The sequence below is a fragment of the Cavia porcellus genome, unplaced genomic scaffold (genome assembly GCF_034190915.1).
Source record: "Cavia porcellus strain 051 isolate PalLab524CR breed Dunkin Hartley unplaced genomic scaffold, mCavPor4.1 scaffold_11, whole genome shotgun sequence".
In the NCBI taxonomy this organism is placed as follows: Eukaryota; Metazoa; Chordata; class Mammalia; order Rodentia; family Caviidae; genus Cavia; species Cavia porcellus.
This window is the reverse complement of record NW_026947494.1, coordinates 4,120,774-4,192,413: the sequence shown is the minus strand read 5'-3', so window position 1 is coordinate 4,192,413 and position 71,640 is coordinate 4,120,774. Positions and strand designations below refer to the sequence as shown.

The 71,640-nt window shown below is 48.0% G+C and overlaps 1 long non-coding RNA gene across 1 annotated transcript; it reads left to right on the top strand.

Annotated features, from left to right (window-relative positions):
* Positions 1–27,686: 27,686 nt before the first annotated feature.
* LOC111753962 (uncharacterized) lies at positions 27,687–48,294 on the top strand. Its single transcript, XR_002788728.2, has 2 exons — positions 27,687–27,897; positions 40,968–48,294. It is a non-coding gene; the product is annotated as an uncharacterized LOC111753962 (long non-coding RNA).
* Positions 48,295–71,640: the final 23,346 nt, after the last annotated feature.

The following is a 71,640-nucleotide window of genomic DNA, read 5'->3' as shown; positions in this document are numbered from 1 at the left end:
AGTAGCGGGTCAGAGGGAGTTCAACACACACACACGGTCCACTTGAGGAGCTACGCCTTGGGGGACAGTGAGGATTTTAGTGCAGTGACACTCAAATAGCTAAGAGAGCTAAAAGTAATGAGTTCTGGGTATTTTAGGAGGACAAAGTGCTAGACTCATAGATCTCAGCATGGTCTTGGCAGGCAGGAATGTAAATCCTTTTAAGTGTTTATGAATGTAAGAGTGGACTAGCTGCAGGTAACCCCAAAATAGCCCATTTCCAAGACTCAGGCACAAATGGGTGCAGGGGCACCTGATGCCTCTAAGAAGCAGAGGGTTTAGTGACTCAGCAGGGGAAGCAGGGCTCCTACTGCTGCTCCCTTGGGATGGCTGCAGGTGGGGAAGTGAAGATCCCTGGAACAGATCCCTTTGACGGTGACGTGACTGGAATCTTCTCAGAGTCTTGGCACCGATGGACATTGTGGGAGCCTGGGACATCCAGAAAAAGAAACCACCGTCATCACAGAGTAAATGGCAGCTCCGTTCTCCAGCATAAACTGGTGGCCCAGTGCACTGATGCCACCTTATGAAAGCTCTTCATGAGAAGTGAGAGAATTATGATTTTCAATGATCCTGTGACTGCATCTCCCCAATCGTCTGGCTTGGAGGTTGAAAGAGAGACCTTAGAAAGATGCTATTTTATTAAACTCCAACGAGTGGTGCTCAAGGTGGCATGTGCAGTTGGTGACCAACAGCCCTGTACAGGACAGCCTGGCATAGACATCTATGGCCATGGAGATGGCTGGAAGGCATTTTGTTATCTATGGAACTTTGCCAAACACAGCTACCGAAGTGCCCCATAGTGCTCCCACCTCTCAGTCACTGTGCGTCCGCCCTGTCAGTACCTCAGAATATTTGTTCTTCAACTTCTCCTCCTCTACTCTGACCTCCTGGCATCCAGAATGCTGGCCACTACCTAACTCCTGGCTTGTGGCAGTTTGACTTTAGAATGTTCCATGATGGGAGTGCTGGGGCAGGAGCAGGAGGAGTGTGGGCTCATTGCTGCCCCCTTCAGGCTGCGAGAAAGTTGCAGGACTTCTTCTGAGATGGGGGTTTCTTACCTGCGGCTGTGACTTGCACATGGTATGAGGGTGTTCCCCAAAGTTGTGTGTTCTGGAAGCTTATTCTGGTGAGGCAATGCCCAGTAGTGGTGAGACTCTGAAGAGCTGGGACCTACTTGGAGGTGATTAGGTCATGGAGAGCAATTGGTTCTTGCAAAAAAGAATTGCTATGAGAGCAAGCCTGACCCCTTGAGTTGCTCTCTGGCTTCTTGTCTTGCTCAGTGGGTGACCTCTCTCTCTTGCACACACTCCTGCCATGATGGCATCCACCATGATGTGACACAGTCAAGAGGACCCCCAGCAGAGCTAGCACTGTGCTTTCTGCACCTCCCAGCTATGAAACTGTGAGCTAATCCAAATTGTTTTCTTTATGAGTAGCCTGCCTGGGGTACTTCCTTATAGTAATGAAAAACGGACTAGCATATCTTCAAAGAGGAGGTACTGACAAGCAGACTTACATGAAAGGTTGTCAGTACAATCCTTTCGAAGATGCAAGGAACTCTTCAAAGTCCAGCAGATATTTTAGTTTGCTAATCCAGTCAAAGGTTGCTGGTTGAGCTCCCAGCAAGACTTCATTTCCCACCTTTCTGTGTTTCTCTGGGCTCCACTTGCTGGAGCGGGGAAATCCTTCCCTTTGCAGCGTGTGCTGCAGCCACTGAGGAGACCCAGCACAGTGAGTCACTGGCAAGGTAAGGAGTCCTGAAATGGAAACCCCAGGGGCCTCCGCCAGCCTATGAGGGAAACACCGAATCCCTGGAAAAGACAGGTCACTACTTCTCAGCATAGCACTTAGATTCTCAAAGAAATTCAGTGTAGCTCAGAGATGTGCTCAAAGAAATCCTCCCGTGGATATCCACAGGCCCCTTCTAGTCTTAGTGTTGCTGGGGTGGCGATTTGTTTCTTTTCTGAAATAATACTGAAGTCGTATTTTCAAAACATTAGAAGTCATCATTTTGGTTTTCCAGCAAAAAATACCATTGTTTCTCCATAATTCTGAAATTATTGTGGCAGTGTAAATATAAGGAAGGTGATTTCATCAGTGCTGAAATAATTTGCAGACTCAAACACCATCTACACATCCCAGAAGACGATCTGCAGAGGAATATTCAGCAAGCATGTCTGGCAGACACCTTTGTGTCATTTTCCAGACACTAAGATAGTTCACAGAAATGACTGTACTTGGGATTTAGTAGGAGCTGGTGATTACTAGCTTGTTGGTGGAATCAAGGTCCATATGCTTGAAATTTGGAAAGACCACAGCCATAGAATCAAAGCAACTTGAGTTTGCTTGCCTGCCCGTGTTGCTGTTGGGGTGATCTCAGGCCAACTGCATCATCTCTTCGGCTCTTTGGTCTGGGCAGCTTGGCTGATCATAACTCCTCTGGACTGGCTGCTACTGGCCAGTGTAGGGAGGCTCCATCTGATGCAATCATCTCCACAGACTCTCTCCTGCTGTGCCAGGGAAGGGAGGCTCATCACAGAGCATCCAGGCAGAGACCCACTGATACTGGCATCTCTTCACCTCTGCTCTGACCAAAGCAGGTCACAAGGACCGTCCAGACTCAAGGAGCAGGGAAATACATCTTACCGCTTCACGGAAAGTCTTATGGCAGAGGGAAATAATACAGACAAAGAACTAAGAGCAGGTGTTTGTGAAATCTAACACAAAAAGTTAAGAAGAAAAAGGCTAAACCCAAACCAGGCTAGAGCTACAGTTTAGATCATCCTTCAGACACTGGAGGGAGAAACAGGAATCCTGGTCCTCTGGTATCAGTCGCTGACTCCTGACATTCTTTGGCCTCGTGCTGACTTTATAAACTTCCAGAGTCAAGTCTTTAGGACAGCTCCCTTAGAAGATTTTGCTCTTTCTTATCTATTGAGACACAGCCTCTTAGCATGCACTGCAGAAAATGAGAAGAAATCCAGAAAATGGGGGAGAAGTGTAAATGAAATACAGCCAGTTTCACCTGCGTCCCCAGTTCCTCACTTGTTTTGCCCATGTGGAATCATTGTCACCAAATGTCCCTTACTTCTGGTTCTCCATGGGCTGCTTGACTAGGCTCATGCTTGCTCCCCCCAACTACCCTCCTACAATCTCAGCTTCGCCCAGATGTTGTGAGGACTCACAGCTCCCCCAGGGTCCCCGTTTAACTCTAGAGCACTGTGGAGCTCTCACATGAGGCCGTGGACCCTGGTAGGACCTTGCCAGTCCTGTGATGGAAGTCAGTGCAGGGCGAGCTGGGTACTTACTATCAGCACCTTGTCTACCTTGGCAGCAAAAACCACCCACAAAATAGAGGCCTTGGACAAAGAGACCCTTAGTGAGTCTCTGCTTGCCTGTCTCAGCCTCCTGGAATCCTGGGAAAAATAGACCCCAGGATTGTGCAAATCATCTGAGAACTCCCCCTATTCGAAGAGGTTCTGATCCAGGGTCCGGAACTTCAGTCAGGGTTCCCAGCTGCTTACATTTACCTAAAATGTTTTGATGCAAAGACGATGACATGAAAGAAGCCACCCTTTCTTTGTCCACATTAACACTGAGCAGCTCTGCGTTTGTGTAAGACAATGCTAGCATGATGAGTGTATTGATACAGCAGTCAGAAATGCACACTTGACTTTTGATGATTCAGTACAATCAGAGAGATGTGAGTGTGTAAGAAATGTAATTAACAGGCGGTGCCCTTTTAACTTTTGTCACAAAATTGCAATGGAAAGAATGCAAAGAAAAAAATCTCTTCTAAAGCAGAGATTTTTTTTAAGCCTGTGATTTTCAAGGCCATAGACACAAGTCCAGATAGTGTCCCCAGTGGAGACTCAGCAGCTCCTTCCAGCAGAAGAAAGCCTCGGCTGGGAGCCCGGGACAGTGGGTACTCGGGCTCTTCTGAAAGCCGAGCCAGGGGCTCATGAGCCCCCTGCCATGCCCAGCAGCAAGTGGGTGGGAGGTCTTGCTATCCGCTTTTTACATTGGACAAGGCAGATCCCATAGGTGACTCCTCATGTGGCCCAGTGTCCTGCTGTCCAAGACCAAAATGCTTCTAGCTTCTCAGGGGGCTGCTGAGGGGCAGCTTGAAGAGAGTAGATTGAGGCTAGGTCTTAGGGTGCCTGGGAGCTGGGTCCTCACAGATGGCCACTGCAGCCCCCAGCACACCATGTGAGCTGCCCTGTTGAAATGCGTACCTGCTACTCCTAGCTAAATTTCTCTCTTTAAAAATTTCTCCTTTATTAGTACAGCTTTGAAGTGGGTAACGATTACAGGGCGGGGTAGGGATAGGTGCCTGACACGTTCCAGTTCTTGTGATGACCTCTTCATCCCCTCCCCCATTTATTGGTCCTGTTATCTATTTTTTACTTCCTGTTTGGTTCACTTATGTGCTTGTTTCTCATAGGAGAAACCATGTGATGTTTAAGCTTGTGGTTTTGACTTAAGATTAGAGGAAATGTGGAGTATGAATGATTGCATTTTATCACTGAGATAAAAAGGCAGGACACGCCTGCTTGCAGTCTGCAGGAAGAGCGCGCAGATGTCCAGCCAGACATCCAGGCTGACCCAGGCCTACGCAGTCACCTTCTCCCTGCACCTGCGGCCGGGGTGTTGCTCGATTTCTGGCACATGTCCCAGTGGCCCCAGTACACCCGTAGCCCTGTGCTGATGGTGACCCCAAACTGGACCTAATGAGGCGATGGAAAGGGGGATGCAGCGTGCACAGCAAGGGGGGGTGTGTCTCGTCAATCATGCAGGCTGCCTTCTGGGGTCTGAATGGCTGATGAGGAGCGTTGTGAGGGCCCCTGCCTTTGATGGGCCCACCAGATGCCTGGTGCACCCTTGCTGCATGGAGAAAGCAATTCATCTCTGTCCATTATTTCCACGGTGGCTCAGCTCTTAATGAGGTGCCTGCAGCAGCTGATTGAGAAGGTAGGCGTTCCCGGGAGCACTGGGAGCTTCTCTGTTTCACACAAAGGGTACAATGTGGCCTCCAGGGATGAGGAAGAGAGGAGCAGCAGACAGGCTGGCTGGGACCAAGATCCTAGTGCCGGTGACATGGGGTTGCCATGAGCTGCATTTCTGGCTTTTGTCTCACTGGGTGTCTGTGTCTGAAAGGAAGCTGGGCCAGGTGGCCCCTGGACCCACAAGGGAGAGGACAGGAAGATTCCTGCCACACAGACAGGATCATTCTGTTACCTGGTGATGGGGTGACAGAGGCACACCCTGGTCCTTCATCCTCGTAGATGGAGGGGTGTCAGGTCAGCACCCTTCTGTGTTCCTCCCATCGCAGGCAGAGTTTCGACCTTCACCAGCAGGTCCTAGTAAGCTTTCTGTCTTGTAAAAATAAATGAATCAGTTTAAAGGAGGGAAGGTTTGCTTGGGCTCGTGGTTTAGGGGCTGCAGACCATGGTCCCTGGGTCCCGTTGCTTTGGGCCTGTAGCAAGACAGGGAAGGTGGAGAGGAAGAGGCCTGTTCACCTCATAGTAGCTGAGAAACAAAAGGAAAAAAAAAAAAAGAAAGGGGCTGGGGTCCTGATGGCCCTTTTTAGCTACTTCCTCCTGCCAGACCTCACCTACTAAAGGTTCCACCCCCACTGGCGCCATCTACTGGGCACTGATCGGTCAACACAGGAAGCTTTGGGGTGAAGCCCCAAGCCATGTGCCATCCCTGCTACAGGAATGTCCAAAGGTCAGGGACCCCTGCAGGGGTATTGCTGTATACCTGTGATAATCTCCTTCCGTTTCTGTTTTCCTCTGCCTGGGTCTACATAGCTTCACCTCCCAACAATCACTTACAAGGTGTGTGAAATGAAAGACTTGAGCGGCGGACTTACAGAGCATCAAACAGACAGCTGTCCCTATCGTTTACAGCCCTCTTCCGGGGTTTTTCTCTTCCTTTCCTGCACTGAGAACTCTACCTGCCGGAAACCAGCAGTAGCTGGTTTGTGGATGTTGCCTTCTCTCTTAGAACTGGGATACTCAAAGCCCTGGAGGTCTCTACCAACCCACGGGTGCCACTGAATAAGACAGGTCCTCTCAGGTGAGGGTGAGGAGGAGGTACCCCAGCATACAGATAGAAGCAGACACAAGAGGTTACTTGGAGGGGGGCTGGGGGTACTGGTCTACATGACCACCTTTGGGGCAGGATATAGAGAAATGAGCTTTGGCCTCTGAGTTGAGCAGACATCAAGCCCCATCCTGTGCAAGAAAGGTGGGCGGTGCCTCCTATCTTCTGTCTGTACCTCTCTGTGACTGTTGGCAGAGCTGCGATAAACCCCCTGGAAGGACGTCTGACACAGCAAAAGGCCCTGCCTTGGTCACTTTCCTCCTGGATGGGACGCAATGTGGAGCACCTGCAACCTAAAGGAGGAGAGTTCTATTTTAGCTCAAGTTTTCAGTCCACAGCGGGCCAGCTCCAGGGCAGGAAGCCATGGAGGAAGGGTCTGGCGGAAGACACTGCTCACCTCATGGTGGCCGGGAAGAAGACAGTCATCGGAGGAGTGGGAAGGGAGCTAGGTCCTTCCGGGTCCTCCCCCAGCGACCCTCTTCCTATGTACAGTCCCCACCTCCTTGTAGCAAATGGGTCTCAGCTGCCGCAATGTGATCACCTTCTGAGCATCTGAGGCTTTGGGTACCATTTTAGATCTAAACCCTTACAGGTTCCCAAGTGCTAAGCCTCAGACCTGTAATGGTCAGATGGGAGTGCTTGCGGCCTGTTTCATGTGGAGAAGTGGTTTTTCTCCTCTTGTCTATAAAATAGAACGATGATGTTCTCCACTCCCAAATAAGTGCTGTTTTTCTTTACTGGGAGAAAGAGGCCGCGCGAAGATAAGATCTGTTATTATTATTAAATTGTTGAGGGCTTATTAGCATATTCATGAGGCTATTCAAGCTAAAGTATATTTCATTTCCTCAGCACAGCAAATAATTCCCCTTCCTTATGATGGTTGCAAAATTTAATATCGAAGGGATTTCACTTGGCAGCTTGCATGTGTAAAAATTCAGCCCGGAGTTACAGTGCATGAGAGGGAGAGAGACAGCTCTTTGCACCAGCAAATGAAGAAAGAAATCTGGCCGAATCTCGAGAGTTTCTGCACAGGCAGGGTAGAGAGCAGGACCAGATGGGCCCCTCCGCCAGCGCCCACGGGGGCTTCTCATGCTGCAGCGCCCACAGGCGTGCACTGCTGCGGCTTTTGTGGCAGCGGGCGTTGAGCAAATGAATGGGTTGATTCCTTTGTGTTCAGGAGCAGCTGGTTATGTTCAGTGAGGCGGTGATCACTGCCTTTCAGAGCGAAACAGTGACACAGCAGTGCTGGACTGGGCTGGAGTTGTGGGGAGCTCCCTTTCTTCTCTGCTTCTCCCCTCCCCTCTCCTCTCCTCCCCTTTCTTTTCCTTTGGTACTGGGGACTGCACACAGGGTCTTTGCTCTGAGCTACACCCCAGCTTCCCTTCTCTTCCTTTGAGACAGGCAGGCGTTCACTAAGTCCCTAATCTGTTCAGGCTGGGTTTGAACGTGCAGCCTTCTGCTTCCTCACACTGTGCTGATACTATAGATGTGCACAGTGATCCCGCCAGGGCACTCTCTTTTCTCGGGCAAAGCCAAGGACTTGTCTCCTCTAGGGCTCCTTGGCTGCCGCAAACACTGTGCCCACAGTCATGCTGAAGATGAGCCAGACGCCTCTGAGAGCCAGAGAGCAGTGCCAGCTCCAGGCTGATCCGTGCTCACTGTGGCCGCCAGGGAAACAGCATCTGATGTACACAAAGGGGTTAATCACATCTCTGCAGAAGGAGAGGCTCACATAGAAGTTGCTTTTAAATACTTGCGTGTGTTGGGAGGTTTCAAGCGGGGTTTTAGAGGAAAAGAACAAAGGCCACACACACGTGTAGAATGGCTGGGCCCTGAGATGCACCCTGACTCCAGGAGGCTTTAAGAGGACAGCTGGGACCAGAACTTTGGAGGCCATTTGGTTCTCTGGACCCTTGTAACGCAGAGCAGGTAATTATCATTTACTCCAATCAACAAATTAGCATCTCTATCTTATTTCCATATTGAACAAAGGTTTTTTTGTCACTCAAAATATTTAACGCATCACATATGCTAATTTTTCTTACTTCAGATGACTATAAAAACAGAAATACATTCTGATAGATCCTTGCATTTTCAAAAACCACACGTATCATCAGTGAAGAGCATATTCCCAACTCCCACACTCTGATAAAGAAATCATCACTGATTCGTCCTTGAACTATTTCAGTTAATTAAAGAATGTGGAGGAAGCCTCTCTCCCCAGCTTGGTATTGTTAATTACAAAGATATTCAATATGCCTCGGCAAAAGGCATTCTGCTAGTGCTTAATTAAAATAAATACAAAAATTTAGAGGAATTAACAGATTTTGGCACCGGTCTGTGGTTGCAGGGCCAAACTGGATGTGTGGCTATAACACGGCATAGGAATCAATGACTCCCCTTTGCTCTTCGTGGGTTGGCATTGGGCCAGAAGCAGAGGACGCCACCCTAAAGGGCCCCCCACTCTCCAGCTCCCCACCTTACCTCATCTCCCTACCCAGGGGTGGCGGGAGGTAAAACCACCCCATCCCAGGGGAGGAGTGAGAGATCGTTCCCCAAGCCCATCCTTCTTCTAATAATTCACAATGTGCAGAGCAACATACGGTATTTACTCACCACATTTCATTGCAGGGCTCTGAGACAGTTTTGAGAAATGCGCACATTAATCTTGCCCACTCCTTGCAATGTCGGGTGTTGGATGCTCCAGACTGACTGCTTAGGAGGGGGAAGAAGGATGCTACAGAAGCTCCCAGGCTAGGGTAATGGGTACAGGTGGCTGAAGCCTGACCTCTGCACCCACGGCGACGGCCTTGCTGTTAAACAATCCAGGTGCAAAGCAAACGCAGTGTTTTCACAAAAGTCAAACAGAATACTTTTTTCTCCCTCCAGATAGCTCTCCAAGTGACTTAGGGCTGCTGTTTACCTGTGAATAATTCATGCCTCAAACTCTGTGACTACCCAAGTGGGACCTCCATGCTGGGACTCCGCTTAGCAGGAGAGTGCACATGAAGGGAACAGCTATGCCTTTCGTCGCTGTGAGGATCTCAAGTGTGTCTCTTCAAAAACAACTGTAATTAAATTTGATTTTAAAAATAAAGTATGTCCCTCCAAACAGGAAAGGACCTGTTTGGTTAACAGTTGTTGAAACCCAGCTCAACCAGCTCACAGGCAGAGGGGTTTTCTGGAACGTGGGGGCTCTGGTGTCACAGGGACATGGAGCAGTGAGAGGAGGAGGATGAGCCCAGCCACACTCAGGACCCCACCAGCCCCTCAGCCTGCCCTCTGCTCACTCTCCATGGCTTCTTTCTGTCTCCTCATTCCTGTCTTTCTTCTCCTTCTCCAGTCGGAGCAGACTGCTTTTCTGGGCTCCCATGTCTGGTAAGGAGTTTGCCCTCTAGCTCAGTAAGCAGTTGTATCAAACCGGGTCTCAAAGATCGTTGATCAGTAGGATCCTTCAGGGCTCCCATGGAAATGGAGGACACATTAGAAGATGCTTCCATCTCATCCCGCGTGCAGTGACACTGAACAGGAAATCACACAGCTTCCGAGGCAGGTTAACGGCTGGGTCTCCTTGGCCCCTTTGCTCCCGGGATGGCAGTAGAGCACGTGGCAGCATCTATTTCCCTGGGGCCTCTATGGTACCGAGGGTATCTGTGTGAGAAGAGTCAGGTACTGTCACTCACGGAGTGATGAGGCTACTGTGCAGCCGAGAGGGCAGGGGCCAAGGGACACTGGTGCAATTCCAAGGGTTAAGTCTCTGGGCGGGAAGCCACTGCCAGAAGAGGGCGAGGCCAGCAGAGCCCTCAGAGAGGCTGTAGGAGTGGGAGCCCAGGGAGACAGGCCACAGGCTGGCACCCGTGTAGGCTGGATTGTCTGGCTGGCTTGGGGCAGCCGGGCCCATTCTGAGGAGTAGCAGGGGCTGTGTGTGTGCAAGCAGTCGCCAGGCAGGCTGGGAGTTGGTCGTTGACTCTTTCTCCATGCGAGCTGGAGCCCTCCCTGTGAGACCGCTCTGTCCCTCCCTCCCTTCCTCTCCTCCTTTTCTCCTTCCTCCCTCTCCTGCCCTCTCCAGCTCCTGCGAGCTCCCACACCTTTTCCCACCATGATGAGAGGTGGCTTCTCTCTGAACGGATGGAAGCAACAGTTGTTTATGGCCTGGTCAGTGCAGAGCTGCAGTACACCAGATACCTGTTTCTGAGGGATGGGTAATTAGTGTCAGTTTCACAGGCAACTTCTTATTGCTGATTAAAAGCACCAGAGGCGAACTGCAGCCGATCAGGACTGCACTGCGTGCTCTCCCCGAGCTGCTCATTAGAGATCAGGGCAGACCCAACCGCTGCCAGCATCGTTGCTAGAGGAAGCATAAACAGGGCCCGCTGAGATTCCTGGCGGTACCCCTGCTGGTGGGGAAATGACGAGGCTGGCATTTGGCACCTCCAGATGGGCTCTGTGTCTTCCTGGCCCTGCACGCTGGGGCCTGGGTGGCCTGGCCCAGCCCGGCTTCTCCACTGAGCTGCTTGTGTTTTCCCTTCCATTTCTTCCCACTTAGGTACTGTGAATTTTCTGAGATTTTCTTCTAAAAATATTGAAATCAGTTGTGTCATTTTAGAGATTGAATTGCTTAGTGCTGCTGAAATAACATCAGTGCACAACTGTAAAAGATTACAGAAATGAGGGCTGAAACCTGCAGTTCAAGAGAAAGCGAACACTCCTCCCACAGTGACCCAACTAAACCTGAGTTCTGAAAGGTGCCCAGGACCCAGATAGACAAGGGAGGTTTGATCTTTGCCCACACCTTTGCTCAGCTGGCCTAGAAGCCCTAACTGTAGAGTCATTGTGCATACCCAGCTGGTGAGACCCCATCTTGGCAGGGTACCCAGGAAGACACTGGGGGACCCAAGACTGTCTCTGTCACAAAGTCCGGTGAGTAGCAACTGACTCAGTTCGGCACTGTGGCCACCCATGGGGTGGTCTGGCTTCAGGAACCTGGGCAGGGGAAGGAGAGAGGAGACTATGCAGCAAGTGACAGGCGATCCGTGACACTGGCCCATCTGGGGGCAGGGACCGTGTTGGGAGGTAGGGCTGGCCTGAGCAGGGAAGCAGAGGTTAGGCTCTGGGACCTCGGGCACCCCAGGGGATGGACGGTGGGCAGTAGAGGGCGTGACAAGAAAGAGGTTTGTGCACGAGCTCCAAGGGGGAGACCTTAGAGCACCCCTTGGGGTTGGGTTTGTGGCAGAAGCTCAAAGCTTCTGGAGCCACTCTGGTGCAAGTCACTCTGGGCCTCCTTGCCGCCACCTGTGAGTGGGCTGAGGCTTCATCTCTGAAGCTTTCTTTTCCACATCCACACGACTTCCTGCTTGTGCGGTTTCCCTTGGATTCCAGAGCACTGAGCGGTGAGTTCTATGTGTTGACGTGATTAGGCCAGACCATGGGTTGATGGCGCTTTCTGAGATGAGGGTTGGGTTCAGTGAGGAGGAATGATCAAAAAATATTAAATTAAAAATTGTTGCCCTAGGGACACCTTGTCCTGAACCCCCTTGCGTTGAGCACTCTTATCCCATCTTCTCGTCTCCCTCTGAGGCAGTTCTGGAGCCCTTTCATGAGCATCTGCAGCTGTACCGTGGCGCTGCCTGGACGTCCTGAATGCATTCAGAACATTTGCTTTCCACGGCCATTCTGACTTTGGAGAAGAGCCTGCAGCCGCACAGTGCCACCCAGAGAATTAGGTGGCTGAGGACACAGCGTTGTGTTTTTATGAGCCCAGCTTTCCATCGGATGGTGCTGGGCAGCAGCATTCACCATACTTGACTGCAATTCATAAAGACTCCGGAAAAGAGGCCTCCAGAAGAACTTCAGGAAGCAGCAAGAAACCTGAGCGTGTTGGAACCAAGGGAGGGTATTTTGAAGGGAGTTAAAGATAATGTGTTTTTTACTGAAATAATTTTTAAATTAAAATATCAATTTAAAAGATTTAATTACTTTTTAAAAAATTAAAATATTAGGTTTTTTTATTTAAAGAGAAAAAACCCAAAACAAAACAGTAAAAGGGTACAAGTACTACAGAATTTCAAGAAAAAAAATATACAGTAAGAAATCACTAGGTAATAGATTACATACTGTCATCTTAGAAGCAGTTGTCCAAATTACAAAATTAAAGCATACAAAGTGGACATTCACACAGTGAGATTGCAAATATTATGTTTAAAAGTTTAAAAAAATTAAAATTGGTTATACCTGTACTCCTTTTAACTCAGATCAGTTTTAAATTGCCGTGTTATTACTTTTGGTTCTCACCTGACTTTTACTTTAATTCAATAGACACTATTTTTAGAGCAGTTTTAGATACAGAAACAATGATCACAAAGCTCCAAGTTCCCAGATACCGTCTACCTCCTCCCAGGCTCTCCTGCTGATAGCATTTTGAACTGGTGTGTTGTGTTTGCTGTAATTGATGGATCCACAGTGACAGTCTGTAGTTTACAATAGGGTTTGCTGTGTGTTGTGCAGCTCTGAGTTTTTTTCAAATGCAAAGTATCATACAGGATCTTTTCACTACTCTAAGTTTTTTTTAAAAACAACAATCTAATTCTTCAGATTTTCAAAGTGTTCCTTAATGTCTGAGTTTTATGATACATACCTAATCTTCTTTCCCTCTCCTCCTAATTTTTATAAGTGTTTTATTTTCCTAATATCAAGGCTGAGAACATCTACAGTCTGTCCTGAACTTACCTATTATTTTTGTATGGTTTATTAATATAAAAATCTGCAAATCTTTTCAAGAGACTTGCATAATTATGATTCCATGAAAACTGGGTCCTGAAGAACCAGGTGTTATACTCATCCTATATTTACTTCTTAACAATATTTGGGTCATGACCATGACGTGACCCCATATACATCCTGTCACTCAGTGGAGAATGTTCTGCCATTAGTAATAAATGCTTCATATTTTCTCATATCTCATTTAATTTGCTGTTTCATTTGCTTCCTGTTTTGATCTTGGTTTTGTTCTTTACTTTTTATATATTTCCTGCTTGCTTTTCTTTTTTTTCACTATGTCTCTAATTTCATATATTCTATTTTCCTAAAAAATTTATTTTGTGCACAATATATCAATGTTAGTTTAGATGGATAGCTTCCTGCATCAGCTGTAATGTGTTCTGTGTTTTCCTCATGAAATTAGATTCTGTTTTTGAGCCATCTTTCTTTTTCCTTGTTTGATTGGAGTATATCCTCCAGTAACTTTCTAAAACAAGGAATGAAAGCTTTCTGAGTTTTGGCATTTCAGAATCTATGTTTTCCTTTGAACTCTAAGGGCAAGATGATTGTAATTAGAATTATGTGTTCAAAGGGAATTACCAAGAGTCAATACTGAGAATTCTGAGGTCAGTTTCATTCTATGCATGGTGGGGAAGTTTCTCTCTCTGTAGCAGGTGTTAAACTAGATTTTTGGTGTGGCAAATATCTGAAGACACCTTAACGAGACTGTCTTTATGCTTCTTAGTAGATTTCTTTAGTCTGATGGTTTAGGAGACATAGTCCCAGCATGGAACAGATGTCTACTCATCTTAGGATAAATTGAAAAAGATTTGCCCATCTACTATCTATGCATTTAAACATTCACATAACACAGCACTGCCTGCATTTTCATTGCAGTGCCCCTTAGATGAGCATTAGTCCAATATTGAGCTATGGTAAGAAATCCTTGATGATTATCTTTGGGTATTGGTTTTTTGACACTTATGCATATGTAACATTTCAAAAATAATTTTACAGTATGTGTTTAAAACATTTTTCAACACCTATGATGTATTTCATAGCATCATGTTGAAAAGACTGACAACACAAATCACTTCTGCTCACTGAAATGTGTGTGGGGTGTTCCCCAAACCAAGAAATTCTCCAGTGAACACTAATCTGATATCCCTCAAGTCTACTCAACTCAGATGCTAACGGATTTCCCGTGGACCCTACAAATAAAGGGTGTGGTCTCTGGAGATTTTCCCACTGCTGAGGTCACAGGCAAATCAGGGTTGTCATGTGTACTTGAGGCCCACCAGCTATACATGGGAGTTCCCATGATGCCGCTTAGGTTTGAAGATTTTCGTAGATTCCTCACAGAACTCCAGGAAACTCTAATTTTTACAGCTCTACAATATTAATAATGGAGATGGTGAAAGATGCAAATGGAAGGCCAGACAATCAATGGCAGGCAATGGGTGAGGGAGGAAAAGGCACACAGCGTCCTGCTTTCTCGGGGTACTCTCCCTTTAGGGACACTTCTCTGCACCCTCACCCTGGAAGATCTCTCAATCCTGCACCTCAGGAACTTTTATGGAGACCCCATCCTGCAGGCATGACTAAATATTAACTCCTCTCCAAGCTCTGTCTTCTGGACAGTGGGGTGCGGGTGGGTGTTCTGAGCCTCAAAGCGCGCCTTGATCTTTCTGGTGACCGGTGCCAACAGGAAGCCCTCTGTGGAGGCCTCCACGATTAACCTCATCCAAGAAATCACACAGGCCTGAGGAGCTGGGTTCAGAACCGAGAGATCCAAGACCCAACATTAGAACATAAGGCGACTGTGGCTTCCACATTAGGAAATGGCAGTATTGTAGGTGTTCTTGTCAGCAATTAGAAGCATGTGTGTGTGCATCTATCGCTTAGGGTGAGTATGGTCTTCTAGAGGAGTGCAAGTCTCAGGGAATAGTGACTACGGGGTGGTCAGCAGGTCCAGGAGCCTGGGTAGTGCAGTCCACTTGTTGAATACCCAGAGGCAGCTCCAGGTCCACAGGGCTCAGCACTTGGTCAGCTGGTAGGGCATGCAGGGTGGACTTCACACTCTGTCTCCCTCCACCAGCGAGTCCACACAGCCAGTGACCACCACTGTCCCTCAGTCTCAGATGCCAACCAGTGGCCTTCAGGCAGGAAGGCCAGGGGTTGCCTGCATGCACGGTGGGGTTCCTCAGGAGATGAGAACCTCCACTTCCCCCAGCCAGCTTCGGAGTCCAGCCCTGGCCCTAGTTGGGCCTCTCTTTGCAAGGCAATGTCCAGCCCCTTCACCTTGAGCTGGGTTTCGGCTCACTGACTCCTGAAGTCCTCACAGTATCTTGCCCCATGCACCTTGCTAAGGAGGGGCACGCGATGGCTCTGCAGTGACTGCTGGGACGGTAGCATCTGAAGTTTCAGCCTCAGACACACAGAGCTTGAATGTAAGCAGCTCTTGCAGACACCCTGGGACACTAAGCGTAAGCGCCAGATTTCAGTTTTCTGATGGGCTGCAAACTGGCATGATGCTGCCCTGAAGGTTAGTCAGACACAGAACCCGCCCATCCTCTGAGTACAAAAGACAGTCCCTGTGAGGGCAGGAGCCCTGACCCTAGGAGGAGAAAAGTCTGCCCTCTGCAGAGGACCTCTGGTGCCTGACCAGCTTCCTCTCGGGTCTGCCTTGGGATGCAGGGCTGGATTCAGCTCCTGCCCAGAGACCATGCTGCACTGGTTTGGGGAGAGCAGCTGCTCAGGCCCTGTTCTCCAGGAGGAGGGTTTAGAGACACCCGTATGGGAGGCGCTGGCCTGTGATCAGGAGCTGAGCCGGGGGCCTGAAAGCAGTGCCACTGCACTGCTTCAGCAGGGAGGAAGAAGGGCAGCCGAAGCCAGGAGGGGAACAGGGACATCTGACCCTCTGCAAGGGGAGGAGGGAGGCAGGGCTGGGGGTGGCTCGCCCTGGACAGGGAAGAGACCGCCAGAGATGGCCTGGAGCTGCCGCCTAGGTCAGCCAGGGGTTCACCTCCTATGTCCTGCTGGATGGGGCTGGGGTCCTTTGTCTCTGTAGGATTCAGAGCGGCCCCCTGCTTCTCCCCTCTCTGTGATCTTACACTGCAAATTGCAGATTGGGTGTTATTAATAGTACACCACTCAGGTGTGTTCCCGGGAGGGGTTAATGTCCAGGTCTGAGAATAACCTCGGGGGCCACACTGTGGCAGTCATTATGGCTGCTTCTGCAGGGCTCAGGGGACATCCTGTTGCCATACCCAACAGATCCTGAAGGAAAAGATTTGCTTTTAACAGTGGCTCCCCGCTGTCTCTGCAGTAGAATCTCCTGGGGGCTGCAGAGCCTGCTCTCCCTCTCCCAGTGAAACTGGGACTCCCACCCCAGTGCATTCTGAGGCCAGGGTGGGGATTGTGAGGTGCAGGCAGATTGGGGACACGATCTATCAGAGGGAGAAGACAGCCAGTGCCTGTGCCCTCTGGCATATTGATTAGGTCCACTTTCTGGGTAGCCTGGCACTGTTATCCATCCCTTTTACAGCACAGGAAACCCGAGACTGATGGCCAGACACCACTGTGCAACATGACAGGAAACCGGGTCCCGATTAAACCCAGGCGGGGTCCATGGCCATGCAATGCTGTCTTAGCTGTCAAGGAGCAGCTCTGCATCCCTCCTTCCAAGGTCTCCCTGGTCAGGTTTTCCTCAGGGGACCTCTGGCTGGCTGGATCTGAGGACCACATCATCCTCTCTGACCGTGACTTTCCTTCTCATGGCTCGAGCTCCCTTTGATAACAGGATTCAAAAGAGAACAAACGGCTTCAAATGGATTTACCCAGACCCTGTAAGGGGCCATTACTGTACATTAATTCTGAGCCCTTTCCCACCCACCTCGGGAGGAATCATCTTCTTTAGCAGCGGGCCTGGGCCTGGCTCTCCTGGGCTCCACTGCACTCCGGACCTTCGCAGGCTCCCCAGGGCACTCTTCCTCACATGGCAGCCCCTGTCACCATGAGGTCCATCTTCCCCTGGCTATGTCCCCACGAGTTTACCCGCACCAGGTCTTCTCTCCTGTGTTCCTGGCCCTTTCTGAAGTATAGATTTATCGATTGAATACTGAGAGATTGCCCTTGTCAAAGTTGGTGGGAATTGGGGTGGGGATTTTAGAAATGGGCAGCTGCTGCAGGGTCCTGTTGGCCTCAGAGGTGAGGCTGTGTATGTCCCAGAGAGGGTCCCCATGGCACTCGGTATGACAGCCCTTGGTGCAGAGGGGACATAGACTGGGTCTTAGGACCCAGCATTTCCATCTGTTCACAATTAAGGACCTGGTTTATTCTAACGATTTCTCCTCCTCACCCCCATTACCCACGTTTCTCTTTCTGTTTTATATTAAAATAACTGACATAGGGTCACGCTGCCCTGACCCAAGCCTTGGCAGCAAGGCATCCTGAGTGTCTCACACGCCCCCTCCCCCTCTCACACTGCAGTAAAGGAGGTGCTGAGTTAGCAAAGTGCCTGCTTTCAGGGCCTTTGCTTGTCACCCTCTTTATTAGCGTGTTTGCAGTACAGAATAGTGATATTCATGCCGGGCATGGGGCCTGCCTGTAACACCTCTGACCATTTTCAGTCTCTTTATATCCCTCCTCTCTGACCTCCACTTCCCTCCTGATCCCGTTCTCCACACCCATGAGTCTGCCTTCTGATTCCTACCATCTCTCTTTAATTAATTAGTATTTAGGTCTCTCGCACAAGAGAAACCCTGTGATATTTAACTTCCTATGTCTGATTCTGCTCTTGCAGCCTAATGATCTCAATTTGCATCCCTCTTCCTGAACAAGCTCTCCTCTTCCCTTACCTTGCAGGCCACCAAAGCTGTTGTGGTTTTGTCCACACTCCATTCTGGTAGCGTTCTGTGTCCCTGTAAGCAGCATCTGCAGAGGCTGCCATCCTGGGTCCCAAGGCTTCGATGCCCTGAGACGCCACCACTTCCCTGGGCACACCAATGCCTAGGACTTACCTCTTTGTACTGACATATGTAACTTCATCATAGTTTTATTACAATGTAGACTCATTATTATAAAATAGAAAAAAACATCCCAGAAAGAAATGGACTCTTCAAGGTGGAGGAGGTAGAAAGGGGTGAACAGGAGGGACAGGGGTGCTGATGCGTAGTGTGGCCTAAAGGAGCACTGGGAAGGGAACCCCAAGTGTAACTGGCCCTCTAGGCAGAGGATGCTGAGCACAGGCTGGGCACCACGAAGACAGTTATGGTGATGCAGTCTCTCTTTTTTTTTTTCTTGTCTTTTTCGTTTTTATCGGTACCAGGGATCGAACTCACGGCTGCCTGCTTGCAAGGCAGGCGCTTATGCCGCTGAGCTAAATCCCCAGCCCCCAGTGCTGCAGTCTCTTCTGTGCCTCTGCACCTTAGACAGACTCTGAGTGGTTCTCTGCTGCTCTCCAAGCCGTGGTCGCAACCCAGAGATCTCAGCCCTGGTGCTCGGCATGACCTCCTGCAGGATCTCATCAGGAAGGGATCTGTTGGGTGAGATCAGATACAACACTGCCCAGCCCTGGCTCTTTGAGCTCCAGGACCTCTCCGAGGTCCCAAGAGCAGACCCTCCTCAAGTAGTGAAGGCACCTGTGTGAGCCATTAGCCTCTTTGCATGCTGACAGCTCCCTAGCTGTGCCCCTGGGTGAGAACGTAATCTTGACTCTGCCCGGCTCTGTGTCAGGAGACGCTGCTCCCTTTCTCCGCCTGACTCTCCTAATGGCACCGGCCGATGCTGTCGGATGTTGCAGTCTCAGGACGCTGTGACACTGCTGCCTTGGCTCTGCCTCTAAGCTAGCTCAGTTATATTTTATCCTCTTTGATTGACCGAGTATGCCCCAAGCATTTCTGCCATGTGTGTACACCTCCTCATTGAAATGGTCATAAACACAATAATGCTAATATATCCACACACATATCCTTGCTTGCTATGGACCTAGTGATTCTCTACCGTATATTTATTTTATCTCTACCATGGACACGCTGGATTTCCCAAAACAGGTTGACTTTGATACTGAAAGAACGAAGCTACGTATGATCCCCTTACTATGTGTTAGTTCAGATCAGGCAGGGTGACCACAGCCAAAGTGTTTTTCTGAAAAAATAGCCTCAAACACAGTGGAGAGATAATCCCAAACTAGAACTCATGTTGACTGATCGTTAATCGAAGGAATCAGAATAATCTGGATAATCCAAAGCAGTAAATAATACAAAGATTTTATGCTTTGGACTGAAATATTTATTTTGCATTTTGCAAGCAAAGTGTACCTCCCCCGCCTTTTATGTTATGCTGGAAGACGCTGTGACCACAGAGTGATCTGCATTGCTGGGCAGGGTGGCTCAGTGGAGGGCTGTCTGTGAGTAATCTGGGAAGTGGACAAGGTAGCACCTTCTAGACAATGTGGTCATCTCATGTTAGACCAGGGAATGGGTGAGAACCTTGTAGTCTGGCTCACCCCACTTTCTATGCCCCTCGAATTTTCTTTGATTAGAGAAACGAGAGGCTACAATGCGGTCAGCGGTTTGAGATGTGTGGCTTGCTCCTGGTATCTCTGTTGTCACCAAGAGGACACTCCAGATTGGCCTTTATCCTGCACAGATGCTAAGGCATGCTGCCAAGCCCACCTTTGGATGAGGTGACTGTTATCATGCTCTAATGCAGGGTGGGCTCTGGGGACACAGGACTGGCCACAGCAAGCAAGCACTCAGGTATCAAACAGGCACTGGTCCCGTTCCACCTATTGGCTTGAGGACTTGACTCAATTACCTGATATTGCGAGCCCCAATTTTCTCATCTGTAAAACAGCTATAATTATACTAATCTTCCAGGGCTTTTGTGAGAATTAAGTGAGCCAAAGTATATGTGTGCAAAACCCACCAGGGTTCCTGGTCCTTGGAATATGCTCAACTCGGCAGCTGGTCAGAAGTAACAGCAGGACAAATTGAGTGCTGCTGGAGCGAGATGGACAGGTGGAGTGTGACCGCCTGCACATTGTGGGAGAAAGAGAGGGCCATGGCATCTGCAGGGGCAAAGCCTCAGGAAGTGGAGCCATTTTTGTTCAAACAGTTCTGCCTCTTCTGCGCATCATGAGTCTTCCAGGGTTTCACTGTGTGGTACCAGAACCCACAGGGAGATGTCTGTGTAGATGAATTCTATGGTTACCTTTGGCTCTGACAAATATAATATTTTGTAACAAGCTTCCACCCTCAGCCAGCATTTTCTAGCACTGTGACATAGGTCATGGTCCTCTGGATAAGACCATAATCCAGTCGAACTCCGGAAGAAACATAAACGAACTCCTGTAGTATATCTACTGCTTGTCAGACATAAACCTGGAAAAGGAGATGAATGTTCCATGGCCCTTCTCTGGCTTGTTTCTTCCTGAGGGTATTTCTCCAGCCTGGAGAAGGTATTCAGTCTGCAGTTGCTCTGTAGAGAGTTCATCTTGGTCTGTTGCACATGGAGTCTGTAAAATCTTCTAGGTTTGAACGCAGAAGCTGGCTCTGTAGATGAGAAATTGGCCATGAGAGTCATCCTGTGGCCTTGAGGAGTTGCCCAGAGGGTTCTGGGTGCTGGGTGTCCTCAGAACCCATCCACAGCCAACAGCCAGGTGGGCAACTTTTTTACAAGTGCTTCCAGGCCCCCACCTGCAGGGAAGTAAAAGAGGCAGCATTTGGCAATTGAGTATTGTGCATTTCTGAGGGAGGCCTGGGCCTGTCCTGGGTCCTGGCAGGAGCTCTGGGGCTGAGGACAGGTCTTCTTCAGCTGCCGTCTGTTGAGCAGAAGGAACTTGGTCTTCATCTTGCTGCACTGACCCGTTATGATGCAGGGACACCCTTGTGAACGAGGTCTGACTGTGGGTGAGGGGTCTCTCCCCAGCCAAAACCTGGTCCCAGGGCTGGATCCAGCTTCATGCTGCCAGCTCCCTGTATTCCTGAGCTGAGGTCTGTACAACACCCAGGCCGTGAAGGTGCACAAGTGATGCAGAGGCTGCTGAATATGTTCCAACAGACACCAGAAGGGACCCCCAGGAGAGGGGAGGGAGGAGCAGCTCCAGGGGGCTGCGGGACATGGGAGACAGTTTGCAGGTCACTTCCCCTGTGCTGCGGAGTCTATCTGAGGAGAGATGTCTGTGAAAGTCCACAGTACCAATCATGGAGCTATTCTGTCTGGTCAAGAGGTTGAGACCCGGCGGTGGAGGGAATAAAAAAGAATCATGACCAGGCCACTGAGGCCAGAGTAAGGAGAGATGGGGAGGCGGGCTCCATGGGTGGGCTTTCCCTGCAAAACTGCCAGTCCACCTCTTGATAAGGGACACGGAGGCATCTTTGAGTGGTGGCATCATGGAGACTGCAGTGGTGAGAGGTAGACAGGCTGGTGGCCTGATGGTTCTGGAAGCCCAGCTGAGAATGCACCTAGAAAACCTGAGTTGAACCCAAGTGGAAAGAGGGTAGAGCATGAAGAAGTGGACGGTCTGCAGGGCCAGAGCTTGGGCTGTGCAGAGCTTTTATCCCTGCAGGAGAGCTGGGAAGCTTCCGGAGCTGGAGGATGCAGGGTGGCCCGGCCCCAAATGGCACCCTGGGGTCAATGCTTGTCAGCACAATGGTTAGAAAGCTCCAGCCACAAGCAGTGTAGAAGGGACCAACATGCCTTCAGCCTCCATGGAGCATCACAAGGGTACAAAGAATGATCTCAGACTCTGCCCTTGACAGCAAAGGCCACTTTATAAAGTGTTTTTACTCTGTCTTCTTTAGCCATGAAGAATTATGCACAAAATAGGTGTAGAATGCAGATGGGTTTTTCTGGTCTAACCCAAATTGGCTGTGCAGACAGTCTGGTGAATGATCAGCTGTGTCTGTGTTGGAGACGGTGTTGTCACCTTTTCTCTTCCCTCTTCGAATCTGGAAGAAAATATTCCAATACCCGGCAAAATGGAAAGGTGAGTTTCCCATTTAGCTGTAGACCGGTGTAGCCAATATCAGTTAGGGCCTCTAACTGGAATTAATCAAATAACCATTAATTTAATTTCTCGATTCATTGGCAATAAAAAGCATAACAATGTATATTTGTCAAAATGATTTTCAATCTCCAGTTAAAACAGTAATTCAGCAATTAAACCCCAAGGAGTTCCCTGAACTTGTATTGCTTTTATGTAGCAAAGCAGTTAATTACAAAGTAGAATCATTAGTCAGAAATTGATACTAATCGAAATATGAGCAGTAGGGAGACAATGCTTAGAACGAGATGCCAAAGTCATTGCCAAGGGGCAAATAGTTAATATTCATATTTAATATTTAAGTCACCTGTCTCTCAGCAAAACAACTTACCTCATGCAAAAGCTAGAAAGAATAACTAAAAGTAATCATTGGAAAAGCATTGTACAATTGCAATTTTCTGTTGAAATGTTTGAAAAAATAGCAATAACTATGTATTGCATTTCAAATCAATGCATCAAGCCAAAGAAGATCAAGGCCAACTGACCCGGCAATGTGGAGACAGCTTGGGAGAGGGGGTGGGTGTGTGTGTAACGTGTTGCTTCCCTGGACCACAGCAGTCACAGCTGGGGATACCTGTGCATGTCACCCCACCACTCTCCCACTGAGGAACTCACTTTCCAGACAAGAACTTTGGTGGGGCCTTGCAGGTGCAGATGGAAGAGGCTATCACAGCGATGTGGCCAAAACCAAGGATCATTCGACCGCCCATCAGGAAGGGACTTGCTGGGCTACAGAGCTGAGTAACGGCAGCCGCCTCCACCACAAGATCGAAAGCAGTGAGCACAGGGAATGCACCCCGGGTGTCTGGTGGAGCAGGAAGATCTCTGGGAAGGGATGCTGTGGCACAAAAGGAAGCTCAGAGAAGAGGGCATCTATCTTTTATTTCTTTGCAGCCAGGCATGTGTGATTCTTCTGTGTGTGCATGCATGTGTGTGTGTGTAAGAATGCACAGAACATGGCAATATAGTTGTCTTAGATGCAGCATGGGGTGAAGCGTCCATGAGGAGGGGGTGTAGGGTAGAGAAGAAATGAGAAAAGGCAAACAAAAATAAAAAGACTTCACTTCGAGGTAGCGCCGTAGTCTGTTCAAGTCTGTGAGGCCATAAAGAAATTTATAAAAAACAGAGACAGTGCTATGTGCAGACCTGTGCCTGTGCCTGCTCTTCCCATGATGGACAGGGATGTCCCTAGGCGTGAAGCAAAGCAACACACAGACTAGCACACACTGAGCACACTAGGTGTGTGTGCCCACCTGCAGGGAAGTCAGGTGCCCAGCTACTGGGTTGGTGGGCCCAGGTGGGGCTGGGCAGGTGTGGGAGGGGGCCGATTTTCCTTCATACACAGTGGCTTTGCTGCATTTGGCTATCCAGAAAATATCCTATATGTGACCCCAAAAATAATACAGGCATGGTTCACACGTCTTCCAATCAGACCATCGTGAACCTCATGAATGAGCTAAGCTCTTCCCCTTGATGAAATGTCTCTTGTTGGTTTTGGATAACTCTCTCCCAGTGATATGCCATTGTCACGCATCATTGTCTTTTCAATGTTTTTTTTCTTTTCCATAATTCAGATAGCAGATCCCTCCTGTTCTCAGAGGAACAGCTCTGCCTGCTCCACGGGGAAAATGGAAGTGTTCTTGCCTCATACATGGAGACTCCTGGGTAAGAAACTCCGAGGGAGAAAGACCCCATGGTCCCGCAGCTCCTGGCAGCTCCTGGCTGCTCAGAACCAGCACCCACCTCTCTGCTGTGCCGGGCAGGATGGAGTGGCAGGTCCCTCCTTCCTTGGCGTGTACACCCCTTTGGATTTCCAAGGATATGTGGGGTCAGCTGTGTCTTCTCACTTGCCGGTTTACAGTGCCTCGGCCTTTAAAAACAAACCCGTGAGGAAACTTCCAATCAGGCATTGATTTTCAGTCTGAATATTAAATCGGTGTCCAAGAAGGAATTGTGCCTAATTAACAAGATGTCTCCTCTTCCCGTCCCAGCTGACTGGGGTAATGAGGCCGCCTGGCCTTCCAGGGGCTTCAGCTTCCTGTGCTGCCCAGCAGGCTTGGCCGAGTTCTCTGGTAATCAATTCCCTCATCTTCACGGGTGGAGGCTCAGGAAGGACAATGTGGTGGCAGGCACTGTACCCAGACACCTGCTCGTATTTGCCTTAGTGACAAAAACCTCAGCTTTTTATAACTAGATTTTCTTTTCCCTTGCCATGAATATTTCAGCAGAGTACTTAATATACAGAACACTGATGGCAATTGCACACACATACACACACACACACACACACACCCCTCACACACATACCTCGCACATGCTTCTAGTTCTGATGGCAGTTCTGATTCTGGACACTATAATCTGTTCTGAGCTTCCCATGCGGACACTGAGCTAATGGGACCTAATAGACCTAGACCACTCTTTGCAAGAAGTGACTGGAGCCGACCCAGTTTCCTCTGAAGAGGCAGCAGCCCCTGCGAGCCTTGCCCTGTGCCCTGCGTGGACAGTCAGCTGGACCTGGAGCTGGAGCCTTGTACATCAGTGCGGGAAGAGAAGGCAGGGGTTCAGATCTCAACTGCCCAGGACCAAGGAGCCTAGGAAGACATCAGCAGATCCTGCATGTGTTGTACACGGGTGACCTGTGGACGCATCACAGAGGTTTCGTTCCATTCTACAGGACAGTGGGACCTCTGCTTTTGAAAGAGAGGGATGTTGCAGTCATCTTCCCTTTTGCTCCTCACTGGGGAGCTCTGATTTGCATTTCAGATGCAAATTCATGTAAATCAGCCTGCTTTTCATCCGGAATCCCACCATTGAGAGCAATCTGGAGTCATGGCCTGATGTGGGTGTGCATTTGATCCCCATATAATTTCCCAGCATATGGATTGAGCCTGCAGGGAAGGTGCTGCCATCGGATTGGGCATGCCACACAATTGACCCCTGTTTTTTTCAGGAGGATGAGAAAATCTAATTACAGGCTTTTTCTGGCATGGGAGACAAAGCTGGGCTGCTTGCCAGCCCAGCCAACTGGCTGCAGCTTGGATCATCCAGGGCTGGTCAGTTACATCCTGCCGGCTATTAATCCAGAGAAAACAGCCACCTCTGGCCACTGTCTCAAGAGCAAGGCCCTGGGTCTTGGTAAGCAAGAGAATGCTTGAGAATCCACCCACGGGGCCACTCCTCACAGTCAGCCCTCCTCGCCTAGCTAGGCTCCTGTGAATGAGTAGTGGACATACCATTCTGATGGCCACGTCCGGGGTATTAAGAAGACCCCAGCAGCGGACAGCTGGGAGGCGGGAACTGCACGGCTGGTCACTGATAAACCGGGTGCCACGACACTGTGCAGGTTGACAGGTGTACTGTGCCTTAAAACGAGCAAGGAGAGGGAAGAGAGGGCAGCTCTGAAGGCTGCCGGGCTGTTCCGGGACATGACAACATCTAATCCTGCTTGGGTTTGGATTAACTTCAGGGCCAAGTCGCCGAGTCAGAAATAAAACAGGGGTCACTGGGAAAACTGAGTCCCAGAGGGAGATATCACTGTAGCCTGGTCCAGGTGCCCCCTCCAGGATCCACGCTGAGTTTAAGTGCCCTTGGATGGCACTGGCGGATTGGGTTTGAGGGGTGACAGGGCTATGGACACGGTGGGTGGAGCGGGGGCGTTACTGCAAGAGTGCATTGGTTGTAAGTTGCAGAAAGGGAAAGCCTCTCTCCTTCCCCTCCCCTGCCCTTCCCTCTCCTCCTCCCCTTCCCTTTCTCTCATTTCTCTCACAAGGGCTCCCTTCTGTCATGCTGTGCGCTAGCCAGGTCGGGCAGCTATGGCCAGCCCCGCGACCTTAGGTTTCCAGTCCCCACAGCCAGGAGCCCAGTGACTGTTTCTGATTATCGTCCATCCTCTCTGGTGTTCAGTCACACAGCAAAAAGAGAGTAAAGATGGTCAGACAGAGGATGTGGGAGCCCTGGGGGAACTGCGGAATGGATGAAATGCGGCAGGAGACACCCTGCAGGGTTCCTTGGGGATCAGAGGCTTTAGAGGAGGTGGCACACTATCCCCAAAGTGCCCTGAGAAATAATCCAGTCGGCAGTGTGGAGAACTTCGTTTTTTGTCTGCTGCAACTCTTAAGACTTATTTAAAACAAAACTATTTTAAAAACATAAATGGCTGTTCTTACTGGTGTTTATATTTTTTTCAGTTTGGACATAAAGGAGACGTGAAATGGACTTTGCCATCTTGCTCTGTCTGGGGTCTTGGCTGACTGTCCTGTCCTGATGGCGCCCTCCGGCCTGAGCTGGTCGTGGAGAAGGCAGGTGGGCCATCAGTGGGAGGAGGCGCCCCTCAGGAGTGGCCTGGGGAGGGGCTGCTGAGGAGGCAGCAGCACCCCAGAGAGAGACGGGAATTAGTGAGGCTTGGCATTAAAATGAGGACTGAATGGCTTTAGCTAAATCTTCACGCTCATTCTCATAATGAGGGACCGATAAACAGAAGCGTCCCCTGGAGGGGCGGCCATGCCCAGCGGCCAGAACAGTATGGGCCAGGCAGTGTCTGCAGAGAGCTGTGGCTCTGCCTCAGTGGCTTGGAAACCTGTGACTGTGAGAGAGGGGACCTGGGAGGGTGATGTGTTCTTGTGATGCAGAGGCAGCTGATCTGCCCAGGAGGGAGGGCAGCAGCTGCCCTCTTCCCAGAGACACCAGAACAAAGGAAGAGGCCTGTCAGGGCACAGGGGCTGAGGGTGCAGGGTGAGAGGAGAGGGCTGGGCTGAGTATCTGGTGCTGAATTTTGAGGCTCGAGAGGCCAGGACCTGTGGTGGACCTCGTCTGTTCCCAAGGAGCAGGGCGGCGTGCGCAGCAGGGCAGGAGCTTCCTGGGGGCTGAGGCTGCCAGACTCCGAGCCTGCTTGGGCTGAGATGGTGCTGTCAGCACACACTGCAGGCAGGGCCGGCCTGGGGGTGCGTCATCTGTGCTGGGGCCACGGGACCTCTCAGGTCCCACCTCACAGGAGCCCCCCAGCAGCTCTGAGACATCAGCTGTGTTTCTACCTGCTCCTGCCCCATGTTGGGGACGAACCCAGCTCAGTCCTCGTCCCAGGATTCCAGGTGACACGGGGGAACGAAACTCTGTACCTACTAAATGTCCAGAACGAGTTCGTGTGCTCTAAAATCCAAGAATGAATTGTAGGAACAACACAGGTTAAGAGCCGAATGCATTTTTTGAGAGAAAGAAAGCTTCTGTCTGAGAAAGACAGAAGAGGTCTCTAGTAGGATGCCAAAGCCTTATCTTTTTTTTTTTTTTGTCTTTTTCCTTTTTATCGGTACCAGGGATCGAACTCACGACTGCCTGCTTGCAAGGCAGGCCCTTATGCCGCTGAGCTAAATCCCCAGCCCCCAAAGCCTTGTCTTTTATTGAACAAAACCACAAAGTGCGATGGGTCCACAGTGGGGAGAAATGGGAAATCGCAGAGTGAGCATGAGGCAGGACAGAACTGTGGTCAACCAGTAAGATTAATGGCTTAGGGAAAATTGACCAAATTGGAGACAAACGGGGAATCCAGTCATGCAGCAAGCGGGCGTGCTTAACAGCAGTGACTCTTCCTGTAGGGGGCTGGGCGGGTGACTCCTGGCTTCCTCAAGGTGACTGACAGCTATTTCGAGTATCCATCCCTGATGCCTATCAGTAGGAAGTACGTGGGCGCATCTGTTTGCTTTTGTTCTGAGATCTGGCTCTCAGAATCCCTCTGAAGTAAAAGCTACAGCATCTCAGACTGCTGGAGCCTTGTGATGAGTTTCGCTGGGACAGTCTGTCTCATGTTTGGAAATGGGACTGGAAATTTAGTTCATGCAGCGATACACAACTGTCTGCCAAAGGTTGCAGTCAGCAGACGGTTGGACCTGGGAGCACGGTCTGTCACTTTCCGATGACATTTTCCCTGTTTTAGCGCCATAGTGTGAGAGGTGAGTCTTCGCTTGCTGAGGTTTTGCTGAGGACGGGCAGGGTAAATCCTGCCCGGATTATCTCTCTCATCGCCTCTTCCTGTGAATCTGAGTCATCTCCCCTCTAATTGCGTCTGCGCTCCTCCCCGATCTCGCTGGGCTCACTCTGTGATTAATTTTCTCGGCAGCTATCAGGCATGGTCACGCTTGCTTAACAGGGGAGCCGGGAGTGATCAATAGATTAATCACGGAGGCTGTGCAATTAGAGGACAGGAGCAGCTTCGCAGCTGCCCAGACGCTTCTTTTGCTTGGGGTTTTCCTGCTTGTTTATTTCGGTGGGAAGATTGAGAGCCTAGGGTGACTCAGGACAGGAGAGGCGGCTTGGATGCCGTGACCCGACTTGTGTTCCCCAATAGTCCGTGGCCACCCTGCGTCTCACACTGTCAGTGGTACAAACTGCTCAGGAAAAACGATTTGGTCACTTATCTTCGTTAAGATTTAATTCACATATGATAAAATCCACACGTTTTAGTGGTTTTTAGTATATTCAGAAGATTGCACAAACACACTATCCTTTTAAGCACCCACATTTTCTTCATCTCGAAAGAAACACTCTGCCTTTACCAGCTCCTCTCCACTCCCTGGTGGTGACTAATTTATTTCCTTTCTTGAGGATACACTTGTTCTGGACACTTTGTGTAAATGTTTGTGAATGGCTTCTCTGACTAAGCATAGTGTTATCTGAGTTCATCTATGTTGTGACACGTCTGTGCTTCATTTCTTTTGATGGCTGAATAATATTCCAAGGCCCAGGTACCCTACGTTCCATTTGTCCATTCATTAGTTCATTGATGGGCATTTGCATTATTTCTGTGGTCTGGCTACTGTAACTCATATTGAATAATACTGCTTTGAATACTAGTGTAAGAGTTGTTGCATTTTGATATTCTTAGGTATATCCTGAGAAATCTAACTTGTTGGAGGGGGTTACTGGTAATTCTATGTCCAGTTTTAGAGGAGCTTCCAAGTGCCTCCCCCAGGGGTGCAGTGTTTACATTCCTGAGCAGTGGTTGCTGGGGTTCCGTGCCCCCCACCTTGCCCATGCGCGGTGCTTTCTGCTTCTCAGCTCAGAGTCGCCAATGCATGTGTGTGACTTGGTTTTGGTTTCCATTTCTTTAACCACTTCAGACGTCGTGCCCTTTTTGTGTATCTTGTAGCCACGGAAAGTCTTCTCCAAAGAAATGTCTGATCAGCTCCTTTGCTCATATTTCCATTGAGTGCTTGTCTTTTTGTTTTTGAATTGTAAATGTTCTTTTCATACAGTGTGCATTGCATTCATGATCTGTATTAAGTATATGGTTTGCAAATTTTTTTGTTATCTAGATGTCTTCCCTTCCTTAATAGCATCAGTCGAGGCATGAAAGTTTTTAATTTTGATGAAAGCTTTGGCCAACTTTTTCTAATTGGCTATGTCAGCATTTCTCCACTTGCTTTCATGATCACTCCCCGAAGGAGAAAATTTTAATTTAATTTAATGAGTTAAATTAAATATTAAGGAATAGATTTTGTTGGTTAGCGCTGTGCTTTGAGGAGCCGTATACCATTCATTGCAATACCCAGGGTTTCTTTCCCTCCGAGTACCAGCCTTACCTCCTGGGGATGATGATGCGCTCTCTTTCCTTGAGAATCTGTGAGTCTGTCAAAGTTTTGGTCCTTACCTACAGAGGGCGGAAGTGTGGACACTGATCTGTCCCTGTGCCCAAGGCCACTGTCCCAGCCCTGAGCCTCAGTGTCTTCTGTTTATTAACCCTGTATAGGTAGGCAGGAAGCCGGCGAATGGCTTTGCTCTTCCCCAACAGAGTCTAAGTGTCCCCACACATTGCTCATGGCAGCAGTTTGCTGTGTTGTTAGATAATATGGTGTCATGGTTTATGTTTGTGTCCCCCAGGCCACATGAGTTTGCATTGTTCATTTGTGATGGTTCATTATCTAGTGCTTGGATTGATGGTGTCAGGGCTCCACCCACATAGGGGTGGAGCTAGGATGTGACGTAATGGCAGGAAGAAGGTGTGTCTTTCTCTTTGCTGGTTTGAGCTTGCTGTTTGCAGCTGCTATGAACGGAGGTCCAGCCACGCCCGCCTGTCTTGGAGCCAACTGAGTGTGGACTGAAACCTCCAAAAACTAAGAAATAAACCTTTCCTTTCCCAACTTGGGCATCAGGTATTTTGTCTCAGCAACGAGCATAAAGTAACTAAGACATATGGGCTCCACTGTGCTGGCGCCTGCCCCTCCCTGTCTTTCTGCAGTTATATTTTCATGAGATGCACATGACCAACCCTGGACACCTTCTTAGAATGCCAGTGCAAATTCTACCCCTTACAACTTGGTTTTCAAATTCCTTGCCTCACAACATCTTGAAGATCTTTCCTATTTCTCTGCAAATTCTAAGCTTGATGTTTGCACACCCAGGTTGGTTTAATGCTTACTACCTATGCAAAATGTGTGCTTGTTTGTCAACAAGAAATGATGCAAGTACCTTGTTGGAGTAGCTATCTGGTAGCTCTTTTGTGCTGGGGTCACTAATCCTGTAGGGCTGACATGCACAGGGCTGGGGTGCCTGTCTGTTGTGTAGTGAGCTGGTCAGTGGGAGCAACTCGATACAATAGTGACACGAGTTTCACACGCTGGAAAAGGGCTCTAGGCACCTAGGCTAGGGTCAGAGTAGAGTGCTTCTTCCCAAAGCTGTTGGAAATCACATTAGTGTAGAGCACAGTTAGCTCAGGGAGGGGAAACTGAGGTAAGGCCAATTAGCTGTTCTCATTATCAAGCCTATGGTTCTTCAGGAGGCTGAGGACAGGAAGCCAGGGGAGGGATGAGTCCCACGGGCCGGTGGTGTGGAAGCAGTAATAAGTTAAGGAGCAGGGGACAGCTCAGCCTGGTGACTGTCCTTAATGGGCAGTGGCCAGAGGCATTTGAAGGCTTAGCCTGCTCCAAGTGACTTCCTAGAGTGGCATGATGAGAGCCCGGGGCACAGTGCAACACCTTGGGAGTGTGCTCAACCCCGGTCCTGGAGACCCAGAAGCCAAAGCGGCAGGGAGTCCTGGAGCAGAGAGCTCTGCTACAACTCTTTGACAGTCTCACTTGGGAAGCTTCAAGAGCGAAGGCCATAGGCACCCAGGACCTCTAGCCTGAGGGCTGTTGAGTTACACGGGTCTTGGTAGGATCCAGTTTCTATGATAACACGACTTCATTTTTCCTCTGAACTCTCCCCAGATACCCGTGCACAACTCTACAGCCTGTGCCCTGTGAGATCCATCCTTGTGGAACCTGAGCCAAGGGTGGTGAGCCTGGGGTTTCCCAAGGGCAGGGCTTTGGGGACATGGAGCATGAGCTGGCTCCTTTTATCTTCCTCGGAGGTGGAATACTTTCTTTCTCTCTCTCCCTGTCTCTCTGTCTGTCTGTCTCTGGGTATCTCTCCTCCCTTTTGCTCCTCCTTCTTTGGTAATTTCCATGGTCTCTAGGTTTGGAGTCAGCCTTGCTTCTTTGTGTCTTTTTTCATGTAAGTAGAGGGTGGTGGATGGTCCTCGTACTTTGTAATCAGCAGCCTGCAGAGGCGTCTGATTCTTCTTATTGCTCTGCATAGCCCTACTTAGTGGCCCTGGTTATAGAATGAGGCTGGGGTAAGAAAAATCCCCATGGCTCCATGAGGCGTCCTCTCAGGCCAGGACTCGACAACTGCGTTTGCTGGCACCAGGTGTGCGCTGTCCTTTCTGCTCAGCCAGGACCAGCTGGCCATGGTCCCCAGAGTCATACTCCATGACCATGCTGGCCTGGGACAGTTCTGACAAACCCAGAATGCCAAGGAGAGCACCTGGCAGGGTATGCTGGGCGCTGGTTACCGGGAAAGGGGTGGACTTGTACAGCCTACAGTGACCTCGTGAGGGAGGTCAGGAGGACCCTTCCCCATCAAGAGCTCCAGGGTGTCTGGACCTTTCAGTCACTGAAGCACTTTTCTTCACATTCAAAACAATGTAGAGTATGGCTTAGCAAGTACAAGGGGTTTCCTTGTAAAGATTAAGGAACCTCTAGGGTGCGAGAACCTTGTGTTCTACACCCGGTTTCTCTATCTGGGCTGACACACGTGAAGGTGAAGCAGTGTTAGTCTGCCATGGTGTGGAAGTGGGAGCTGGCTGAGTGTCGCTACACAAGAAGCTGAGATGCTGCCCGGTCATCGGAAATAGGTGTTCTGGAGACTCCATGGCTTTCTCGTCAGTTTATGGCTCGCTGCCTGATCCCCAGAAAACTAGCCACGTCCCTCAGTAGTCACTGTAATCCTGCCATGCAGGAAGCATTTTGTTTCCAAAGAAGAGACAGGCTGAAGTAGATATAGGGTATGCTGATAACTTGCGTCCCATTAATTTTGCCTTTGCTTCTCTTTGTTGGCTGCTATAAATGATGTCCTTCCTTATCTCAAAAGCATGCATTTTGTCCCAGAAAGTTGAGTAACAATTGATTAACAGTCATTGTAGTTTATAATTTCTTGGACCTCTTAGCAATTTCTTTGACAGCCATTATCTCAAGTCTGGTATTGTCTGTCAATATTGGGAAGAGGTTGAATTCTCTTGGATATTTTCTTAAAAACTTGAATTCTCTTGGGGTAGATGTGTGCCCCCCAGTGAGATGCATCTATACAAGATATGAGATCTGGAATGGTTGTACATTTACTCCATTTTAATCAAGAATGTTCTAGAGCTGGGTGTGGTGGCACATGCCTATAATCCCAGATCTTGGGAGACTGACACCAGAGGATCACTGTGAGTTTGAGGCCAGCCTGGTGAGTTCAGGACCAGCTTGGACTACATAATGAGACTCTGTCTCAGAAAACAATTTTTTTTTAAAACAAAGAAGAATTTTCTGGTACAATGAGTTTCTAATTTACAATTACTTTATCTATATTGTGAATTTTATTCTTTATAACAATTGAAATCCAACAGGGTTTTTTGTACAAATTCCCCTTTATTTTATTTCAATCCCTTTGGTTAATTACATTTAAAATTTTTTGAATGAAGTAAGTCTTTAATGAAGATCAATGTAGTGAACTGAAAAAATATAGATTACTTGCAACACATTAAAAAAAGTGAGATGCTCTTAATCATCTCTGAGTCAACTGTGATTTTTAGAAGAATTAATAACATATCTGCACTTCATTAAATAACTAGTTATCATGCATTATGTGGAGAATCTCTTGTTAATTGTCACAAGGACTGTACAGTAACATGACCTGGAATCTCTGACCATGGACCGCTCATTATCCAGTGAGGCGGGGTTAAAACACACACACACACACACACACACACACACACACACACACACGCAGAGCGAGCAGATCATTCAGCAGGTGAATGATTTATGTGCATTTTAGTTGGAGGTGGTTTGAGCTGCTGCTATTCTAGTGCAAACATTTCATTAAGAGGATGGATAATAAGTGGAGTTTTAAGAAAGCAGAAACAAGGGAGAACATTTCAGGGTAAATGTTGTACCTTAAGGGTGCAGAGACAAGGAAAGGAAGAAAGAGAATGGAGTTATTTCTGATGGTGACAGATAGACACAGGCTTTAGGTTCATGTCAGGGTGTAGGCAAACTCCTTTAAATGATCCTGTGTTTGCTCTGGGCAGTGGCTGCCATTTTTAAGCACTAAAGTGGATGATACCGGAGAACTGGTGTAGCGGTGGATGGGCTGGAGCAGAAAGACGGTGGAACCACCCACTGTGGTTCAGAAAGGAGGGGCTGAGGCACAGCTGTGCAGAGACTGGGCCCTTGGAATGGAAGGAGAAGGCGGAAAATGCAGACTGAGCCGTGGGCGGGGGAGTGTCCCTACAAGGCCTGGTATCAGAGTGACCACGGGTGGGGGTGGGAAAGCAGAGGAGAGGATCCAAGGTGAATCAGTGTGTTCTGTTGGCGTGATTAGAAAAATGGTTACAGGTGGGAGGGGGAGGACGGTGGGCTAGGGAGGAAGAATAACCATGTTTACAAAGGAAGCGTTCCAGGGACTGAAGGTCTAAGGAGCAGAGGCAGGGCACCTGTGCTGAGACATGGTGGATTCTTGACAGGACAAGGACAGGGCCACGTTATGCAGACGAAAAGGGAAAGAGAGGATCAGGTCACAGAGGGGAGGATGGCAAAGAATTGCGCCGGGGCAACTTTGTTCTCCAAGGTCCTGAACCGTCCGGCATGAGCTCTTCTCCTTGGGCATCTCTGACTTTCTCAGCGTGTTTCATTGAAGTTCATCTGTCTCACTTGTGCTCTTCTTCCTCACCATCTCTGCTCCCTCTCCCCTTCTGTGGGAGGGACAAAGAGCCAGTCTAGCACAAAAGTGGAAACCATCTTGACACGCCCAGCACTCTTTTCCGAGCTTTCTAGTGAGCAGTGCATGAGTTTAATTTAGTAAGCCTGATAATCAATGTGCTTTTAATCTAGCTAAAGAAAGCTTACTTTATGTGAGCGTCACAGAGGCGTTTGTGGGTTGCCCATGTAGTCCATGTGCTACATGACTTTCCATTTGTGGTATTGATTTACCTGAAGGCAAAGTTTTACTGTGTGATATTAGGCAGAGCTATGATTTTCTGTTTATCTAAGGAGATCATGTCCTTGATGGTCTTGAATGTCACATTGGACTTGCGTCAAAAGCATATGTATGCATTGTGAACGTGTTTATAGTTCTAATTCCCTCCCACCTACTCCTTTAGTCTCCCCATGAATCACAGTACCATACTGTCCTGGTCATCATTTGTAATAATGCTTTAGACAGAGTAAGCAGCATTTCCATTTCTTAATTCTTCTTCAAAAGTACCTTGAATATTCACACTTCTCCAAATCTCTGTGTCAGTCAGTTTTCATTCCTATAAGTAAAGCACCTGAGATGTGATCCACTTATAAAGACAGAAGATCTATTTTGCTCACCGCTGGGAGGTTCTAGCTCATGGTGAGGGCTCCCTGTGGTTGGGGTCTCAGACAAGGCTGAATATCACGGAGGACGCACTTAAACCAAGGAAACGGCTCAGTTTGCAGCCAGACAGGCAGACAAGGAAGGAGAGGCCCGAGTTCCACAGCCGCTTGCAGTGCTGACCTTAAGACCTAAAACTGGCCTCCTTGTAATAGCGCCCTCTGAAGGAGACTGTAGCACCAGGACGCTGGGGAACGCTGGGGTCCAAACCACGGAATTGCCGTGTAACTTTACAACCATCCTCGCAGTGCTTCCACACCTTACTGCAGTGTTAGGGTTTCCCTGACTGCAGATAAATTTAAAAAGAGCTGGGATCCTTACAAAGCGGATTCTGTCAACTTAAGCCTTCTACACAGTTAAGTCTTGGATATCTTAATGACGTTTCATCATTTTTTCCTACCAAAGTCTTGTGCAGTTTTTTGTTGGGCTTTTATTCTAGACATTTGTGTTTTTGCTATTGTAATTGATTCTTTGATTTTTTTGTAGTTTTTCTGTTGGCATGTGGAAATACAACTGACGTTTGTATGTTGGGTTTTAGTGAATTTCCATCTGGCTCATTTTTTCTGCAATCTCTAAGAAGTTATTGACGGACACCTTTCCATGTGAAGCTTGCTCCCACCTCCGAAAGCACGTCCCCCTGCCCGTTGCATCTCTGCCGCTTTTTCCCGCCGGTCCTGCCTCCGTGGGGCCGGGTACCTGGTGCACACGGGAAGGAGTCTGTGTGAAATCCATCCTGGTTTTGTTCTTCACCTCAAAAATAAAATGTTTCAACTTTTCATCTCTTTCACATAATGATTGGTATTTATTTTTTGTAAATGTTCTTTATTAGACTGAGAATAAATATCTCCTATGCCTAGTTTATTAAACCATTTATCATTTTTGCATGAAAATTTTTATCAAATGCCATTGTGCCGCTGTGACTTCCCTTCTTTCTCTTGTAATATTTGGGCTGTTTTTCCATTCTCAGCCCTGCACCGTGAAACTAAACTTAATTTATTCCTAGTGAGCGCATTGGTTTACATGTGCTTTGCTGATCTTTTAGTGTTTCCCCCTGGACAGTTGTTTGTATTTAATGCAATTATCGGTGAACACGAGTCGAAGGTGTCATTTTACTTAATGACTTGAATTTCTTCATACCTTTCTCTGTTCTGTGACTTTTCCTTTTCTGACTTACATTGGCAGTATTTTGAAGCAATGGATATGAAAGTTTTACATGTCTTTTTTCTTTTAGTATTTATCTTACAAATTATAACGTAACTTACTTGTATGCAAATTTAATATTTTATCCTCTTTTCAAATAATGAAAGAAACTTGTAACACTTGAATTCAATTTGCCCTCTCCTACCTTTTTTCCATTGTTTTAATTTTTTGTTATGTTCTAATCCTCAAAATATATTTTATATTGGAAATTTTATTTAGATTTCTACATTATCTGCGTTATTTTCTTCTTGCTTGTGAAATCTATATAAGATAATATTTTTCTGTTTGACTTACATTCTTAGAGTTTCTGTTAATCTTCTGTTGCATGCATCACAGTTTTTATTATTGTACAAGATTTTTTCAATGCATATAGAATTTTATTTCCCAACCTGTGCCCCAGCCCCCAAACATTGAATTATTGAAGATGTCAGTCATGTGTCTTCTGGTTTACAAGACGTTGTGAAAAAGTCAGCTGTTATTCTCTTTCTTCAGGACTCTGTATTTATATAAAGATAACTGTGTTTGTACGCATGTGCATCTGTATTTTTCCCCGGCCGCTTTTAGGATTTTTATATTCACTCCTTTGAACGTTGAAGTTTCATAATATTATGTGTTATAGTGAGATTACCTGTTTCCTGCTTACAATGGCTTGGACTCTGTAACATGAATAGTTAGATAAATTATGACAAAGCAGTGTATGAGGCCAGAAAGAGATGAGGGAGACGTAGATTGAGAAGCTATGGATCAGAGGTAGAAGAGGGAATTTCACCATCAGGGCCAGATGTTTAAGAAAGGAGCAGTGAAGTGGGTGCAAAAGACACAATTGCTAGTGGTCACATCTGCACAGAGCCCTTGGAGGTCACACGTGCATGGGACTCAGAGGCAAGGATATAAATAAATTACCTTCTTTTATCATCTCATTAAACTCTTAGCACAAAAGTCTGTAAGGGAGAACCTACTAGCATGAGAGTTCCAATATTAATTCTTGCAGTTTATAAGGATGATGGGAACTCAAAAATAAGTCTGAACCATGAGATCACAATTACAGTTTGAGCTCTTTATGAATTAAAAAGAATGTTGACTTTTCATTTTATCACCGAATTTCAGTACACATTTTGAAAATTAGTTTAAAAAATGAGAACATCAAGCAAATGAAGTTTATTTTCTTCGCCAAGTAGAACATATTATATGAAATAGTTACTTTTAAAACCTTCCAACAGTTAAATCTTCCTGAATCGCTTTCTGTAAGAACATAAGTAATGAAAAGTGAATTTCATTCCAGCAGCTCAATACCCTGATTAATTAATTATGTTCAAAGATATCCTGGCAGTGAAGTATAGTGACCATCGATCGCCAGGATGTATGTAAGGCAGTGAAAGTGTGTCCAGGGGGAGTAATTTTAATCCATCAGTGCCTCCAGCTTTCGTAGTTGAAGCCGATCTGCATCTGGCTGTCCACTGTGCTGGCGTCCGGCCTGGCTTCTGTTAGTCTGCCCTCTGGCCGTGGTCTCTTGTTATGGTGTCTTTTCCAAAGATTGATGTCTTTTCCAAAATTTAGGTATTGCCAATGTAATAGTATTCAGGTGTTCCTATGTCTGTGTCTTCTGAACTTGTTCTGTGTGCGCTGAGGTCTGAGATTGTACTTTGCTCCTTTGTCTAGACATCTTCCTCTGCTCCTCAGAATCAGCCCATTGCTGGATCCGGGTGCTTCCTGCATTGGCTGCCAGTCCCTCATGCGGTAGACTGGACTAGGCAACTGGGTTCGTCTGATTCGAGGTTCCTGGAGTGGTAGAGCTACACTGGGCGGTGGTTCACTGATGCTGTCCTGATGGCAGTGGGTCCTCAGAGCAAGGCTTCTTCTCCAGGCCCACAATGGGATCTCTCTGGGCCACTGGGGTGGGGCCTTGGGCATGGCTTCTTCCTATTAAGTCCATTCAGTTCAGTCCATTTGGTCCTATTAAGTGTAGATTTGGGGGGCTGAGGATTTAGCTCAGTGGCATAAGCACCTGCCTTGCAAGCAGGCAGTCGTGAGTTCGATCCCTGGTACTGATAAAAACGAAAAAGACAAAAAAAAAAAAAAAAAAGGTGTAGATTTGGTCCGGCCCTGATATTTCTTTGCTGATTTTCTGTCTAGTTGATCTCTCAGTGACAACGGGGTATTGAGGTCTCCCATGACAGTTGTGCTATTGTTTATTTGATTTTCCATGTCTAACAATAACTGTGCTATATAGTTGGCTGCTCCTGTACTAAGCCCATATATATTTATTATTTTAATGGCATTTGTGCTGTCTCCAGCTGTCTTATTGCTTACTGACACAGTCAATCTTGTGTTATTTATCTTTGCTTCATTTTGTAGCTGTTGGATTGATTTCCACGGTCTTTTGCTATTTTTAGGATATCTTTCTTTTCATCATCATTAGTCACAATTCTGTCTTCAAGATCTGAAATTTTATCCTTTCCTTGCTTCAATCTGTTGCATATACTTTCAATAGAGGTTTTAATCTCCTGCATCTCCTTTTGTGTTTGTTTTGTGGGTTCTATTTCTCTCTTATGTCGTGCATTTCTTGTTTCCATCTTTTCCTAAGCTCATCTGTCCTTTTATTTGTGTCTTCTCTAGCATCTTTGATTTTAAGCATCATTTCTTTTTGTACTGAGAGATCATTTTCTCTGTACCATTTTCCACTCATTTTTTCACTGTGTTGTTATCATTTCAGAAGCTTCCAGTGTTTGGCTTCCACCTCCATCTATCTTGTTGAGTTCCAAGCCTCTCCTGGGTGGGCTGGGGGTCTGGGACTGTTCCCACCTATGCGTCTTGCCATACTCCACATTCTCTTTTTTCTTTACTTTTGTCTTTTATGTTGATACTCACCAACATCCGGTGATATACAGCTCTACCACTAGCATTGAAGCTTCTCTCAAGGAGGAAAGATGTCCATTCTCCAGGAATGTCCTCCAGATGTAGTTGGTTCTTTATAGCTGTCCCAAGAATCTACCTTCTCCTGGTGTTTGCAGTTCTGTGATAATGTTCATGTTACATCTGAGAGATGCTGGGTGTGGAGCTAGTCTTGGTCTCTAGATGTGGGGGCTAGGACTACTCTTCTGTCAATGGAGTTCTCTAGAGTCTAACTGCTGTCTCATTATGCTTCAGATGATTCCACATTACTGGCCTTGCTGATGGCTTCACCCTCCAGAGGTGTATGTGTGCATCTGTGTGCTGAGCTGTTGTTCTGAGTCTTGGGGTTCTCATCAGCCCCCCAGGACACAATGGAGGAGGCCCAGATCGCAAGCTCACTGTCTTCTAGACAGCCCCAGTGTCCAGAATGTAATGGTGGGGCGCAGAATGTAGACTCACTGACTTTCAGCTGGCTGGCCCTCTGGGATGTTTGCCGATGGAATAGTTTTAAGAGCTGAGTCTCTAAGAGGTGATTATATCACAGGAGCTCCTCCCTCGCACATAGAACTAGGTTTCCCTTCCTAAGGGGCTTGATGGAAGAATCTTCTCCCTCCTGATCTTACTCCTTCCGTCTTGTGAGGACACAGTACCTCTTCCCTCTGGAGGCCCTGGAGGAAGCCCTCAGCAGCACCCAGGTGCTGGTATCTTGGTCTTGGTCTTCCCACACTCCAGAACAAGCCGAAATAAATGTCTGCTCTTTGTAAGTTACCCGGTCTCAGTTTGTTTTAGGGAAACAAATGGACAATGACACTTTGCTTGTTTATGGCAGAAGAAATGAGAGATCCATTGGGCTCTTCTAGTCCATCAAGCTTCTTTCTGTCAAATATCCTTGTCTTTTCATTGTCCTGCTCTCCTAGGACACTAAGACAAACACACACTGAAGCTGTTCACTCTCGGTAGACCAGTGTTCTCAAGCTTCATTGCCTGGCCCTAAACAGCTGCTGAGTGGTGCTTTCAGCCAGGGAGCCCAGCCACTTTGGCCAGCCAGCCCCACATGTCCATTCTCCCTTCCCCCTCACTCTTTCTGGGCTGACATTTTTCCCCAGGCTGCACCTGCTGTCAGAGACAGTCCCTGACATCAGCTAAGAAAGGAATTCTTTGTAGATCCGAAGCTACCAGAAGTGACATGGTAAAGTTTTCTCACCAAATGTGCCCACCGTATCACACACCTGCCCAGCTCAGGTCTATTTGTCCCTTGGATGCCTTTGCGATCAAACAGGTGATCTGTGAGGGGGTCACTTTCCTTTCTCACTTGCTCCTCCTTTAGTCTGGACTTAGATATCAGGGTCCCACCACCAGAATTGATGAGTAATAAGTCAGCTGTCTGAAACTCATACGTGGCTCAAAAGAGTTAGCAATAGACGGAGTCTATTTACTGAGTCTGGACCACCTTAGTCCTGGCCTTGCTATTGCACGGTTGGATAACCCTGGCCACGCTTGTTTTACCACAAGAAAATTGAGATCATTCTCACCTTTCAGGGTCACCATGGGAACGAAATGAGATCTCACATGCTCAGATCCTGCTGAGCTCACGCCAGCCTGTCCATCTAAAGGAGCGGTTCTCACTGATTAGGAAAAGATGATGATTTTCCTAGATGGTCTATAAATTCCTGATTAGTGTTTAGTATCTGTGTTTTAACCCCATTGAGGCAGGGTTTAGGTGTGCATAGTCATCAACAAACACACCCAGATTTCCAAATCAAAGTTTTGCCTTTGGGAATGCCCACAGAAATAGTGGCTGTGCCATTCAAAGGCCTCTGTCTCTGTCTCTGTCTCTCTCTTTCTCTCTGCTCATCCAGGAATCCAAGTAACTCCATTGCTGAGCTGAGAAAGCTGTTAAACACCCACTGTGTGCAAGGTAGCTGAGTACAGTCTAACATAATTGTATTAAAATGTCTCCAAGGTTGTCATCATCAATTTATCTTTTGTTTTGCAGAGGAAAGAGGTCTCACAGGTAGAACACGTTAAAGCAAAGACTGCACCCTGTGTTGCCCGCCAGCCGAAAGAGGCCGCAGTGGAAGCCCTGTCGCTGGGGACCTGAGACGGCCCTATGGGAGCACGTGAGCCAGTGATGATCAGAGTTTACCATGTGGATTGAAGCTGTCTGGCATGGAGCAGTTGCAGAAAGTCACGTGGAGTGGTCACTGTGCTCAGAAAGTGGGCATCAAACAAAGGCTGCCATCCTGCGTCTCCTGGAGGCTGCACCTCTGCATCTCTCAGAGTTAGCACGTGAAACCCTGTGTCCTGATGTTAGTGTGGCAGCACCAGAAGTTGGGGTTTCTGGGGATAATCAGGAGACACACCCTTGGAGCCTGCTGTGGCTTGAATAGGGTTTGCCCTTCCTGAAACTCAGGCTGAGGTTTGAGTCCTCAGGGCGTCTGTGTCAGGAGCTGGGGCTTAGGGAGGTGTTTGGGTCACAGGAGCAAAGCCTCACAAGTGGATGCATGTCACGCTTCTCCTGTGCGAGTGAGTACTGCTCTTGTGGGGCTGGGCTGGCAGCTGCCGGGCAGCTGGGTGTGCAGCGAGCCCAGCCCTCTTGTTCACACTGTTCTTCACAGCTCCCACTTTCTGTCTTTCCACTTTCTGTAGTGAGCTGACCCCGCAAAGAGACTCTCACCACATGTGGTCACCTGAGCTTGAATGTCACAGCTACCAGAACCATGAGCTGAATTAACCTCTTTGCTTTGTATAATACACATTCTCACGTATCCTGTAATAGTAACAGAAAACAGATGAAGACAGTTCTCATATAAAAGGAGCCCCTGAAAGCTGCCTTGGCCCTTCTACAAGGCAGGAACACAGCACAGATTCACTGTCTATGATCCAGAGAGAGTGCTCTCACCAGGGCGCGGAACTGCCCTACGGTAGAATGTCTACCTTCCAGCACAGTGGGATATCAACTTCTGTTGTCTATAAGCCATCCTTTTAAGGGCATTGGGTCACAGTAGCCTCAATGAATAAGGACATCTTTTCCCCTCTTCTCATTTGCAAAAGTTGTAGTAATTTTTAGTTTGTGAATTTCCAACAAATGAATGAATGATAGCTGATCTACGATCCTGCCATATTAGCACAGAAAGTTTAAATATCTCTAAGGATTATAAGATATAGAAAACAAAACAACACACAAAAGAACTGGGCCAGTTATAGGAAGATCATGCTTTAAGACTGTCTGGTAAATATAGAGCAAACTGTTCCGTTTTTTTCCTAAAGTTCATACTTACACAGGGCATTAACAATGGTGTAACTACTGGACTGTCATTACTAAGTGGGGACACCTTCAGACAGAGGGAGGTGTTGGCAAAACGTGATTGATTTACAAACATTCAGCTAAAATATTTCAAGGTAATTTCTGTGAACAGAGCAAAGGCACGACAGTCCAAGAACGATGCCTGTGTTGCTGGCGGTAAGGAACTACTGGTGCTTAGGAATGCTGGCGTTCCCTTGTTTCTTACCAAAGCGCTTTTATTGTTGGCTTCAGATCACAGGAAATTTCCCTCAGGTTCTAGATTAGCAACTCCCTTTCACACATTGCAATTCAATTGTTTCTGACCTGCAATTGATCGAAAAACCCAATTGCATTCACTAAGATTCTGTACGACAGCTCTTTGCCATGTAGTTCCCATTTCTCAGTACGTTTCCATAGGAATCCCCGACACGGAATATAATCTGCACAAATGGACAAAGTTGAGTCCCATCTAAGGTCCAAAATCGTTTCATTAGACATCCTGAGGAAGATGACTTTGCCTTGGTTGGTTTTAATGGCCTGTCAACTTGGTTCTTGAATTAGCGTGATTTTAAGAATGAAAGCAATACACCCTCATCTATCTCAGTATCTGTCTTAACTTACTATAAATCAAATGGCCAGTCGCTGAATTTAGAGCCCAGCAGCTGACCTGGGTGAAGTCCCAGCCTTGCCCCTGCAGGCTGTTTTCTGGCTCTTAGTGAATGCCTTACCAAGCTGCCATCCTGCAGCTTTAAACTCACCCTTCTCCACTGCACCCGTCAGGCTGAGACCTTTGCAGGTGGAGCTTTGCAGGTGGCTCATGTGCTTTGCTTGTCGCGCCAGCCAGGCCGCTCTGCCAACGGGGATGGACAGCAGGAGACCAGACAGTGGGCCAGCGGGAAGACACACTCCACTTTACTCATCCAACCACATTCTAGTCCAAGCTTCCTCCACCTTTTACCCACATGCCTGTGCAGGCCCCAAACCAGCTCCAGTACCCTCAAAGATGCCAGCACCTCCTTTTCTGAGATTCAGGGTCCCACCTTCATGGCTGCAAAGGCAGCCACAAAGTGGGTCTGACGCCTGCACCTCCTCATCTACTTTTCTAAATCCTAATCATCTCGAGCTCTTCACTTGGCATCTCTAATTCTAGAGATGTAGAGGATTTCAGCATGTTCTCTCTCTAGGCTATGAGCCTCTTCACCTGTTTCTATTTCATGTTTAACTGATTCCTAATATTACATTTTCTCTGCTATCTGACTGTGTGATTTCTGTTTTCCTAAGTGGACCAGGGCCCATGCTTTTACTTGAGTAAAACAGAGGCGAGAGACCTGCTATGGGTCGAAATGCTTTGCTTCCTCCCTAATCCCTAGCACCTGAGAATGTGAGCGTCTTTGGAAATAGCATCACTGTAGGGGTAATGGGATGAGATGCATCGTACCGGAGTAGAGGAGGCTCTGAATCTAGTGACCACTGTTTGCATAAGCGTAGGAGAAAAGGCATTCTAATGACAGAAACAGACTCCAGCAGCCAAGCAGTGTTGAGAGCAGCCAGCGGTCACCAGAAGCTAGAACATGGCACGGGACTGATGCTGCCTCTGAGTTCTCAGAAGGACTTAGCCCTGCACAGACCTTGATTTTGGGAACTGTTAGAGAATAAACACCTGTGGCTTCAAGTCACACAGTGGTTACAGGTACCTTAGGCAATCCCTGATGAGTTGCTTGTGTGATGAATGACTGCAAAGTTGCAATGGGAAGCAGAAATACCAAAACAACATCCAGGATTGGGAGGCAGGTTTATTTATGTTGATGGGCATTGATTGGGGTCACTCCCAGAATATCAGGTTCTGATTTCTGGTGGTCCAGGGTTTATATGAGATAAGCAAGCAGGAAGTACAGAGACAGAGTGGCTTGTCAGTGGGGGACTGGTTTACACAGTGTGCATCACAGTGGCCAGCTGTTGCTAAGAGACAAGAGCAACTGGACTGGGACAGGAACTATTACCTGCGCAGCTAAGAAGCTGAAGCATGCTGCTGTGAGACGGATGCTAGAAATAGATGAGGGTGTACTGCTTTCATTCTTAAAATCACCCTAGTTCAAGAACCAACCCTGGAAGAAGTATTCTGCTCCACAGTGACCTGCTTGGGACCTGATGCCTATAAGTTATCAGTAAGAGGAACTGTTCTCATAGCCTTACCTGACCTCCAACAAAGCCTGTGACAGAGTCACATGCCAAGGCTGACCGGGTCGCCTCCTTAATGGCTCATAAGCAGAGGACCTGACTCAAGGACTCCCAGCTCCTGAGTTGCTATAGGATTGGCGCAAGTTCTTGTGACCCTGAGGGACCCCACTTCTCCTTTATCCTCTATGTGTCCACTTCCCCTTCCTCTGAGGCTGTCCCCAACTACCTGGGCATGCACAGCTCTGAGTCTGGTCCCTATGAGCCTGCTCTGTGCTACTCTGAGGTAAATAGAAGCCTTGTGTTGGAGTTTTACAAAGCACAATTTGCATACATATGGAACTGATGGGGAAATAATGGAGTCCATAAAAATTCGTGAGATTTAAAATAATTGTTCTGTAGCCTGCTGGCTTAACCTTATCAGGTATTCATGGGAACAAGATGATGACCTCTTTTGTCTAGGTGGCCCCTATGTCAGAAGCAATAAAAATGCTATTTAAGAAACACAGCAGGTCCCAGGTTATGGTCTCTGGCTGGCTTAAATGTCACCTTCCCAATCCTAGATCTCTCTGGCAGCGGTCTCAGGTCAAATATAATATTTACCAGTCTGAGAACTTGTAACACAAGGATTTTTGATGCAATGAAATAAATGTGGCTTGATGCAAAAAAGATGCTATTCTATCTGGACACCCAGAATTCTCTGTCAATAGTGCAAGACAGTCAATTCTAAGACACAAATAATTAAAACATCTGTGAGTTTATTGCTTTATAGGTTCCATTTGTATGTTCCATTTTAAAGCTGCATTTAAAGTTGTTTGTGATAAGAACAAAGATTTGAATGCTCAGGGTTCCAGATTTCCTCTTTAATGAAATAATCGCATTCTGCTGCATATCCTGGGCTCATTTACATGGTAATCACAGGTACAATGCCGGCACTCCCATCACAAGTCAGTACAGCAATCTCTGCCTCTCAGGAGGAAGCGTAGGTGTTCACTGCTTACCATACAGATGGGCTCTGGAGGGAGGCGCCCACGGGTGTTGTAATTATCATAGACGGGAGCAGGGGACCGGCAAATGTTCTTGCCTTTCATCGTCTTCGAGAAGGGCAAGTTAGAAACGAGTGTTAGGGGTAGAGTACAGGCTACAGGCTTCTGTAACATCAACCTGAATTCCTATGTGATGGTTGTACTTACTAGCAAAGGTACGAATACACTGTGATAAAGGCATGAACTCACTAATGTTCTGAAATGCTTCTGCGTGATGCAGTGTCTATGCATTTTGCAAACATGGACCCTGGCTCTGCCCCGCATTCTGAGGCCTGCAGTTGGCAAACAGGGAGGAAGAGGACCTGGTCTCCTATCCTGGCTGTCGTGCTGATTGGCTGTGTGACCTTGGAGGACTCGGCCTTCTGGTGTTTCTGCTTTTCTTCTGTAAAGCAGTGTGAATTCAGGAGATCTGTTTGTGTCAGCGTGCCCTCTCACGCATCTCCTCCAAAAGGTGCCCGATCTTTTGCACACAGTGATTCTGCAGCTCTGAAGCACAGTTTCTACCTGCCTTGTGTGTTGAGTCCTGGCTCTACCATCTCTGTGAGGGAACAGCTAATGGACCTATCAGCTCCTGTGAACATTGAATTATCCAAGGACGCTGCTGCCCATGCAGCAATAATGGCCAGTGTCTGAGCGCCACAGGTGCCCTCAGCCCATAACTCCTAGGCTTGGCCGCTGGTCATTGACAAGGTCATTAATCATCTGTCCCGTGTCTGCCCTTCCTGGACCTCCTCTGGGGGCTGACTGTGTTCTTCTGCTATTTCTTTTCTGCTACATGCACTCATTTAAGTACCAAAATGAATTCCATTGCCCTCTTGGAGTTCATGCCGCGGCCCAATTTTTTGCTGTGGAACAGAGGCAGGTAGCTCTTCTCCTGATTTCCCTGATGGAGGCTGTAGGTCTTGTATAGACCCAAATTGTACGGAGCCAGGAGCATAAGACAGTCCCAGGCCCACAGTGTGCTGTAGGGCATTAGATTTCATGATGAGAATGCGCCCTGATCATCTGGTTTTTACCAACGCTAAAGATGTACAGAGAATTCCTAGAAGTAATTCCCAATTCCTTGACAAAATTCACATGTAGCAACGTAAGAGATGCTGTGATTCTACATTTTCTTTTTAAAGTCATGTGTATTTGGACTAAACTTATTTTTATTTGTATAAACTTTGTTTCATGAAAATTGTATGTTGATGATTGTGATGATCAGGAGCTTATTATTCACATGGAATTTATCTTCTTCCACTGAGCATTCTCTTCTTGGGCACCGGTCCATCAAGTTGAATTTTACACAGCTACTGTTTCCTTCCCTTTCTAAATAGTGTATTTGTGTGATACATGAAGCACGTTCCGCAGGCTCCTGGCACTCATCCGCATGGCAGCTCAGTCCTGTGACTGCCCTTCCTTCTCTTCCCCCAGCTAATTTCTTGACAAAGTTTTGTTAACTTTGTAAATTACTTATTCACAAACTGCATCACGTGAGTGCTCAGCCTTCACCATGCTTCCTAAACAGTAACAGCAGCAGTGACACTGGCAGTGGTATTTTTAAGTTGAATCATTAATTTTGGAGGGATTTTTGCTAATTCACGGGACAATTAAGACAGTTTTTTTAAGGGGTTACAGAGCTACTTTATTAAGCAGGTTTGGCAATTTTGTCATTATTGTCTCATATTTTTGAAGTCCATCTAGAAAATTATTAAAAACATACAATATCATTTTAAGTGCATAGGCTGTGATGAAATACCTAGGGATAAATTTAACAAACTATTTGAATTCATTGTGTTCCAAAGTTTCCAAACTAACTTGTTGAGAGGAAAAAAGAAGACAAGGCACAAACTATGCCTATGGAGAGAAAACTCAATATTGCTGGGACATTCCTCCAAACTGAGCTACAGCATTTGTGCACCATATATATTATATAAATTAATATATATTAATTACAATAGCATAAAATTCTTAGATCACTTAAGGGAGATTGTATAGATTGTCTAATCCCTAATTATTTAAAATTTCCACTAGTAATTTTGTAGTTTTCTGTGTAAAGGTTTTACGATTTGGTATTTTCAGAATCATTGTGAACCATATATCTTAAAATTTTAATTTTCTAATCATCTATTATTACTGTAGTATCAGGCAAACTTAAATATATGTGTTAATTTTGATACTGTTGTTTTAGACATTTTTAAATTTTAAAAAGTAATCATGCCCTGGAATAAAGGACAGCTTTTTTCCCCTTCAATCATTGCATTTAAGTATTTTTTGTTTCTTTGCTTAGTGATCCAGAATTAATGTCAAATAGCTAACAGATGTGATTGTCAGGATTCAGGTCTAAGGTGTTCCCCAGTGCCTAGTTGTGTGGAAGGCTTCCTCCCTGAGGCAGAGCTCTGGCCAGTGATCAGAGCACAGCCTTCTCAAAGGCTTTATCCACCAACCCCTTAGTGCATGGAATCCATCCTTAGTAAGGGGGTGTGGCCTTGAGGGCTGCTCTCCAGTCCCCAGTCCCTTCTCCTCTGCCTGTCCCACTCTCTGGCTGCTGGCTGACACCAGGGGAGCCGCTTTTTCCTGCCACGCATGTCCCGTGATGCTCACGGTGGAGCGAGACAGCTATAGGCTGACACCTCTGAATCCATGAGTCAAAATAAACCCTCCTCCTTTAAAGTTTCGTTGTTGGGCATTTTATACAGACTCACAGAATAACAGTAAACCTCATGGACTTTTTCCTGACCAAAAGGAAAAGGCTTTCAATGTTTGACATGAAGAATGGGTGTGTACTATAAGCATGTTGTGGATAAACTTTATCAGATTAAGCAATATTCCAATGATCAGCAGTTTCATTGTAAAATGTTTTTAATTTTAACAAGTGTATTTCTGTAACTACTGACATAAGCGTATATTTTCCCTCAATCTTGTTAAATTCAAGGATTAGATTTTCTTAAGCTAAGTGAATCCAGCATTTTCACCAAATTCTGCTGTGATACATAAAGTTTTTAGTATATCTGTAGTATGCAGTTGTTGGATTTCATTTTGGATTTTTCCATTGAGGATCAGAACTAAATTATAATCTTATTTTTGTCAGAATTTAATATCAAAGTCACATGGGTTTTCTAAACAATTAGGTTTTCTCTCTATTATTTTCTGAAAGGGTTCATACAAGATTGTTGGTATTTCTTTCTTGAAAGTTTTCAAGATTAACTTGAGAAGCTATGTAAATCTGGAGAGTCCTTTAATAACTGTATGTAGCTATTCAGATTTTCCTTTTCCTATGTCTCATCTCTTGTTTTTCCAATAATGCTTTTCCTGAGAATTTTTGTGTTTTATCTGAATTTTCATATTTTGAAATAACTTTCAGAATTTTCCATAATATCTTTTTATCTTTTTAATGCATGTAGGATCTTTACGGTCCTCCCATTTCCCGTTCTTGATATTGGTATTCATGTAGTTCTCTTTTTTTCTGGATTATTCTTGTCAGAAATTTAATTTTTTGTCTTGTGAAGAGACACAGCTTGCTTTTGGGATTCTTTTTTTCAGTTCACATTATTGTTACCATTTTCTCCCTCTATTTGGGGTGTTTGCTTGCTGTGCATTTTCTAGCATTCTGGAACTGCGACAAAATAGCCTTTTAACAGTGTGTGGGCCAGTTTGGTATTCACGTGGAAAGAAGAGAAACCTGACCTGGGTCAAGACTTACCCAAGAATGAAGAATGAGTTACATGTTGATCAAAACCTACAAGTGAGAGGTAAAATAAAATGCTTCAGAAAACAACAAAGGGAAATATCTTCCTGTCTCTGGAGCCTGCAAAGTCTCTTAAGCATGACACTAAAAGCTTTAACCATCACATGAAAGATCAATAAACTGCACTACCCTGAGTCCAAGAAATTCCATCAAAGAAAAATAAGATTATGCAGGAGTGCATGGGAAAGCCACAGAATGGGAGGCATTCTTTCAAGTCCTATGTTCAACATTTATGCACACAGCATGCAAATTAATAGGAAACCGTCTGATAACCCAGTATAAAAAAAGGATAGCTTCAAAAGGGACTTTCTAAAGGGGTGACACCTAAACGACCCTTAAACTGATAAAAACACCATCAGGACAACGGAACTTATACCACTGTGTGACATCCCACATGACTCAAGAGACAGCCAAGAGCTAGGTGGCAGCACCAAGTGTGACCCAGAACTCTCCTTGGACACTGATGGCAGTGAATGTGTCACCAGAACTTCAACCCTGGTTACCTGGCAGCATTTTCCAAAGCTCTGCATGCACAAGCCTGAAACCCCTGTGCACCAGGTGTGGACTGCATAGCAATGGAAATACTCAGGTACCCGGGAGAGAAGGATGGATGTCACAGGAGTGCTCCTTATAACCTCCCCAGGCAGAAAAGTTCCAAAGTCAGTCAACAACCCACTGGATAATGGGCAGTGTCTTAGGCACTTTTCTCATACGTGGGACAAGATATTCAACTCTTGGAGCTCAAAGCAGAAAAGGTTTATTTTGGCTCACATTTCAGTCCATGGTCAGTGGCTCCTCCTCTGTCTCAGCCCTGCAGAGAGGCATAGTGGAGGAGAGCTGCTCGTATCACCCAGCCAGGAAGGACAGAGAGAGAGAGAGAGAGAGAGAGAGAGAGAGAGAGAGAGAGAGACGAGATAAAGAGATACACCCTTTCAGGTACCAGCTTGTATAGCCACCTCTGCCCAGCAGCCTCCCCTCCTAACAGTGCAGTGAGCCATAAACCCCTCTGTGGACTCATGCACCAGTGAGAGGAGCACCCCTACAATCCCAATTGCCTCCTGAAAACCCCACCTCTCAGTGCATGAGGTTTTGGGGGGACATCCGGATATAAACTGCAACAGGGCATAACCACACAATGCACTTTGAAACAGCAACACAGAAGGAGAAGACCCTGCTCCACGCATTTGGTGACAAGCACCAGATAAGCCCACTGCACAATTCAATTTTTAAAAAATGAGTAAAGCAAATCCTTCCATTGGAGGGGGTAAGGACGTTGTATAAAGGCCCGTGTGCCTAGACACTTCCAACTGTGCGTTATACTTCAAATGTTTATAAACAAAAAGTGGCACATGCATAATGATGGAGAGAGAGAGAGAGAGAAGAAAGGCACGTAGGAGCACTCACTAGTGGAAAGTCCTCCCGGGACACCCAGGTGCCTTGGGCCCCTTCTCAACCACCGCACCTGGTTTGGTTGGATGAGCCCCTCCCTGAATCCTCCCTCTTTTTCCGTTGCTGTCTGGCTTCTGGCTGCCAGCATAGCAGACTTTCGCCTCGGGGTCCACAGCGTCCCCCAGGGAAGGATTTCACTGTGTTTCCTGCTCTTCCCCTTTCAGATCCTGTGTGTTTATTTCCTAGCATCTGAAGAAAATGCTGCTGTGCATAGGGCAGGGCCTGGACCCTGGGAGAGCGGGGAGCAGTGGTCCCCAGAGTGCCCTGTGGAGAGGTTTTCACCTCACTGACCCGCCGTGGTGGACGCGGTGGATGTGGTCTTGAGTTAACCCTCGTGTCATCTGTCACACAGCAGCACTGCAGACAGCGCTTTTGCGCAGGGCTCCTGAGACCTGACAGCCAGGGGTGGGGAGGGGCAGGTAGCGGGAACAAAGGAAGGAGCCAAGAGTCAGAGGCAGCTTTGACAATTTTCACCGAATCTGGCCCACTGGACTCGAACACAACATTTACCTTAGCCCTGAATGGAATCGTATTCATTTCAGCCACTCAGTTCCTGACCAAATCCTCTGTGGGTTTTCAGGCCAGGCCACAGCCAATGCCAGGTCCTGCCTGTCTGGTCTCAAAGGGACCCCGCCACCCCTTTCCAGACCTGTCCCCGCTGCTGTGCAGCACACTCTGAAGGGGTCACCCTTCCAGGCCTACGGAGCCCAGCTCTCTGGACCCCAACCTGAGGGGCAGTGTTCGCATTCATCCCACTGGAGTCAGTGCAGTGCAAGGACCCTACATTCAGAGAGCTGTGTTCCTCACTCGGGCCTGTCTGGCTGCAGTGCCAAGACTGTTCTGGTTTTCCTGCGTGGTGCCTGCAGAACTGTGCCAGGAAAGCAAACCAGCCCAGAGCCCGTTGGTGCAATCCCCAGGCCTGGCTCCTCTCTGCAGCATAAACACCCTTTCAGCCCTGCAGAGGGGTTGCTGAGAGCTCCAAGTACTTCAGAATGTGAAACGGGGAAGAAATGACAAAGCAGGGATTTGGGAATGCAAACACCGTGAGCAAAACCAGTGACACAGTTTGAGCGTAAGACAAGAAGAACATTTCTTACCTACGTTGCTGACTGTGGGAAGAAATTTGGCTCACTTCTCTTTAGAGTCAGGCCCATCGGCTTCGTCTTGCTGGTTCTGCGTTGTTTAAAAATTTGCTTTTATTGATGCATTTATTTATTTTGCCATGGCAGGCGTTAAGCTCAGGCCCTTGGGTGTGACAGGTGGGCAGCCTGCCGCTGGGCCACACTCTGGCCTCACAGTGCCCTCATGGTCTTCTCTTGCCTCTTTTACACGTCCCTCCCCCCTCCCACTACACCTGCGGGGTCCCTCAAGTCCTGATCTCTTCTGCTCTTCAGCTCTCACCTCCTTGGTTATTCCTAGCATCTAATGTAAAAGTCAAATTCTTTGGGTCCTGTGTCCTACAAATGCAAAATGGTGCATCGCATCCCACTGAGGGACTCTGGCCTGGCAAACACCCCATACACGGTGGGCTTTCCAATGGCAGTGTTATTAGAGTTTTGAATTCTTGGTGCTGGAAGGCACTTTTATAATCCCAGAGAATTACTAAGTGCCCCATGGATGTGTAAGAGGGTCCCCCCATCAGCCTTGTAGAAAAAGAAAGCTTACAAATCTATTACCCACATCACAGGAGTAGAAAATCACACAGAAACCCTGTTCTTCCTACCTGTGAGAGGTTATTTCTTGAGAAGGTTCTCTTTGCCCTTAGACATGCCATTTGTGCCACAGCTTAGTGGACAGGACCTTCGCCTATTTGGAAACAGAGATTACCATCATTTGCTTCATTCAGCGTAATATTTATTGAACACTTGGTGTGTGCTGGGTCGAAAGCTACCTGCTGGAGACGCCCACCCGAGGAACTCGCAGTCTACCTGAAAATCAAACTAAGCCCGTCATATGTATAGCTCAATGCAAGACAATAAGGCCATAAAGGAAAACATGCAGAATGCAGGTACGCTCCCCTGCTAAAGGTTAGGGAGGAAGACAAGCCAGAAGGACATTTTTCCAAAACAAACAGGAAACCAGCCACCTACAGAGACCCTATAAACCAGGGTAGTTGGCACCCATGGGAAGTTATGCCTCACTCCCTGTGTAGGCACCGCGCACACACACACACACACACACACACACACACACACACAGTGCCCACAGCATTAGGCTCTTCCTCCTTGCCTCTCGTAGCGTGGACCCAGGGCAGCGTGATGCTAGCAGAGCTCAGAGGTCCCTGGGATCCGGTTTCTTCATTCCAGAGGGCTGAGGCTGCCGAGGCTCAGGTTCCTGTTGTCCAGTATAGAGGCACGGGTCAGTGCACCTGTCACTCCTCTTCAGAAATGAGACTGTCTTTGTTTGAATTCAGACGTGTCCCCATGACACAAAGCAGCCTGCAGCGCGCGTGTGATCCAACCCAAGCAGGCGAGGCCACCCCAGCTTCACTCCTCAAACAGCTGTAATCACGTGGGCTGGAACTGCCCCTCCTGGGCCTGCTGCCTGAGGTGGGAGAGAAGCAAGTGTGCGTGACGGCAGAGGTTTAAAAACCACCTTCCTTGGTGCAAGGAAAACTGTTTCTTACACACAGAAGGAAGGCCTCTCTGTTCCCAGGGTACAGCAGAGGCCTGGCTCCAGGAAGCACCTTAAGGAGGATGGAGCAAGTTGCCCTCCCCGCAGGAGCTGGCCAGGCCCCACCCCGCACTACAGCTGCTCTGGAGAAAGCTGTCTGCCCCTATAACCTCTCCCTCCAGCAGCTGGCTGCGGGCTAGCGGTCTCCTGGATGGAGCTGGCCCTCCCTGGCTCCTTCCCTTCCTTATATTCTCTCTCTCTCTCCTCTCTCTCTCTCTCTCTCTCTCTCTCTCTCTCTCTCTCTCTCTCTCTCTCTCTCTCTCTCTCTGTCTCTCTCTGTCTCTGTCTCTCTCTCTTTCCTGTTTTTGTTGTTGATCTAAACCTGGCTTTTCTAAGTAGCAATGAAACCATCTCGCACTTTTTCCTAGGCATGTATTTACTAAGCCTTACTTCAACCTTTTGGGAAAAGCGATCTCCTTGAAATTACTATTTTTCTCAGGCTCCTTGATTAGACAGTGTGGCCATAAATACTAGTGACTTTCAGTCCAGGGTCCTTTCCTAGCTGAGATGCTGTTCCTATGGAGGAACAGCTGATGGCTTGCTTTCTTTAGAGGGTGATGGTTGGGGAGGATGGCGACGCCTTGCCCCAGGGTGCTCACCCAGCTGGGTGTGCAATGCTGAGCGGGTGTCGGGTGTAAGCCAGCCACCCAGGGCTGCTCAGGTGATGATGTCCTGGATCTGCGTGTCACATGCACTTCCTCTCCCCCTTTCCGTGGATTGCGTGTGCTTCTTGCAGTGAAGGCACCTGAGTCAGGGACGCAGGGGGATGCTGTGGGAGACAGCAGCCTGGCGTTGCACGCCGGTTATCAAATCTCAGCCACCGGCTTTGTGCACCAGCTGGGTGGCTCTTGGGCACCTACCTGCCTTCTCTGGGTAGGGGCTGGGGTCTGCGATGCCTCCCTCCCGCATACCCAGCACAGCCTCCTTCCTTGCTCCTCCCTGTGAGCTTTCCTGACAAAGGTACCCAGGATATTTTGCTCTGACATTGTCCACAGTAGAGATTTACTGCTTACTCTGACAGCTTCAGGAGATTTGGGTGTAAAATGACCCAGGGTCAGCAGGGACACAGGGGCCTCTCACGCCTAGAGAGTTCATGGGGCCATGCAGCAGTCAGTCAGAAAGGCCTTCTCAGGGAGAAGTAACGCAGGTCCCCCGTAGACCTGGGGGTGAGAAGGTGCCAGCCGAGGCAGCGAGGTGAAGGAAGAGGCTCGGAATCCCCATGTTAATACCTCTTAATTAGAAGAGAAATGCGCTGGGCTTCTGTTTCCTCATCCCCGGGATTTGCCTGCCTGGTGTGATGAGAAGCAAGCGCACAGCAGTGCACTGGGAGTTTCTGACCTCGTCTTTAATTTGAGCCTATTAGCCTTAGAGTTCCAGCCTCCACCTTCCCACGTGACTGCTGTGCACTGTGGCAGGTGAGCAGGTCTGGGGTGGGGAACAGGGTGGGAGGGCCCCATAGCACCTACCAACTCATCAACGGAGAGGTGGAGGGCTTGGGAGGCAGAGGCTACTCTATCAAGTAGGTGTAAGTCCTGTGTGTCCTCCAGCCGTCATCCGCACTCTCTTTGGGAACCTGGTGGCCTCAAGTGTCCCCACACCTCACTCAGCCTTTCAGTGCTGGTGATTTGCACTTTGAAAATATTCCCCAGTGTCTTAGTCACTTTCCTGACACTAGGACTAAATACCCAGCATCCACAGTTTAAAGGAGGAGGGTTTTTTTTATAGGAGCTCTGTTTCCAGTGGGTTCAGCGCTCCCAGAGACAGCCCTTAAACCCCACCCCTCAACAGCACATTCAGCTGTGAACTCTTTGATGAGTACAGCACCCTCAGCATCGTCACCTTCCAAAAGTCCTACCCGAACCTAGGAGACTTCGGGGGGACATCTAGCGCCGAATTCCAACCTCTTTGGAATTGAAGCAAGACCCGGGGGCTCTGCCAACACCAAACGTGGGAATCCACACAGAGATCCACATTTTCTTTATTTGGTTACAGCTCACACTTTAATCTCTACCTTCCTGATCTTGTGTAAGATTTACCTGCACACAATGAAGTTATAATTTGTGTATGTCATCTGTGGCTGGTGTAGTTGGGTGAAAGAGAACAGGCCGGCGGTTGGCAGGGAACAACTGTTTCCAGGAGTTTCCTCGGATGGCCACACAGCCTTGAGTGGCTCTGCTGTCTCAGCCTCAGTTTTTGTCCCATCAGATGGCTGTGGTGTGGCTGTGAAGCTGCCACATGACTGGTGGTTTGTAAGGTGATGTGTGCAGCAGTATGGCTTTGTGACTGATGGTGAGTGTGTGAGTGTGCATTCAGTGTATATGTTACCGAAAAGATGCATGAGTGTGTATGAACCTGTGTGTATGTGCATATGCATCTGATTGCGTGCATGCAAGGGAATGCATTAGAACATGCATGTGACTGTAAATGTAAACACATATGACTGCATGTGTGTGTGCTCACTGCTGTACAATCGTGGTGCTCTAATGCTCACTTGTTCATGTGCTTGGAAAAACCCATGTAACTGATGTAGCCTCCAAATCTTAAAAGCATTTGAGTTTTGTTTAAAAATGAAATAAATGTCAGACTTCATGTGGGGAGGAGACACGCGCTAGGCAGAAAGCACACTGAAACTGGTGACGACGTGCCCTGAGCTCCAGGGCCTCCTCAGAGACCTGGACTTCTCCCTGGTCATACCCGAGGCCGGGGTCACAGCATTTTGCAGGGATCTTGGAGAAACTCCCCATTCTCAGCTCCATTCTCCTGAGAAACTCCAGAGAGTCTTCCCTTCTCAGCAAAGTGTTCCCCACAGCCCCTCTGCACCGTGCCCAGGCCATGCCTTCCAAGCTCTCCTGGGGTCTTTGCAGTTCTTTACTTCACTCAACAAATCCCAGCACTCTGGATGGCTGGGGAAGGAGGATCACAAGTTTGAGTCTAGCTTGGGGAACTCAGAGACATGGCAAGACTCCTAAAAAACAAACAAACAAACAAACAAACAAAACCTGGGAATGTGGCTCAGTTGGGTTCAATCCCCAGTATCACAATGACAAAAAAGAAAGGAAGAGAGGAGGGAGAAGGAAGGAGGAAGAAGAAGAAAGAAAGAAAGAAAGAAAGAAAGAAAGAAAGAAAGAAAGAAAGAAAGAAAGAAAGGAAAAATGGAAAACAGGACAGCAGGAAGGCAAAGGAAAGACATTAAAGTACACACAGATTGTCTCGGGGGGAAGATATAGCTGTTGGTAGATTGTGAGTTTGTAAAACAGTCTTTAAATAATATTTTTTCAAAATCAGAGTGTCCAATTTGCAGTACAACACGCGTAAGCAATCACATTTAAAATATGTATGGCCAGAACTGTGTCTAAATCAAGAGTTCCGCAGGACGAGACTTGGCTTCACAGCAGACTGCCCAAGACTTAGCTTTCAGTGTGGCTTAACAGCTGCAGACTTCAAAGACGTGGGCTAAATTAATTCTATCTTTTTATTGCAGGATATGTGCCAAGGTGCTAATTTTACATCTTAATGAGCCGTGAGGAGGAGGGATAGCTTGTGTCTGCATCCTGAGACCTCAACGGGCTGTTTGAGGAGGAGCCTCAGTGGGAGGCTGAGTGCATGGGAAGGGAGGAGTCCATCCGGAGTCCTCTGTTGTGCACTTGGCCTGCTTTCCACAAAACCTGTCGGGATTTCTCCTTAGAGCCTGGCGTGCTTGATTCAGGAAGGTGCTGCGAACCAGGTGAGGGAAGAGTGGTCTTTCCTGAAAAGAATTTATGTTCTGTCTCCTTTGTGTAGGCAGGCATGGTACTGGGCATGTCAGAAATTCTCAGACTGCATTTGGGTTCCAAGCGACAACAGCAAGGACAACAGTACCATTGTAGTCACTCAGTGCTGTGATCTGTCTTTTGTGTCCTAGGTACCTGATACTGTTACAGATAGCTGAGTTAGACAGAAGTATTGTAAGTGGTCAGATGGGGCTGGGCCCTCCAAGGAGCCAGTGCAGAAGCCCAGTTATCTTGCAACTATGGGGAAGACAGACACCTCCACTGCAAGCCAGACAAAAGCACCCACATACTTCCTAAGGATAAACATCAGGGATTGATATTCTATATAGGTCTCTATCACCTTGCGGGAGCCAGTAGGAGCTACTAACCCAGCCCCCACAGGAAGAGCCCCTGCTGTATACCCATGTCTGCTTATGTGATTCACTTTCCTATTTGTCCTGATGTAATCAAGTTTACCTGAGCGATTACACTCATAATCTTATTGGTTGACCACAGTTCTGTCCCACCTCATGCCCCACCTTGTGAGTTCCCATTTCTCCCCCATCTTGGACCCATCTCACCCTGTGGTTTAGCTCTGTAAAAGCCCCCAGGAAAGACAAAGTATTTGACAACCCACTCAGAGCTCTTCGGTCTCTCACACAAAAGCTTTCTTTCTCTAAATAAATATATTTTGCTCTTAGCCGCCGGTGTTCCTAAAATTCCTTCTTTGATTTTAGAGAACATGAATTCATACCAGACATCTAGTAGGTTGGGAGTTTCGTTCTGCTGTGTCAGTTTGGTTTGGATCACCCAAAAGTCTCCTGGGTCCAGAGGTGGGGCTTTGGAAAAGTGACCAAATAAATTAATACGTTAAAAAAAAGGGTGAGTGCATTTCTTTTCTTGAACGTTACTTACTGCTCCTGGTTACTGAAACCAAGATGTTTTGCTGAAGCAAATTTGATGAAATCAAATTCAGAGAAAACAAATTGCCCCCAAAGGGAAAAAGAGCGGCCTAGAGATCCTGCCTGACTGCAGGAAGCAGCGTGTTTTTAATGTGAAGTTCAGGACCACGCAGCTTGAAGCTTTACCGAAGCAAAGCACCAGCCCAAGTGCAGCGGCAGGAAGGCTCCTTCTTCTATCCTGGAAATGAGACGCTGCCTTCAGGGGCTCAGAAGTAATAACGCACTGCTGCGCCCTCCAAGCAGGGCTCCATTCCTAGTCCTCTGGAGTTCACACTGGGTGGTTCTCCAGCCCAGCTGCTCCACAGGCCTCCAGGTCAGGCACCAGCACAGGGAGGACACCTTGGCAGCAGGGCAGGTGCCTCCGCCCGGCAGGCTGTGTGGAGAAATGCTGTGTGCTGAGTTCAAAGGGGGCAACAAACTTCCCGAGTTAACTTTATCTCTTCATTGCAGGGTATGCCTGCGGGGCTAAAGGGGAAATGAAGCTCATTTTAGCTCCCGATGAGTCTAAGAGAAGGGGGCACCTGGGTCTCCAGGTGAGGGTGTCAGTGGACTCTACTGTCTTGCAAATCATGAAGTCACTCTGGCTGCTGAGAGAATAGTTTGTTCTAGCTTATTAAATTTGGGGAATTAAAAAGGGACAAAGTCAGACTGCTGCACTTAAGCCACTTCGCTCTCCTCATCCTTGCATGTTGCTTTCCCCGATTTCCTCTGGGATGCTGTGAGAATCTCTTCTACCTCCTTCATCCTGGCGAGGGCTCCGGGCCACAGACACACCTGCGTTCCTCAGGGTCCTTCAGGGAAAGAGAACCTACAGGACACATGCACATGTGCCCACACAGACCTCACTGGGAGCTGCAAGCTGACGTGAGAAAGTGGGTGGTGTGGTGGGAAAGCCTGAGACCGCAGGACCAGCAACGCAGGCTCCAGTCCAAACGTGAGGCTTAAGGGCCTTGAATGTGGAGGACGGGATGGTCCACGTCCCTGCTCTGACACTGGGGCACCAAGGGAGAAGGGGACCCCTCTTTCTTCCACCTGTTTTTTCTACCCTGGCCTTCTATGGTTCAAGTGATGCCACCAGACATTTTCACCTCCATGCCTTGGAATGTGGTTAAAGTACGTGCTTGGTGTCACTGATCCTGTCCAGCTGACCCAAAACATTAACTAATGGTGGCTTTGAGTGCAGTGACAAGGTACTGTGTGCCAGGAGCCAGGAGCCAGGAGCCCCAGAGACCTACAAAATGTCCTCGCTTTCTTGTCTCCAGTCTGTCCCCAAGAGCAGAGCAGATCCAAGACTCGGTTTCCCCTAAATGTTCTCCCCCATCACACAGGAGGAGGGTTCTGCTCAGATGAGGACAGGGTGTCCCTCCATGTGCCTCTGCTTCCAAACTGAGCTTGTCCCCAGCGGATGTCACTTCCTTTGGACAGGGCCCCTCCTGTCCGAATCATCAGCCAATCATGAGCCAATCATGGCCTTTGTGTAGAAGACAAGAGCTTAGGGGAGCTTTTCTGACCTCTTTGACCACTTAAAATGCCAGTTTGTGGGGAAGTGAAGGTAAAGATGGGCGTTCAGAGCCGTGAAGCAGCCCTTGAAGAAGACCTGGGGTTGGGGCTGAGGGTCTCTTGCAAAGTAAGGAGCACGGTGGGTTCCCCTCATTCCCCTTCCTGTGAGCTGTGCTCATCTTCCCTGCATGTAAGGCCACGGTTGGACCCTCGGTCCTGTGACACAGAATAGTGGAGAAGCTGCTTTTACCTTTAGGTCCAGGGCAGAAATCAGTGACATGGCCTTGGTTTGCGTTGAATTTTTATGAGCAGCCTAACATTCCCATCGATTTATTTCACTCCTAAAATCTGTCCTTGCATCAGCAGAGAACAAATCACACCACCACCGTTAAGGTCTGCAAGCGCTTGGAATGAACGGGTGAGGGGCAGGCACCCAGGTCAGCATTCATCAGTGGAGGAAGACTATTTCTCCTGTCATTTTAAAGAAACAAATTAGTTTTCTCTAATTCAATGAGCAGAGGGCAATAAATAGCAAATAGCTGCAGTGGGGCCCTTGGGGCAGAGGTCTCTGGGCTGTTTCTGCCCCATCCTGATGCTCCAGTGACTGAGGGGGCTAGTGTCATGTGAAGCCAGGAGAACTGTCACGATACCACAAAAGACCATGTTAGAGTCGGGGAAAGGTGTTGAGCTCCAGAGTGCTGAGGCTGTGCTTGGGAAAAGTCTCCTCAGAAACATGCATTTGATTTCAGGGACACTGATGTGGCCCTGGCAAAGGCAACCAAAAAGAATCAGGTCAGATCAGCAGAAGAGAAAATCCGCTCCTGCACAGGGAAAGCAAGCAGGTGTTTGAGTTCCTGCCAGAGGGAGGATTCAGACACCCAAGGAGACACCAACTCACACCTGAGGTTTGTGAGGAGCTTGGACAGGAGGGAGATGGGGAAAAAGGCAGACGGAGAGTGTGGCCACTGTGCTATACCCCAGGTCACCTGGACTCGGGCTGCAGGAGCTGCTCAGGAGTCCTCCAGGGCTGCTGTTCTCCCCTGAACATGGTCACCCAGAACACATGGCCTGCTCTGGATGGGGTGGACTGTGTGGTCCCAGAAAACCAGGGTTGTCCACATTCATGCCACAGGAACACCATGAACCACTCTTGGGGTGCGGTGGGGTGGGGTTACTTCTGTAATCCCAGCACTTGGGGTGCAGGAGGATTGCCTTGAGTTTGAGGCCAGCCTGGACAGCACAGTGCAACTTTTTCAAAAATAAGAACACAGAAATGAAAAGAAGAGGAATGAAAAGAAAAAGAAAGAAGAGAGGAGAAAAGAAAAGAAAAAGAAAGAAAAGAAAAGAAGAAAAGCCATAAACACCATCCCAACAGTAAAAACGGCCTGACTCTCCCAGTCCTGGTGAGTGGGGATGGCTGGTGTTTCTTTGACAATTATCTTTGTACCTTTGCTTCATTCCTCTTACCTATGGGTAGGATTTGTTAAAACATCAAACCACAGAATTACCCCTGCATTCTGAGATCCCCCAACACCCAGGAAAACTTAGTTTTCTTGTAATTTCCCCAGAATCATGTAACCAAATGCTGAAATGTTCCGGTGCTTGTCCAACCTCTTTGACTGAGACACCTTGGACTTCCCCGTGGTGTATGTTCTGCTTGTTACAAGAGGTCAGCACCCTAAGTGAGCCTGTTTATTCTCATCTCTCTATGTGGAGGCTGCTATAACAAAATAACACAGGCTGCATGGTTACAGACCCAGAAGTGCATTTCCCACTGTTTTAGAAACTGAATCCAAGAGCAAAGTGTTAGCATATTTGCTGTCTTGTGAAGAGAGTTGGCTCTAACCTCACATGGTGGACAGAAAGGGTCAGGGTCTCTCGGTTATCTCCTCCACATGGGGTACTAACTCCAGTCTCATGGGCCACATCCTTAATACCTGCTCTCTCCAAAGTCCCCACTTCGTGACACCCTCACCCAAGGAGTTAGGGTTTCAGTGTATGAATCTCAGTGGAGGAGCAAACGGGGAGCCCACAGTAACATAGGGTACTGATGGTAAGCTTTGAGAGGAAGACATGATTTCTCGAACATCTACTGGGTGTGAGGCACTGTGTCTCATACACCACTTCAGTACACAACTGTATTACCAAGGTTCTCATAGGCTATAGGAAACTGTGGGAAAGGGAGGACTAGGAACAGAAGAGCTGGTGATGGTTAGGGTTAAGGTTAGGGTTAGGGTTAGGGTTAGAGTTAGGGTTAGGGTTAGGGTTAGGGTGCCTAGTCTGTGAGACCTTTTGGAAAAAGTGATGCCACTTCTGAAGAGGGATGGGCAGTGAGCAAATCCATGTGACAGCCAGACAGATAGTAAGGGGCGTCCAGCATGTCTGAGGACCCTGAGACTGAGACTGTGGTCAAACCTGGAGCGGTGTGAATCAAGGTCGTGTGTAGATGCGTGCGCACACACACACACACACACACACCCGTCCACCTGGTGGTGGGGGGGTGAGCAACAGAGCCATCATGCAGGCATTGGCACAGAGTGCCCTGTCTCTGTCAGAGCCTTCTTCCAGCTTGTGTTGAATGGTTCATAGCACAAACCTCGCACTGCTTCTCCAAGCCGATGTTTCCTGGATTAAACTCTTGGGATAATCATTGGGCTGTGGCCAGCCCCTGCTAGTCTATCAGGGAGCCCAGCAGTAAAGCAGTGGCCCAGCTCACATGGGGTTAACACCCAGCCCAGAGGGCTCTGAAAGGCAAGTGACAAAGCCAAGAGCACAGTTGGCTGAGGGCCCCGGGCACCTGCAGCGCATTCTTGGCCTTATGTGCTAGTGTGTTTACTGTCTCTGCTCTGATCATTCTCTTAGTTCTAGAACACTGAATAAATAGTATAATGAACAACAAAGGCATCTTCTGCTCACTGTCCAATCTGTTATCTCCTTCCTTTTAAAACCATGTAGGCCCCCTTGGACATCTTCTCAGTCCTCACTGATCTGGATAGAAGCAAGCATGAACAGAGCTCACTCTGGATTGGGGTCTTGGGCTGGGGATTTAGCTCAGCGGCATAAGTGCCTGCCTTGCAAGCGCATGGTTATGAGTTCTATCCAGAAAAAAAAAGCCTCAATGGACTGGGCTATGGTAGAGGGAACAGGGACTGCTAGGATCAAACCACTCACCCACAGATACCTGGCTCAGGAGTGGCAAAGCAGGCACCTGCACCTGGGTGGTCTCACCCCAGAGGTCTTCCTCCTGACCTCTTGAAACAGCTCTTCTTTCATGTTGTTTAGGCATGCGCTGAACACACAGAAGGGTTCAGGATGTCTGGCTGATGTCTGCAGTCCTGGCTCCTTGACGCTGTCTTCGCACCTCTGGTGATGGCTGTCCATCCAAGGTGGTATTCAGATGGCCCTGGATGGCCAGTCAGGGCTGGCTTGTTGCAATGCTATGGCAGTGCTGTTCTGGACGGCCAGTGCTCCCCTTTTGATCTTTAACAGAAGGGTCGAGGTAGAAAGGAGTCTTGGGATAGGTCTTCGTTTCCAAAACAATGGTTCTACTCCTGTCCGCTTGAAAACAGGATGGACAGTGGGGCCAGTGTGCTGGACCCTCATCCCTCTGTGAGCTCTCCTAGAGTGTTCAAAGACCTAACAAGGTGATTTGAGTTTCGCTCAACACACTCTAGGTACCAGAAGTGTCTTTGCTTTAAATTATAGACACATTGCTTTTTAGTTTCCTCCTGGTTCTGCTTGTATTTCTTCGGAATGATGAACTCTGCTGTCCATCACCCACGAGCCAGCTCTCATCCAAGTCACTCCCACTGCAATGCAGACCATAAATGACAGAAGAACAACAGCATAACACACATACACTTCAGAGAAATATGAATTTAATGAAATGCACTGATTTATTTAAGGGAATAAAACACCAAGCCATTAAACAGAACCACTGACCTACTGGGTACCAGTAAATTCTTGGTATCAAGTCTGGAGTATCAATCCCAAGACTACACTTGCTGTGTTGTATCACAGAGGCAATTTATCTCTCTGTATGGGAACTCATACTGCATGTCAGGAGGGTTAAATCAGCCACTCAGAAATTTATAAGCATGAAGAATTGCACCCCAGTAAACTTATGATTGGTTTTACATTTTTAAATTTTTGACTTCAAATCAAAGTGAGCATGCTGCTGTGAATGGTCCATGCTAAAATTTAATTTGTGCATTTCTTCAGCCTAATTACCTCAAGGTTGGCTTTGGAATTGCAGTCTGATAGCAAATAGAATTCTCTGAGTAGCATGAAGGAAGAAAAAAAAACCTAAGTAAATTCGAAGTGATGATAATAATAAATCAGTCCACAAAATACAGGGATTCATTAATTTCAGTGGTTTCCTTAGGAAGTCTTGGTTTACTTCTTGAATAATTGATAGTTTGCTGAATGCATAACCTATGTGCACACAGCAATGAAGCTTGGCTGCCCATTTCAATCAGCCTCGGAGAGCGGGTCATTCCAGTGCCTTTAAATGACAGAGGAATTTGAGGGGTCTGCCTGGGGTCCCTGGAGCACAGTTGTCTTTTCATCTCTTCAAAATATCCTTTATGAACAGTGCTCAGCGTTAGAAAACACTAGGATGGAATATACTTATGCAATCTTTCTATTTTCCCTCAGTTATGAGTGAGTGGTATGGTGGAATCTTTTCATCCAGAAAGTAGGTAGCCTCCCTTTTTGTCCTATTTATGGGCAGGAAGATGACAGATGACTGGCACATAGTCACCTGCTCCTGAGGGATCCTTGCTCTGAGGCCTTTGTCCTATTTCTGAGGCAGGAACCTGATTGTAGGCTTGGAATTATTACCAATCTTCAGGGGGAACCCCAAACACCTCCATAAGTGCTGTGGACTGAACGGCACCCCGCAGCTGTAGATGGAAGCCCGAACCTCGAGTGTGACTGAATTGGGAGATCTGGTCCTGCAGTGGTAAATGTGGTCAAAAGTGTGGGACCCTAATCTAATAGCCCGAAGCAATTGTCCGCCTGCCAGCGGGACAGAGGGAGATCCCTGTGCAGGCACCAGCTCCACTGGCCCTGACCCTGGACTTCCAGCCTCCAAAACAGAGCTCTGATGCCACCTTCTCAGCTGCCTGCTCTGGCCTCAACTCTGTTGTGACACCATCTCTCTGTAATAAAGCTATTGGCTTTGCATCTGTGGCCTTTACTGTGTCTGGGGAACACTGCTGTCTGTGCCTTTCTCTCTGAGATCTTCTCCCTGACCCTGAGCTTAGCCCCAGCAAGGCTGAAATGGCTGGGTGGGAAGAAGGGCTGATCATAGGCTTGGAACTGTTACCAGTCTTCAAGGAGGAAACCTAAAGTCTTTTGTAAGTGCCGTGGACTGAACAGCACCCCTGCGGCTGGAAGCCTTCTTTATGACCCTATGAAGCTGGAGATTGGACACCTTACCGTGAAACGTGGGTGGAGCAACTTATTGTCCTCATTCAGCTCTATTCCAACCTTAGGGTGGGCTCCTCTCCAGCAAATCTTTCTTCCTGGAGGTCAAACATGGGAGGTCATAAACAGAGATGTAGAAAACCCACATGGTTGTTGTGTGAGCTCCAGGAAAGATCAGCTGTGCAGGGAGAATGGAGGCACACGTTGGTCCCAGAGCCAGGGACAGAGGCAGGCAGGACTGCAGGAAGGGCCACCCATGCAGCAGGCAGTTCTTGGTGGCCGAGTGTGGCCAAATAATTCAGAATCAAACCTCTGGACCCAGGGAGTAGGCTAGAATGGATGGGAAGAGGTGAAATCTGGGAAATCCCTGGATGTGGTTCCAACCTGTTGAGCACTACATCTTCACTTCTGGTCTTGGAGCGGTGATGTTAATGTTCTGCAGAATTTGTGCTTGTCCCCTCCTCCTCCACTTCCTCCTCCTCCACTCCCTCCTCCTCCACTCCCTCCTCCTCCACTTCCTCCTCCTCCACTCCCTCCTCCTCCACTCCCTCCTCCTCCACTTCCTCCTCCTCCACTCCCTCCTCCTCCACTCCCTCCTCCTCCACTTCCTCCTCCTCCACTCCCTCCTCCTCCACTCCCTCCTCCTCCACTCCCTCCTCCTCCACTTCCTCCTCCACTTCCTCCTCCTCCACTCCCTCCTCCTCCACTCCCTCCTCCTCCACTCCCTCCTCCTCCACTCCCTCCTCCTCCACTCCCTCCTCCTCCACTCCCTCCTCCTCCACTCCCTCCTCCTCCACTTCCTCCTCCTCCACTTCCTCTTCCTCTTTGTCCTCCTCCTTGCTGCTTCTGTGCTTTATGTCTTCAGTGCCCATTGCAGAGGGCCTCAGTCAGAGCAGATGAACTGGTGGGCTTTTCCTGCAGGCTGAAGATGAGAACTGATTCATATTATCAAACAGATTGTGAAGTCTAGACCTAGTCTTGAATTTGGAGCCTCCCCAGGCTCTGTCCTCATCAATCCAGGAGCCATCCTGCTCCATAGCAGCACGATGATAAAACACAGCTCAGCCAGTATTGGGCATTTTGATTCACTCATTTATTAATCAGTTCCTTTTGCAAACATTTATCACCTCCTTTGGGATTGAAGGCTAGCGATAGGCCCTCGTCTGTGTGTATTTTGCCCTTGAGAAAGTACAAGGAAGGGGCTTTTCCAATTGGTCCAATGAGAGTGAATGGCACAGAGATAAATCCATGCAATTCTACCCAGGGGACAAACCAACAACTCATTAAGAAGGAAAGATCAGAGATGTCCTCTGAGAAGGGAGGTCTAGATAAACGTAAGTGAGGACACCTGTGATTCATGGGCCTCATCTTTGCTAGGCTAACTCTTGACAGGGTCCACAGCGGCAGGTCTCGGTGAGGCTTGGCCTCCACCTTGCGGGTTGGGGGTGGGAACGCTGCTCAGGACTGTGGCTTCCTGGAGACCACAGCCAGCAGGTGAGAGGGCCACGCTTGAGCCTCACTGGGCTGAGGCCGGGCGGGACCCCCAGGGAAAATGCCAGCAAACACTGGAAGGCAGGCAGAGAGTGTGGCGTTGGAAGGTTCAGGATGCCTCTAATCTTTCTTTTAACTCTTTTTTTTATTTTATGAAAAAAACCCACAAAATTTAGTATCAAAATAAGAGACCAACAAGTTAATATGCTCTGTGTCACTGTATTCAAAGTAGTTACTCAGAATGCAAGACATAGCCTAAATGATTCTCTCCTGCAAAGAAGAAACAGACAGATAATCATGCAAAAATTTTTTTCTGATGAACTAAGAGAACCAAAGATGAAATGAAATGAACATTTGTTGGAAACAATGGAGTGGGCGTTTCAGGAGCCCATTTAAGTCCCCTTGTAGCTTCCCAGGACAAGGCGCTATCCTGTGACTTATTCCTGGCCCAGGGAGGGCTCAATATACCCAAGTTAGCAGGGAGGGGGACACCAACGGTGCTTCCCTCCTGACACTCCGTGGTATGATTCAGAGAGAGGCCAGCCACAGCGGGAGGAGTGGCTACCTGTTGCTGCCCTTTCAACCTTGAAATTGTCATGGTCACAGGGCGCGGACCACAGAGATAAAGCTGTCTTGATCCACAAGCCAGACCCACGGATGCCCGCCTAGTCACCCTCTTTTCGGTGCTTAGTTCTTTTCTTCCAGTTGCAAAATTCATCCAGCTAAGTGGCAGGTATTTGGGCCTTCAAATACAGCAGTGGCTTCCGGTGAGGGGGAAAGTGGTCGTTTCCCTGTGGGTTTCCTTCACAGGCTGGCTTTGACCCGCTGTGGGGCTGCTGGGGAAATTATCCACTCTGCCCTGGCAGAAGGGTGAGAGATGCCTGGTTTTGACAAATGGGTTCTCTCCCAGCCGACACTGCAGATTGCTATGGGGGCACCATCTCGGCACCATGCAGCAGTGGATGGGGAACTGTAGGGAAGCCGAGTGGGGTTAACTTAATAATGATACACATCACACCAGTGACAAGACTCCGCTGGGCCATTCTCCAGGGTGACACCAGGAGGTGGCATTTTGGGTGCCAGCAGATGGAATCTCACCATGTCCTGAGGTACTCACCCCATGTTTTGCCCCTGGCCTTTTCGTGGGGCTCGATGGCTTCTCACAGCTCTCATCCTGCGTGTGTTGTTGGTCTTCTCTCTCCACCTACCCTGGGGAGCCCATGAGAGAGGAGCACCATGTTTTATTCATCCACAGGACCTGCGGTGAGTGGATTCTGCTTCATCCCAGGAAATAGAGTGAATAAAATTCCAGGTCAGCTGCATGTTCCAGAACCTTCCATGACTGCCTTTTTGCTCTGGCCGTGGAAGTTTCTGCTCTTTATATCTGCTCAATCTGCATGACCATGCCTACAGGTGGGTGGATATTACTAGTGGAATTCCCAGGTTACAAGCATCTGACACGAGAGTTTTCCCCTTCATTCTCCTATTTTTTTTTTATTTCCCATATTATTTATCCTTACTTGGTAAGGAAGCACAGAACAAATGCAGAGTCTCTTAAATGAAAACTATGGTAAGATCTCACCTCCCCCTGCCTGGTAGATGTAATGTTTCCTTACATCGATCTGGAGGACCAGACCTCACATACCACCCAAGGGCTGGGCTGACATCTTTAAGGACAGAGGCCAAGGGTGCCCTTTATCGGGGTCTCTTAGCTGTGGTACAACTCACACACTGGGCTGCCTAAATCTTTGCCAAGGGGAAAGCACTGTGCATAGTAAGATGCTTAACACTGTCTTTCAGCATAGATCCCCAGCATTCAAATGCATCTCTAGATATTGTTAAATGTTTTCTGAGGGCAAAGTCACCACATATTTCAGATCAGTATTTTAATTTTATGTGACAATGAGGTAAAACAAAGGAATACACCTCACCCCTACTGAGGCACCCCAGTTTTGGTGGGTCCAGCTGATACTTTTGAAACCACCAAATCCAGGACATATAGGTTCTGACCTAACCTGTTTTCTCTCTGAAGAAAAACAATGAGATGCAAGGGACCAACATTTCAGAATCAGCCTATGGAAAGGAAGAGCACTGTTTTCAGGAAGCAACTCGGTGCAGATCTTGGATTCCATCCGTAGGGCTACCACCATCTCCCTCCCTCCCTAGCAAAAACCAAAACCAAAACCAAAGCTGAATGCATTTTAGGGAAGGCCCTGGGTTCAATACAGAAAAAAGGATTTAGTTAGCTGGAGCTGGACATGGCGGTAGACACCTGCAGACCCATCTACTCCAGAGTCTGAGGAAGGAGGATCACTGGCACCTAGGAGTTGGAAAGACATCGTTTTGGGGACAGCTGCACATGTAGGCAAGGACTGTGGCAAGCAGAAGTGCACCCACTGGGAAGATGATGCTGGTAACAGTCTTTCTGGAGACTTCGATCACTGGCCCAGCTATTGCAGGTTTGCACAGACTCACAGTCACAGTGACATGATGGAAAGTTTGGGAAGCAGCTCTGGGCTCCAGTGGACAGGAACCGCTGCCCGTATCCGGGTTATTGCTTTGCCTGCATCCGTTGGACAGGACGTGTGGGCAAGTGAGCACCTGGGAAGAAAACAGGAATCCGAGCTGAAAATCTGGGCACTGCTAAAATGGATCCCAGAGGAGAGGGTAATGGCCTAATGCAGGGGCCAGGATGTACAGGCAACCAGTGAGGGAGGGATATGGTAACGGGATGATCGATGGCCCCTCAATACACAGCGAGCCCTGGCTGAGGTCATTATTCAGAGCCTGCAGAGCATTGTTCTGTCATCTAATTGAGGCTTCCACTCAACAATCAGCTGCATTGCTGGTCCCCTTTCTCCCACAGGAAGTGGGGGCGAGCTGGAGCCCCCCAGCTTTCACTGATGACAGCAGGAGCAGTGATGGCGGCAGCCCCAGAATTTCCCAGAGATCACTGCCAGTGTAGTATATGTGCCAAGCACAGCTCTCACCTGTTTTTAGATTTTGCCACAGGGGCTGTACCTCGGAATCCCAAAATTACCCCTACTGTGGGCTGGTTCTGCTTGAGTGGTTTATCCATTTCCTCAGGCTGCCGTAGCAGATACCACAGATGTGGCAGCCCCAAACAACCAACGGTCACTGTCTCCCAGTTCCGGAGTCCAGCTCTTGTTTCCATCAGCTGCCGTTGAGTGAATTTCACGACTGCCCTGTGTCCTGTTAGACATGGGGTCCTCTGGAGTTGATGAGGGCATGGTGGAGGAGCTCTAGGAATTAGCGATGCTCTTCTAAACCAGGGCCCAGAGAGCTGGGCACCTCATTTCACCTTGGAGGACACAGCAGCCAGCAGGCTGCCCTCATGCACCCCAAATTTGCTGGCAGCTTGGTAATAGGCTTTGCAGCCTCCAGGATCAGGAGAAATATGTTTGTAACCATCCAGTTTATATTTTGTTATAGCAGCTCAAACAGATGAGGGCGTGCAAAGAGAGTCCCTTTCCAAATAGGACCGCACGTGCAGGTTCTAGAGCTCAGGATGAGCACCCCTCTTCTCGGGGCCAGCACTCAGCCAAGGACAAGCAAGGGTGCAGAGGCAAAGCAGGGTTCTCCCCACACCCCTGGAGCAGGTGTCCATGCCTCGGTCAGCCCCTGAGGGAACATGAGGTGACTGCTTCTGAGATTCTGGGCCACGACTACCGTGTCCCCTCAGGGGATCTGTTTTTGTTGTCGACTGGGGAATGGGGAGGCATCAGGGTGCCCATTGTGCAGCAAGCAGAGCCTCAGTGGTTGTGGATGCCTAGAGAGAACCCTATGTTCTCTGATTCTGGGTCTTCTTTTTAGTTGTAGAGATTTGAGAGAATGCTGAAATTCTACAGGTCCATGCCCCAAGCCCTTAGGAAGGAACAGTGAAGAGTACAGGCTTAGGGACCCTGTCACATCCTGTGAGGGCCTGTACTTTTCTCCTGGCCTTGCAGGTGGACTTCCCATGAGGAATACTGAGGTTCTCAGCTGACAAATCTCAAAGCACATCACTGCCACCTCGGGCTCCAGTGACCACTCTTATGGTGTAAATTTTGCCCCATTTGACACCTGAGAATACAGAGGTCTGGAGAGCTAAAACTGTGCTCAGTCACAGAGCAAATACTTCTGCAAGTTCCAGTGGAATGTGCTAAGCCCACAGTCCTAACTACCACACACAGAGCCCATGGCTGGCAGCAAATCTATGCTGGGACCATTCTCTGGTCCCAGAGAACTCACTCTGGGTCATGCTCCATTGCTTCTGAGTGCTCCACGCCCTCTTCTATGGTGGACAGTATTTCATCTGAGAATACACAGTCGTTAAGGAATCAGAACTCCTCTTCTATGGTGGACAGTATTTCATCTGAGAATACACAGTCGTTAAGGAATCAGAACTCATTAACTGCAGCATGAATGAAGCTAATTCTATAATTTATCACACCCGTTCATTTTCTATACTTCAAGTAAAGATAATGGAGCTGCTGTTGCTGCAAAGCCTTGAATGTAAGCCAAGAAATGTAAACTCCAGGCCCAGTGACGGGCACTTGCTGGAGGACCCAGCGGGGACAGCAGGGAGCTGCCATTTGTAACTGTCGTTGGGCACAGCCAGCTGCATTCCAGGGATAAATGTGTTTCTATTTTGGGGCCTAGATAAAAGTGTGGGAAGAGCCTAATTTTGTGCCTTCAATCTGGGTTAGCTCTTCCCTTCTTAGAGCAGCGTCAGCTCCGCTGTAATGTAGCATTAAATACGCAGATATGTTAGCCCCCAGCAAGAGTCCTGCTCATTACTGGGTCATCAGCTCCAGGGAAACCCCAGGTTCCCTTTTATAGGCAGCTCCTGCTGGTACCTGTGTGATTTCCCTCAAGGCGTCTCTCTCTCCCGTTCTGCCCCCCCCCCATCTTATGTCCCCAGATAAGTTCATCTCAAGGAACTGTTCACAATGTGAGAAGGCAAAATAAGACTATTGCGGTATCCAAGGGTTTAGTTATAAAGGATTGGCATTTGTAGCATTAAGGGATTAGCATTAAGGATTTGTAGCATTAAGAGACAAGGCTTGTGAAGTTTGGAAAAGGTGACTCTGGTGTGACCACATGGGTAGAGCCATTAAAAGGCCATGCAGTGAGGTGGAACACACGAAGGAGAAGGTCATAGTTGGAGCTGTGCAT